This window comes from Salvelinus namaycush, chromosome 28 (assembly GCF_016432855.1).
Source record: "Salvelinus namaycush isolate Seneca chromosome 28, SaNama_1.0, whole genome shotgun sequence".
Taxonomy (NCBI): Eukaryota; Metazoa; Chordata; class Actinopteri; order Salmoniformes; family Salmonidae; genus Salvelinus; species Salvelinus namaycush.
This window is the reverse complement of record NC_052334.1, coordinates 40,412,339-40,484,427: the sequence shown is the minus strand read 5'-3', so window position 1 is coordinate 40,484,427 and position 72,089 is coordinate 40,412,339. Positions and strand designations below refer to the sequence as shown.

The window sequence follows — 72,089 nt, the reverse complement described above, 5'->3', positions numbered from 1 at the left end:
CCTAATGTGGAATAGAGTTCCATGTAGTCATGGCTCTATGTAGTACTGTGCGCCTCCAATAGTCTGTTCTGGACTTGAGGATTGTGAAGAGACCTCTGGTGGCATGTCTTGTGGGGTATGCATGGATGTCAGAGCTGTGCAGTTTAAACAGACAGCTCAGTACATTCAGCTTGTCAACACTTCGTACAAAAACAAGTAGTAATGATGTCAATCTCTCTTCCACTTTGAGCCATGAGATATTGACATGTATATCATTAATATCATTAATATATACATGTCAATAATAATATCATTAATATTAGCTTTCTGTGTACTTTTAAGGGCCAGCCATGCTGCCCTGTTCTGAGCCAACTGCAATTTTCCTTCTTTGTGGCACCTGACCGCACAAGAGTAGTCTAGAAGCGACAAAACTAAAGCCTGTAGGACCTGCCTTCTTGATAGTGTTGTTACGAAGGCAGAGTAGCGCTTTATTATGGACAGACTTCTCCCCATCTTAGCTACTGTTGTATCAATATGTTTTGACGACGAAAGTTTACAATCCAGGGTTACTCCAAGCTGTTTAGTCACCTCAACTTGCTCAATTTCCACATTGTTCATTATGAGATGTAGTTGAGGTTTAGGGTTTAGTGAATGATTTGTCCCAAATACAATGCTTTTAGTTTTGTAAATATTTAGGACTAACTTATTCCTTGCAACCCATTCTGAAACTAACTGCAGCTCTTTGTTAAGTGTTGCAGTTATTTCAGTTGCTGTAGTAGCTGACGTGTATAGTGTTGAGTCATCCACATACATAGACACACTGGCTTTACACTGGCTTTACTCAGTTCTGTGGGCAGAACTGAAAAAGCGTGTGCGAGCAAGGAGGCCTACAAACCTGACTCAGTTACACCAGCTCTGTCAGGAGGAATGGGCCAAAATTCACCCAACTTATTGTGGGAAGCTTGTGGAAGGCTACCCGAAACGTTTGACCCAAGTTAAACAATTTAAAGGCAATACTACCAAATACTAATTGAGTGTATGTAAACTTCTGACCCATTGGGAATGTGATGAAAGAAATAAAATCTGAAATAAATAATTCTCTCTACTATTATTCTGACATTTCACATTCTTAAAATAAAGTGGTGATCCTAACGGACCTAAGACAGGGAATTTTTTACTAGGATTAAATGTCAGGAATTGTGAAACAGAGTTTAAATGTATTTGTCTTAGGTGTATGTAAACTTCTGACTTCAACTGTAATTCTAAAGTACAATGCCTGTCTTTCATAATTTGGTCGGATATGTCGGGTCAGCATTTGTTGCTGGCATGTCATGCCTAAGTTTGCTTATATTGCCAATGAAAAAGTCATTAAAGTAGTTGGCAATATCAGTGGGTTTTTTGATAAATGGGCCATCTGATTCAATGAATGATGGAGCCGAGTTGGCTTTTTTCCGAAATATAATTTAAGATGCTCCAAAGCTTTTTACTATTATTATTATTATTATTCTTTATATCATTTATTTTTGGTTCATAGTATAATTTTTTTTTATTTAGTTTATTCACATGATTTCTTAATTTGCAGTATGTTTGCCAATCGATTGGGCTGCCAGACTTATTTGCCATACATTTTGCCTCATCCCTCAAGCATACAATTTTTTAATTCCTCATCAATCCAACCGGATTGAACAGTTTCTACTGTCATTTTCTTAACAGGTGCATGCTTATTAGTAACTGGAATAAGCAATTTCATAAATGTGTCAAGTGCAGCATCTGGTTACTCCTCATTACACACCACAGACCAGCAAATATTCTTTACATCATTAACATAAGAATCACTACAAAACTTATTGTATGACCTCTTATACACTATATTAGGCCTTTGGAACTTTTCCTAGATATGACTACTATATTGTGATCACTACATCCTGAGGATCGATTAACAACATTGTAGTTAATCCACAATACTAAACTAATTGACTGAGTGAAAAGAAGGAAGCCTGTACAGAATACAAATATTCCAAAACATGCATCCTGTTTAAAGTAATATTGGAAAAATGTGGCAAAGCAATTTACTTTTTGCCCTGAATACACAGTGTTATGTTTGTGGCAAATCCAATACAACACATTACTGAGTACCACTCTTCATATTTTCAAACATAGTGGTGGCTGCATCATGTTATAGGTATGCTTGTAATCATTAAGGACTGGGGAGATTTTCAGGATAAAAAAGAAACAGATTGGAGCTAAGCACAAGCAAAATCCTAGAGGAAATAATTCGTTTTTGTTTTTGCATACATTTTAAAAGGTGACAAATCTGAGTCTCAGTCGATTCCGTTTCCATGGGCTTGCCCTTAAACGCTTTTGGTGGCGCACACTGGGGATTACATAGGAGAAGCTTTCTGGAGTGTTCAGAATCAATTGCTGTGTTTTGCCTACAGAAAATAAGAAAAAAGTTGGACCAAACATTTTTAAATTCTTGCCATTCGTACAGCCAGTTTTCACTTTTCTATACAATTTTTTGCATTGATTTACACCAGATGCATGTACTTTTTTGGTTTGTTCTCATAGGTACATTTACAATGTAAGTACACATTATAACCTAGTACCTACAACTGTTATACTATATAATGTAAAGTGGAACGGCTACTCCTCCAGTATATTTTGTAGTTATTACGTGGTGGATCTGGTTCCTTGATTAAAACTTTAACAGACCATTCTGTTTTCCCTGAAAGGTCCACACAGTCTAGCCTATAAGGAGTGATCACATTACATTGTAGTAATTAAAATTGCAGACCTCCATTAGCTCATAAAGTAATGTATCTTGGAGGCACTAAATAGCCTCCTGACGCTGGCACTAGGCACCACACTAAAGATGGATGTCGCATTGCAGTGACCTTTTAGCACATGTTCGGCAGAATTAAGGATCATTTATCTTTAATTAAACAAAGAGCCATGGGAGCTGCTTTCTCTGAGGGGAAGGAATGGTCAAAGGTGTTGTGTGAAAATGTGTTTACTGTGCTGTGGAGGGTGTGAAATTAGAATGTTACAACATAACAAATATTTTGTCCAGGGTTTGTTTGTTGAGTAGTACATGTATTCAGGAGTATGACTAGGTTGCAAACATGGGTCCTTCTGAAGACTGTGAAGACATACAACTCATATCTTGTGTTCGTTTACATCCTCCAGCATCAGAAGTGTCTTATGTCGTAGGCCCAGTCCTCTCTTAACTCCCCTGAGGTACTCGATTACAGGTACAATATCATACACACAGGGAGGGAGTAACAACAGCACCGGAGAGTAAAGAGAAAAGAGGGGGGCGGCTAGCTACAAGCACAATTCCTCACTCCAGCAACTTTTCTCTGCAGGTTAGAGAGAAGACCACAGCTAGCGACCGTGCTCAGTGTGTATCCCGGCTCCTGTTTGTTTTCTAGCAGGCAGTGTGAAAGGGAGATTTAAAAAAAAAATAATAAGTAGTGGTGTCTTCGGCGCGAAAGAGACAGGCGACGGACGTTCATTTTGCTGCCTCGCTGTCGTACACCAACTCTGTTCTGCAAGGCCCCGATGAAGTGTTACTGCAGCTCTTTTGGTATTTACATTGAGGCTCTTGGCTCTTGAAGCACAGCGATAACGCTTCCCCACAGATATGTAGAACTTCATTGTCATGTTTTTATCAGGTTAATAGGTGCCTGCAGCTGGATTGTTTATAGGGTAAATTGCTAGACATTTACAGTACCTCTGCCTAGTTTGTTTGTGCCACTCTTTCAATCAGATGCTATCTGAATGATGTTGAATACTCTGTGGAGTCACAAATTGACACTTGAAGTGTTCATCCGAAAGAGTTTGTTGTGGGGTTAATGGGATTGAAAAGTTTTGTTTAGTATTTCAAATTCGTTTATGCTCTCAACCACTTTGAAAGCGTGGAGAGTTTTTCTGTAATGACTGTCAAAGCGTGCAAAGGCGAAACATTCCTTTTGACTAATCACTCAGCATAGGCTAGATCCCTGGAGCGAGGACAAGCCTGCACATGAAGGCCTCTAATCCCTTGCGACTGTTGTCATAGTGCATTATTGACAGCCTGAAGTGTCTCCTTTCATTTTAGAGGATGTTTAGGAGCCAATTGCTAAAGATGTGTCTGAACTCTGTGGGGAATTAGAGTTGGTACAGATTCATCACGGTCTCCTTGGAGTTTGAAGGAGAGAAATCAGTGTTAAGTGAATCAGTTATGGAGAAATCAGTGTTAAAAAAAAATGTGTGTTAGATTAGTGTTGGAGAAATCAGTGTTAAGAAAATCAGTGTTGGAGAAATCAGTGGATATGAGATGTCTGATCACCTCCCACCCCTTCAAGCCCCTCTTTTTCCTGTCTGAGTATCATATCGTAAATCATGCAGTCAATACTGCCAACATTAGCCATAAATAAAGTAAAAGTAGTAGGAAAGCAGCAGCCTGTCGCTATTGTGATTCAGCTCCATCTCACAGTTAGCCAACCAGACCTTTTACCTACTACTCCCAGGGGGGACTGTGACAAGGTTAGCAACGCTAACTAGACATCTTCTTCAAGCTCCTCCACTGATCCCAACCACAGTCAGTTCAGATGGAGAGGGATGAATAGACACACCATAGGTTCCGTTAGCGGGATATTGTAATGCTGATCTATATAACCTGCCAGGTCATCGATGCTCAATAGGATTTTGTTATTTGTGGATGCGGCTGTTGATGATTATTAAAGTAACTGTCCAGCGAAAATTCCACTTTTGAAACGTCATATTCCGTTAACTCAAACCCAAATGTTGTTGACTCATCCTATACTTGTATTTGTTGCCAAATAAAACAATTTAAAATATATTTTTTAAACACCTCAAAAAGGTACGTACAGTGCCTATAGAAAGTGTACACCCCTTTGAACGTTTTTCACATTTCATTGAGTTACAAAGTGGGATTGAAACAGATGAAATTGTAATTTCTTGTCATTGATCTATACAAAATACTACATGATGTCAACGTAAATAGAATTCTACAAATGTTTACAACTTAATACAAATTAAATAATAAAAATATAGTCATTGCACAAGTATTCACCCCCTTTGTTTAGGCAAGCCTAAATTAGTTTAGAAGTAAAACTTGGCCTAACAAATTACATAATAAGTTGTATGGACTCACTCTGTGGAAAATAATAGGGATTGACATGATTTTTGAAGGACTACCCCCTTCCTCTGTCCCCCATACATACAGTGCCTTCGGAAGGTATTCAGACCCCTTGACTTTTTCCACATTCTGCTACGTTACAGCCTTATTCTAAAATTGATTTTTTTTTAAATTCCCCTCAGCAATCTATACACAATACCCCATAATGACAAAGTGAAAACAGGTTTTTAGAAATGTTGCAAATGTATTAAAAATATAAAACAAATACCTTATTTACACAAGTATTCAAACCCTTTACTATGAGACTCGACATTGAGCTCAGGTGCATCCTGTTTCCATTGATCATCCTTGAGATGTGTCTTCAATTTGATTGGAGTCCACCTGTGTTAAATTCAATTGATTGGACATGATTTGGAAAGGCACACACCTGTCTATATAAGGTCCCACAGTTGACAGTGGATGTCAGAGAAAAAACCAAGACATGAGGTTGAAGGAATTGCCCGTAGAGCTCGGAGACAGGATTGTGTTGAGAAAAAAAATGTCTGCAGCATTGAAGGTCCCCAAGAACACAGTGGCCTCCATCATTCTTAAATGGAAGATGTTTGGAACCACCAAGACTCTTCCTAGAGCTGGCCGCCCGGCCAACTTGAGCAATCGGGAGAAGGGCCTTGGTAAGGGAGCTGACCAAGAACCTGATGGTCACTCTGACAGATCTCTCGAGTTCATCTGCAGCACTCCACCAATCAGACCTTTATTGTAGAGTGGCCAGACAGAAGCCACTCCTCAGTAAAAAGGCATATGACAGGCCGCTTGGAGTTTGCCAAAAGACACCTAAAGTCTCTCAAATCATGAGAAACAAGATTCTCTGGTCTGATGAAACCAAGATTGAACTCTTTGGACTGAATGCCAAGCGTCATGTCTGGAGGAAACATGACACCATCCCTACGTTGAAGCATGGTGGTGGCAGCATCATGCTGTGGGGATATTTTTCAGGGGCAGGGACTGGAAGACTAGTCAGGATTTGATGCAAAGATAAATGGAGCAAAGTACAGAGAGATCCTTGATGAAAACCTGCTCAGGACCTCAGACTGTGGAGAAGGTTCGCCTTCCAGGACAACGACTTTGAGCACACAGCTCCCCATCCAACCTGACAGAGCTTGAGAGGATCTGCAGAGAAGAAATGGGAGAAACTCCCCAAATACAGGTGTGCCATACCCAAGGAGACTCAATGCTGCCAAAGGTGCTTCAAGAAAGTACCGAGTAAAGGGTCTGAATACTTATGTAAATGTTATTTCCTTTCTTTCTTTCTTTTTTAATTAGCAAAAATTCCAATAACTTGTTTTTGCTTCGTCATTAAAAAGTCAAGGGGTCTGAATACATTCCGAAGGCACCGTACATCTGTAACGTCCCTCAGTCAAGTATTGAATTTCAAGCACAGATTCAACTACAAAGACCAGGAAGCTTTTCGAAAGCCTCATAAAGAAGGGCAGTAATTAGTAGATGGGTAACAATAACAAATCATCTTTAAGCATTGTCAAGTTAATGCATCATCCACAGCATAATTATTAAACCTCCCAGACACATAATAGATGAAGGTTTCCTTCTGAACTGAGCTGCAGGACAGGAAGGAAACCACTTAGATGTCACCATGAGGTCCTAAGTGATTTTAAAACAGCTACATAGAGGTCAATGGCTGATGGGAGAAAACTGAGGATGGATCAACAACATTGTAGTGACTACAATAATGACCTAAATGACTGAGTGAAAAGAAGAAGACAAATATACAGAATAAAATTATTCCAAAACATGCTTCTTGAATGCACTGAAGTAATATTTTAAAAAAGCAAAAGGAATACACTTTTGAGCCTAAATGCAAAGTAAAAATTGTCTGTCTTCGGTTGCAACACTCACTACTGAGTTCCAAACTGCCCCTGGAAGCAACGTCAGCACAAGAACTGTTCGCTGTGAGCTTCATGAAATGGTTTCCATGGCCGAGCAGCCGCACACAAGCCTAAGATCACCATGTGCAATGCCAAGTGTCGGCTGGAATGGTGTAAAGCCATTGGACTCTGGAGCAGTGGAAACGCGTTCTCTGGAGTGATGAATCATGCTTCACCATCTGGTAGTCCGAACGCCAGGAGAACACTACCTGTAAAGTTTGGTGGAGGAGGAATAATGGTCTGGGGCTGTTTTTCATGGTTCGGGCTAGGCCCCTTAGTTCCAGTGAAGGGAAATCTTAACGCTATAGCATACAATGACATTCTGGCAACAGTTTGGGGAAGGAACCTGATTCAGCATGATAATGCCCCATGTACAAAGCAAGGTCCATACATAAATGGTTTCCTCGAATGGCACCGGAGGCGGCGCTCCTAGTGGCCGGGGATTTTAATGCAGGGAAACTTAAATCAGTTTTACCTCATTTTTACCAGCATGTTAAATGTGCAACCAGAGGAAAATAAACTCTAGACCACCTTTAATCCATACACAGACATGCACACAAAGCTCTCCCTCGCCCTCCATTTGGCAAATCTGACCATAATTCTATCCTATCCTGCTTACAAGCAAAAACTAAAGCAGGAAGCACCAGTGACTCGGTCAATAAAGAAGTGGTCAGATGATGCAGATGCCAAGCTACAGGATTGTTTTGCTAGCAGAGACTGGAATATGTTTCGGGATTCTTCCGGTGTCATTGAGGAGTAAATCACATCAGTGACTGGCTTCATCAATAAGTGCATCAATGACGTCGTCCCCACAGTGAACGTACGTACATACCCCAACCAGAAACCATGAATTACAGGGAACATCCGCACTGAGCTAAAGGGTAGAGCTGCCGGTTTCAAGAAGCGGGACTCTAACCCGGACGCTTATAAGAAATCCCGCTTTGCTCTCAGACGAACCATCAAACAGGCAAGCGTCAATACAGGACTAAGATTGAACCGTACTACATCAGCTCCGATGCTCGTCGGATGTGGCAGGGCTTGCAAACTATTACAGACTACAAAGGGAAGCCCAGCTGCAAGCTGCCCAGGGACACCAGCCTACCAGATGAGCTAAATTACTTCTATGCTCGCTTCGAGGTTCCGGACGACTGTGTGATCACGCTCTCCGTAGCTGATGTGAGTAAGTTGACCTTTAAACAGGTCAACATTCACAAGGCTGCTGGGCCAGACGGATTACCAGGACGTGTACTCCGAGCATGCGCTGACCAACAGGCAAGTGTCTTCACTGACATTTTCAACCTCTCCCTGTCTGAGTCTGTACTACCAACATGTTTCAAGCAGACCACCTTGTGCCCAAGAACACTAAGGTAACCTGTCTAAATAACTATTGACCCGTAGCACTCACATCAGTAGCCATGAAATGCTTTGAAAGGCTGGTCATGGCTCACATCAACACCATTATCCCAGAAACTCTAGACCCACTCCAATTTGCATACCGCCCCGACAGATCCACAGATGATGCAATCTCTATTGCACTCCACACTGCCCTTTCCACCTGGACAAAAGGAACACCGATGTGAGAAAGCTATTCATTGACTACATCTCAGCGTTCAACACCAAAGCTCATCACAAAGTTAAGGACCCTGGGACTAAACACCTCCCTCTGCAGCTGGATCCTGGACTTCCTGACGGGCCTCCCCAGGTGGTAAGGGTAGGTAGCAACACATTTGCCACGCTGATCTTCAACACAGGGGCACCTCAGGGGTGCGTACTCAGTCCCCTCCTGTACTCCATGTTCACGCATGACTGCATGACCAGGCACAACTCCACCACCATCATTAAGTTTGCCAACAACACAACAGTGGTAGGCCTGATCTCCGACAATGACGAGACAGCCTATAGGGAGGAGGTCAGAGATCTGGCTGTGTGGTGCCAGGATAACAACCTCTCCCTCAACGTGATCAAGACAAAGGAGATAATTGTGGACTACAGGAAAAGGAGGACTGAGCATTCGACGGGGCTGTAGTGGAGCAGGTTGAGAGCTTCAAGTTCCTTGGTGTCCACATCACCAACAAACTATCATGGTCCAAACACACCAAGACAGTCTTGAAGAGGGCATGACAAAGCCTATTCCCACTCAGGAGACTGAAAAGATTTGGCATGGGTCCTCAGATCCTCAAAAAGTTATACAGCCCCATCATCGAGAGTATCCTGACTGGTTGCATCACCGCCTGGTATTGCAACTGCTTGGCCTCCAACCGCAAGGCACTACAGAGGGTAGTGCGTACGGCCCAGTACATCACTGTATACCAGGCGGTGTCAGATACCAGGCGGTGTCAGAGGAAGGCCCTATACATTGTCAAAGACTCCAGCCAGCCTAGTCATAGACTGTTCTCTCTGCTACCGCACGGCAAGCGGTACCGGAGCGCCAAGTCTAGGTCCAAAAGGCTTCTTAACAGCTTTTACCCCCAAGCCATAAGACTCCTGAACAGCTAATCAAATGGCTACCCAGACTATTTGCATTGTCCCACATTACCTCGACTAACCTGTACCCCCGCACATTGACTCTGTACCGGTACCCCCTATATATAGCCTCGCTACTGTTATTTTACTGCTGCTCTTTAACTAGCTGTTATTTTTTATTATCACTTATTTTTCTTAACTTTATTGTTGGTTAAGGGCTTGTAAGTAAACATTTATTTCACTGTTGTATTCGGTGCATGTGACAAATAAAATTTGATTTGAGATCGGTGTGGGAGAAGTTGACTGGGCTGCACAGACCTCTGACCTCAACCCCATCGAACACCTTTGGAATGCCAACTGAGAGCCAGGCCTAATCGCCCAACATCAGTGCCCAACCTCACTAATACTCTTGTGGCTGAATGGAAGCAAGTCCCCGCAGCAATGTTCCAACATCTAGTGGAAAGCCTTCCCCGAAGAGTGGAGGCTGTTATAGCAGCAAAGGGGGACTTTCTCCCTGTTTGGGCGCATGAACCGCTAGCGGGACACCTACGACAACATCCGGTGAAATTGCAGAACGCGAAATTCAAAATACAAAAATCGTAACATTAAACATTCATGAAAATACAAGTGTCATACATCATTTAAAATCTTAACTTCTTGTTAATTCAACCACGTTGTCAGATTTCAAAAAGGCTTTACGGCGAAATCATACCATGCGATTATCTGAGGACAGCTCCCCACATCAAAATACTTTTTCAACCAGCACAGGCGTCACAAAATCACAAATAGCAATTAAGTAAATCACTTACCTTTAAAGATCTTCCTCTGTTAGCAATCCCAAGGGTCCCAGCTACACAATGAATGGTTGTTTTGTTCGATAAAGTCCTTTATATCCAAAAAAGTCAGTTTAGTTGGTGCCAATGATCTCAGTAATCCACTCGTTCAACCGGTAAAGTTCGTCCAAACAAGTCAAACGATGTTTCTAATTAATCCTCAGGTACTCTAATACCTAAATAAACGTTAATATTTAAGACGGAGAATAGTATGTTCAATAGGGAAGATAAATAACAAAGAGTGTGCACCTCATTCACTCGCCAACAAGACTACTTTTCTAATGAGAGACACCTTGTAGTTTTTCCAACTACTTGCTCATTTCTCAAAAAACAAGCCTGTAACCCTTTCTAAAGACAGTAGTCTTTAGACTGTAGACTGTAGTCTAGAGGAAGCCATAGTAACTGCAATCTGGGTCCTATCTATTTGTATTTTCCATAGGCTAGCACTGAAATGGCCTGTGACCTCAATTTTTATATTCAGGATAGATTTTCCTCAGATTTTTGCCTGCAATATCAGTTCTGTTATACTCACATTATTGTAACAGTTGTAGAAACTTCAGAGTGTTTTCTATCCAATGCTACCAATTATATGCATATCCTAGAACTCTACTCCACATCAAGTACCTTGAGTAAGCAGTAAAATTTAATTCGATTTAAAAAACAGATTAAATAAAACACCTTATGGAACAGCAAGGACTTTGAAGCAACACAAACATTGGCACAGTCACATACACACTATACATACACATGGATTTAGTACTGTCGATTTTTTTTTTTTTTTGGATTCAGGGGCAGAACGACAGATTTTTACCTTGTCAGCTCAGGGATTCGATCTTGCAACCTTTCGGTTACTAATCCAACGCTCTAACCACTAGGCTACCTGCCACCCCAAAAGATAGATATGTGGTAGTGGTGGTGGAGTAGGGGCCTGAGGGGACACAGTGTGTTGTCAAATCTGTGAATGTATTGTAATGTTTTAAAATTGTATAAACTGCCTTAATTTTGCTGGACCCCAGGAAAAGTAGCTAATGGGGATCCATAATAAATACAAATGGCCATGATTTTGGAATGAGATGTTTGACAAGCAGGTGTCCACATACTTTTGGTCATGTAGTGAAATTAAACATTTTTGGAAGAGAAAGTATTTCACTCATATTGTAATTAATTATAAGTCATATTTCACAGAATTGTGTAAACACTGGACAGTGACTTTAAATGGGACAAATGGAGAGATATGAAAGGGGAGCTCATTAAGTGACCTATTGGGGCCACTGGAGAAAATGTTAGTGTATGACTGTACTGTAGCATAGGCCATCTGATGGTGTTCATTGATATCATCCATGAGGAATGTGGTTTTGTTCAAATGATTGCATGAATTCACAGCACATACCATAGTAGTAATGTATTACATGTACACTTGAATCTGCAAAGCCTGTTTTTCTCTGTGCTCTGTTAGCAGGGTCAACAGTCAACCTAGATAACTGCTTGCTGCCTGACTCCACAGGCAAGACTTACAGCTTGAGTGGTTGGTGTTAGAGGTCACACTCTGCATCAGCGTCATCAGCAACTAGAAAACAAATGAAGGTGAATGCACAGCGAAAAATATGAAAAAGATATATATTGGGAAAACAGCTCTCAAAGCCCAGAGAAATGGTTGCAAGCATCAAAAAAGAAGGTAAGAGTGGTGGTTTAACTTATAAATGCCATTGATATCGTGTGAATCAATCATATTCATTGGAGAACCCATTCCAAAAGATTTTGTCTCAATACTACCAAAATAATCAAAATGACATTTCAACTACCAATTTCTCAGTCATTCTCAGTCATCAGTATTCTATTTAAACTTTTAGACATATAACCTTCAAAACCTGGATGTATTATACAGTACCAGTCCAGGGTTTTTCAGAATTTTTACTATTCTCTACATTGTAGAATAATAACACATATGGAATCATGTAGTAACCAAAATATACTTAAAATAGCCACCCTTTGCCTTGATGACAGCTTTGCACACTTGGCATTTTCTCAACCAGCTTCATGAGGTAGTCACCTGGAATGCATTTAAATTAACAGGTGTGCCTGGTTAAAAGTTCATTTGTGGAATTTATTTCCTTAATGTGTTTGAGCCAATCAGTTGTGTTGTGAAAAGGTAGGAGTGGTATACAGAAGATAGCCCTATTTGGTAAAAGACCAAGTCCATATTATGGCAAGAACAGCTCAAATTAGCAAAGAGAAACGACAGTCCAACATTACTTTAAGACATGAAGGTCAGTCAATACAGAACATTTCTAGAACTTTGAACGTGCAGTCGCAAAAACCATCAAGCACTATGATGAAACTGGCTCTCTTGAGGACCGCCACAGGAAAGGAAAACCCAGAGTTACCTCTGCTTCAGAGGATAAGTTCATTAGATTTAACTGCACCTCGGATTGCAGCCCAAATAACTGCTTCACAGAGTTCAAGTAACAGAGACACACCTCAACATCATCTGTTCAGAGGACACTGCATGAATCAGGCCTTCATGGTCGAATTGTTGCAAAGAAACCACTACTAAAGGACACCAATAAGACGAAAGAGACTTGCTTGGGCCAAGAAACACGAGCTATGGACATTAGACCGGTGGAAAACTGTCCTTTGAGATTTTAGGTTCCAACCGCCGTGTCTTTGTGAGACGCAGAGTAGGTGAACGGATGATATCCGCATGTGTGGTTCCCACCGTGAAGCATGGAGGAGGAGGTGCGATGGTGCTTTGCTGGTGACTCTGTCAGTGATTTACTTAGAATTCAAGGCACACTTGACCAGCATGGCTACCACAGCATTATGCAGTGATACGCCATCCCATTTGTTTTCAACGGGACAATGACCCAACACACCTCCAGGCTGTGTAAGGGCTATTTGACCAATAAGGAGAGCGATGGAGTGCTGCATCAGATGACCTGGACTCCACAATCACCCGACCTAAACCCAATTTTCGATGTTTGGGATGAGTTGGACCGCGGAGTGAAGGAAAAGCAGCCAACAAGTGCTCAACATATGTGGGAACTCCTTGAAGACTGTTGGAAAAGCATTCCAGGTGAATCTGATTGAGAGAATGCCAAGTGTGCAAACCTGTCATCAAGGCAAAGGGTGGTACTTGGAAGAATTTCAAATATAAAATATATTTTAATTTGTTTAACACTTTTTTTGGTTACTATATGATTCCATATGTGTTATTTCATAGTTTTGATGTCTTAACTATTATTCTACAATATAGAAAACAAAATCTGAAAAACCCTGGACTGGTACTGTATAATACATCAGGTTTTGAAGGTTATGTGTCTAAAAGGTTATATAAGGTTATATTATATGTCTAAAAGTTTAAATAGAATACTGATGACTGAGAATGACTGAGAAATTGGTACCGTGAGTAAGTGGCCTAGTAGTTAGAGCGTTAGACTAGTAACCGAAAGGTTGCAAGATTGAATCCCCGAGTTGACAAAGTAAAAGAATCTGTCGTTCTGCCCCTGAACAAGGCAGTTAACCCACTGTTCCTAGGCCGTCATTGAAAATAAGAATTTGTTCTTAACTGAATTGCCTAGTTAAATAAAGGTAAAATAAATAAAATTAAAATAACCTTGTCAAACTGTTTCTGCACTAGCCAACCAGGCTGTGAGAAAGTCAAATGGTCCGTCCTCAGACTGTCATGACATGAGATCAGTGTGCCACTGGCAGCTTGATATTGAACCTCTACAGGGGTACTGTCTCAGAGTCAGAATCGATAGTGCCTTGCAAAAGTATTCAGACCCCTTGGATTTAAATCAAAACTGTAACTTGGCCACTCAGGAACATTCACTGTCTTCTTGGTAAGTATCCAGTGTAGATGTGTCCTTCTGAAAGGTGAATTCCTCCCCCAGTCTGGTGTAAAGGAGATCAAAGCAGGTTTTTCTCTAGGATTTTGCCTGTGCTTAGCTCCATCCCGTTACTTTTTATCCTGAAAAACTCTGCAGTGTTTGCCGATGTCAAGCATGCCCATACCATGATGCAGCCACCACCATGCTTGAAAATAAGGAGGCAGTTACTCAGTGATGTGTCGTGTTTTTTTCCCAAACATAAGGCTTAGTAGACCAAAAACTGTATTTCTTTCTTCTTCGTGTTTTGGAATAGTTTTATTCTGTATATTCGTATTCTTCTTTTCACTGTCATTTAGGTCGTTATTGTGGAGTCACCACAATGTTGTTGATCCATCCTCAGTTTTCTCCCATCACAGCCATTCAACTCTGAAACTGTTTTAAAATCACCAATGGCCTCATGGTAACATTCCTGAGCAGTTTCATTCCTGTCCTGCAGCTCAATTCAGAAGGAGTACTGTATCTTTGCTGTGTCTGGGTGGTTTAATACATCATCCACAGCATAATTATTAACTTGACCATGCTTAAAGAAATATCCAATGTCTGATTTGATATTGTTACCCATCTACCAATCACTGCCCTTCTTTACTTGACTGAGGGACCTTACAGATATTGTATGTATGGGAGACAGAGGTTTAAGTCGTAAAAAAAAAAAACACACAAAGTGAGTCCATGTAACTTATTATGTGATTTGTTAAGCCACATTTTACTTGTGGCTTGCCTAAACAAACGGACTGAATAATTAAGCAAACAACTATATTTACTTTGTAACACAATAAAATCCAAAGGGTCTGAATACTTTTGCAAGGCGCCGTATCAGTCTCCTCTAAATCCCCAGAGCAAACTGCTCCCTGTTCTTTGCTCCCATTCCGACCTATTTTATTTCCAGCCTCTCTCTTTTTCTTTGTCTGTGTATGTCTTTCTCTCTCACACACACACGCTAGCACTCACGCACACATTCTCTCTATCATTTACCAAAGAAACACGTTTGCACGTTAGAGAAACTCTCCAGATACATGTTGTCAGTATTCTCCTGTATAATACAGTACGTTATAAGACCAAACTTATTCACCAACTGAGCAACCCCAGTCACATCCCTCTTCCCACAAACCCCTTATGGCATTGTATCTTGATAGAATCAGAATCTCTATCTGGTTTGCCAGTGATGTCACGCTGGAGACGTGTGTAATGGGACTCACCGTTACATTGTGAGCTGCCCTGGTTCCCTATAGCTATCAATGGAAAATCATTACCGCTCGAGCCTCCATCGATCAATACATACCCACGGGCCTTCCTTGGCTGGGACTTTTCACACCATGCTGAATTAGATTTAATCTCCATTTCATACCGCTCTCTTTTGCTCTTATCTAAGTCTGACTGTGTTCCGGTTATGCAACAGTACTGTGAACAATTAGTACCTTTTGAGAATTGAGTCATTTTGTATCTTTAACACAATTCAGAAGAGAGTTGATATGTAGATGACATATTGTATATGCGTAGAAAATAAATCATATATTATTTTTCTAAATGACTGAAATGTTGTTTAGTTCATTCATATCTAATGTACGTTATGTCGAGTCATGCACTTCAATTACCTCAAAGAATATTCAGCAGTTTGCACACAGCCTAAATTAAGACCTCATGATACCATGAGCTGTTTTGACCCTGTCTGTCTGCCCATCACTCTACTTCCCGTCTAGTTCTCTACATGATCACAAGGATGATTTTCACAAGCGTCTGTCCTACACCACCCACAAACTAGAGATGGTGGAGTCTGAGTTCGACTCCACCCGTCAGTACCTGGAGACGGAACTCCGTCGAGCCCAGGAAGAGTTGGAGAAATTCACTGACAAACTACGCAGGTATGTCAGCCCTGTTACATGTCAGTTCCGTTACGCCATGTCAGTCCCGTTACGCCATCTTTATTCTCTTACCAGAGCTCCTGTGTCTAACAAAGCGTGACTATGCCATCTTTCACTTCAACCTAATGAGTCAATGGATTTACAAATCGACTAATTCAACTGAGTCTGCATTGGGAATAATCCAATGCAAGGTTCTACAACTATTGTCTATGATCCTATCCCTGCAGTAACATTGCCTGGCTACCCTTCCACATTGCTCTGGCCAATTGATTTTTCTTCTTCCAAGATTAGTCTGGATTTGTCTCCCTCCCCAACAATTTCTAGAATGCGAACACATTCTGACATTCTGATTGGTCCCAGAAACCGATTGGTTACTACATAAGGAAGTTATGAACTTTGATTGGTTAGATTTGTTAGAGACGATCCAATCGCTGATTAATTTGTTTTGTACAATGCTCCTCATTTTGAAGTCACACAAATTACTTCTAGGATGGCAGTTTCAGACTTAATGTATGTAGCGATCGATAGAGCAGCGGAATTAAATTCAGGGTGAGTTGTCTGGCAGGCAGGAACACACCTTGATTCAACTAATCAATGTCTTCAGTCCGGACCATAATTAGCTGTATCATCTGTGTTACTGCAGGGCAAGATGATCGAAAGCCAGTAATAATTCAAATGCAAGTAATTTACAACAGAAGTACATATGTAGCCTGTGGCTTTTCCTTTTACCAGAGACAAAGAAAAACTTTAATTTAGAGGTCACATTTTCTGATTTCAAATAATTGATATTGCCAATTAATAAGGTGAGATGGGAGAATTGTAACACTTTTTGAAGTTGTTTTAAAAATCACATGTACTTTAACACTGTGATGTAGAGATTTCAAAATGTACATTTGTTTGCTAACTAATAGTAACATTCAGAGAACCGTGCTAAATGTGGCTTTTTCACAATTCTGCCTCAAGTCTGAAAAAATCCCGATGTTACAATTAACCCCAATAGCAGGGTTAGTTGAAACAGTAAATGGGACAATGTCTTTAATAGTACAAATGAGTAGTAATTCAACAATGTTAAGATTTGACACTGATATTTGTATGAAAATACACTAAATTGACACAAAATATTTTTATTTGATATTTTAGGCATGCTATATTTAAATATTATATTTTGTATTAGCGTTCAACATAATTTTTTCTAAGGTGTAATCTTAGTTGCACTGCCAACACATATGTAAAAATCTTAATTTGTCTATATACTACATCATTTTAGGTAAGGGGGAAGTTGTAACACTGTGTTACAACTAACCCCAAGTATACTAATTAAAGGCTTGTAAGAAGAAAAAAATATACACTGCTCAAAAAAATAAAGGGAACACTTAAACAACACAATGTAACTCCAAGTCAATCACACTTCTGTGAAATCAAACTGTCCACTTAGGAAGCAACACTGACAATAAATTTCACATGCTGTTGTGCAAATGGAATAGACAAAAGGTGGAAATTATAGGCAATTAGCAAGACACCCCCAATAAAGGAGTGGTTCTGCAGGTGGTGACCATAGACCACTTCTCAGTTCCTATGCTTCCTGGCTGATGTTTTGGTCACTTTTGAATGCTGGCGGTGCTTTCACTCTAGTGGTAGCATGAGACGGAATCTACAACCCACACAAGTGGCTCAGGTAGTGCAGCTCATCCAGGATGGCACATCAATGCGAGCTGTGGCAAGAAGGTTTGCTGTGTCTGTCAGCGTAGTGTCCAGAGCATGGAGGCGCTACCAGGAGACAGGCCAGTACATCAGGAGACGTGGAGGAGGCCGTAGGAGGGCAACAACCCAGCAGCAGGACCGCTACCTCCGCCTTTGTGCAAGGAGGAGCACTGCCAGAGCCCTGCAAAATGACCTCCAGCAGGCCACAAATGTGCATGTGTCTGCTCAAACGGTCAGAAACAGACTCCATGAGGGCCCGACGTCCACAGGTGGGGGTTGTGCTTACAGCCCAACACCGTGCAGGACGTTTGGCATTTGCCAGAGAACACCAAGATTGGCAAATTCGCCACTGGCGCCCTGTGCTCTTCACAGATGAAAGCAGGTTCACACGCACATGTGACAGACGTGACAGAGTCTGCAGACGCCGTGGAGAACGTTCTGCTGCCTGCAACATCCTCCAGCATGACCGGTTTGGCGGTGGGTCAGTCATGGTGTGGGGTGGCATTTCTTTGGGGGGCCGCACAGCCCTCCATGTGCTCGCCAGAGGTAGCCTGACTGCCATTAGGTACCGAGATGCGATCCTCAGACCCCTTGTGAGACCATATGCTGGTGCGGTTGACCCTGGGTTCTTTCTAATGCAAGACAATGCTAGACCTCATGTGGCTGGAGTGTGTCAGCAGTTCCTGCAAGAGGAAGGCATTGATGCTATGGACTGGCCCGCCCGTTCCCCAGACCTGAATCCAATTGAGCACATCTGGGACATCATGTCTCGCTCCATCCACCAACGCCACGTTGCACCACAGACTGTCCAGGAGTTGGCAGATGCTTTAGTCCAGGTCTGGGAGGAGATCCCTCAGGAGACCATCCGCCACCTCATCAGGAGCATGCCCAGGCGTTGTAGAGAGGTCATACAGGCACGTGGAGGCCACACACACTACTGAGCCTCATTTTGACTTGTTTTAAGGACATTACATCAAAGTTGGATCAGCCTGTAGTGTGGTTTTCCACTTTAATTTTGAGTGTGACTCCAAATCCAGACCTCCATGGGTTGATAAATTTGATTTCCATTGATCATTTTTGTGTGATTTTGTAGTCAGCACATTTAACTATGTAAAGAAAAAAGTATTTAATAAGAATATTTCATTCATTCAGATCTAGGATGTGTTATTTTAGTGTTCCCTTTATTTTTTGAGCAGTGTATATTATTGTCATGAACTATATTCATCAAAATACCTTATCTTACTGATAACAAGTATATACTGTATGTTAGATATATGGAGAATGTTCCACAGATCAATAATCACTTGATTCATGAATTTCTAAATCTTCATAGGCATGTTTGTAAAGACACTAACCAAGCATCGGCTCATTGAATAACACCTTTCTAAGTGGCTTCTAATGGGAGTTGTTTATTCTGTAACCCGTGTTACAATTGTCCCTGGTCTCTCCCTGCAATACCAAATGTTTTTTGGCCTACAATTTAACTTGACAGGAAACAAAGAAAAATATATTTAAAAAATATAGAACGTGTTATTAGATCAATCATTGTTGAGCAGCCTGGAATATAACCTCCAAATCCACTTCTAAAGCACCGTCTTCTTATATAACAAACATTTTTTACAATGAATCTCCAAATGCTTGTATCCAAACCCCCATGAGACCGGGGCCAGTGATAATAACATGCAGCAAGCACTGTGTGCTGAAAGAGATAGTAGCCTAATGCTGATAATGATTTAACTAATGGAAGGTGAAAGAACAGCTTATTTCATTAAGCCCACTAATGTTTTGGAAGCCGACCAGACAGTGTTTTGTGCTGGGAAACACACCTCGACCAGCGCTGAAATGTTGCCAAAATCTTCAGCTCATTCATGAGTCATGCATAAGTCCTATGGGTTTGATTCTGCATTTTCCATCACCTTTTCTCTTGCTTTCATCACGAAATGTGTTTTTCCATGCTTCAAGTGTGAGGATTCACATCTAAAAAGTATTACTGTACAGTAAATCAGATATATCCATTGAATGATCTTGAATATATCCATTGAATGATCAAATAACTGTTTTGGATTTTCATATTCATCATCTTGAATTAAAGTCAATGAATTATTGGTTTTGAAAGCATGTTCATACTCAAGACTATGTTTCATCAATGTGTACTCTTTCCTGTCCTGCAGGATCCAGAGCAGTTATGCAGCTCAACAGAGGATCAATCAAGACCTGGAGGACAAGGTGCACAGGACAGTAAGACACCTGATCAGCCATACACTCTGCTGACACCCACTCCAATACCACACAATGTTCTCACTTTTGACACTTCGATTGGTTCCGCCAGTTAAGCTCAATTAAGCAGAACTGAAGTAACATCATCCTTCACATTTGACTCCACTGAGCTGAAGTGCAGTGAAATGACCTAAAAACAACTCTATTGTTCCTGGCAGTTTGTTGCAAGACTCCAACAGCATTGTGTCTGCCTCAGGTCTCCTGGAATCTTCCGAGACCTGCGAGAAGACCATTTGAATTGGCAACACTTCAACCTTAAATGGCATTCCGACCTTCATTACTTTGTGTTACAGTACATCACCTAGTGTGCCCATAAAGTCCTGTCCCTTAAGCACTTCTTCACTCCTAAGAGTCTCCACCTCTTCACAGTTGTGGCGCAGGGGCATTACCAAGATGTTGGTATTGACATTACAGGGATAGATTTGCTGTCTCCTAATGCTCCCTGTAAGTACCTCAGCTCTCACTTTGTTCTCATAAATAATGTAGGAGGTGGATGGAGGTTTGCTCTACGCTCCCCACCGGCCACTCCGGTGGTACCCTGGTGAATACAGCATCTAAGGAATAAGCTCTATTTAAGGCAGCCTGGCATGCAGCTCTCTTTAAGGCAGCCTGGGAGACAGCTCCATGCGCCACACTCCAGTGAATTGAGAAATCATGTTTACTTCCCCTGCAACCATTCCAATTAGCTTTCGATTCCGTTTGATAAACACACAAGTCGATGTCTTGATATAGTTACACCTTCCGCCGTGCACCTTATGTTGCATTTACAATGGAGTTATTTCAATATTTCATATCCTTTGCGATAAAAAGGCTTTGGAATATTAATGTTGCTGATAAGGCTGACCTGTTGGTCAGGGTCTGGCGTCAGTGCATGAAAGGGAAAACCCCCAGCTCTGTTTCACTAAGCAACACATAGAGCATAGCGTCACACAAGTACGTATGCATGCACGCTCGCATCACACACACACCCTTGTCTCTCATGGAGAGACGACATAACATAAAATGGTAGCGTTATGTCTGTCGAAAGACTGCTGAATGCAACGACTAACGACCAACCGTAGTTCTGGTGCTTTGGTTTCCCGTCACTGGTTATTTTGACTTATCAGGATTGGGTGAAGATGGTCCTTAACGTGGGGGGGCGGGGATTTCAAGCAGAACGTTATTGGAAGTGGTGGGGCTTTGTCTGAGATCTTCCGTTTAGGGGGGCGGGGGTTTGAAACTTTGTTAGTCTCGTTAGTATATTTTCCTTATACATCTCCCACCAGAACCTAATCGAGCATCTGACACAATCTCACGCACACACACATGGCTCTGAGGCGCCTTGGCCCCTGTAATTGGAGCTTGGACAGATTGGCTCCAGGAGTGAGTGTGTGTGTTTGTTTGAAGAAGTGTGCGACAGACTGCTAAGAGGCTTACCAGCTTTGTTTTGTAAAATACAGCCAATATAACATAGGCCAAGCAGTAAAAATGATAACAAGAACAGCTATCATGAAAATATTAAATGGGAATGAGAATGGGTATATTGATTATTCCATACGCCTCCTGAATTGAGGTGGAGCTGTCTCTCTTGGTGATCGGCTATGTGGTCTGTGGTTTGAGATCTTAGATGAGAACTCCAGTATAATTGATCCGAACATGCGGTCTCCCTTGGTTAGAGGCCCCGTCGCACCTCTCTAAAAGCAATTACATGATCAGAGACGGAGCGCAATCCATGTCCAAAGTGATAGAACCTGCCGCAGAACCTTGTTAGAAAACTAATACAACCTCTTTTTCTGGGCATATCTCTCCCAATCTCCCCCGACAAGAGCTCCCCTTTCCATTCGTTCCTCCTCCAGACCCCAAATACACTGTCATTACTGTTCAAGATGAGTCCATGGTCAGGCCTCAGGTCCATATTTAAGACGTACTGTATGACTATCATGATTAAAAATGGATTTTTAATCTCATCAAAACAGAAGTTTGAGTCAATGGCTGATTCTCCGTGGCCATTTTAATAGAATATGACTGTGTGAAATTAATTTATTTTCCCAACCACCTCTTCTTAGATGATTACCTCAGGCAAGAGATTGTGGTGATAACACTGTTCATACAACATTGTCCCTAGATATGCCTATTTGTGGGCTACATGTTTTGTAGGCCTATTATATACATTGGTGCTGAGGTATAAGAAAATCAATAGCCTATCTATTACATGTCGTTATGACAAATTTTGAACATTGATCCAGGCAAAGTACTGTATATTATTTACACCAGTTCTACAGTATTTGTGTATTATTCGCTGTTTCTTCACCCATCGCTCTTTAACACGTCTGAGTAATCAGAATTGCATTGTCACAAAAGACAATAGCCAAAAAAATGTATCCCGAATCATATTCTGTCACACACTTCAACTGTATTCCAGTCATGTGATTTTTTTTGTTGTTGAAGTGGTTGGCTTTTCAAAGGAATTAGCTTCCTTGGACCTTGGTGTAACTAATCACCATTCATGACAGGAAGTAGTACAGGATTGCTTCAGAAGCATGCCTCATTGTGATTGCCATTCCTTTTGATGTCTCGAAATGGCATTTTAAGGGCAAAATATTTCTCGAGCAGGAAATGGTCTTAGATAGACACTCGGTGACAAAGAGGTTCAATCAAATCATGCAATTAAAAAGTTCTGGAGGAGAAACTACGGTCATTAGAAAAAAAACTACAAACCAAACGATGAAAACAACCAAGTAAGAGAACAGAGTGGGAGGATTTCCAAAAGGGTTTCTATTATTTTGCATGGGGACAAGAGTTGTTTCAGACCATGCTACCCAACTAGGGCCCAGAGTGTAACCTGGTCAGGTCACATGGTCAGTGAAAAAACCCTATTTTGTTTTAATTGAGTCCTCCCTGGACCCTGGCTGTGGTGACTCCAGTGTTGACAGAGATGTGGAGCTGTCTGCCTGGTCAGTGCTGAAAAGCCATTTGGGCGAAGGCCAAAGGAAAGGGCGCTCTCCAGGGTGCTGAACTAGTGCTGCCCAGCCAGCAGCACACTGAACCATATTAAATATCATATTAACTGTACCTTAACTATGTCTAACACTTTTCTAGCTCTACGTAGAACAAAATAGTATTTCGTTAAAGACCATTTTGAACTGTATATGGGTTAGTAGAATACAAGGCCCGCAGAACAAATGTGTACTCTAATGACTACTTTAATTAGCCCATCAGAATAGAGTGGAAAGCTTAATGAAGCCTTGGTTCTATGAGGAAGGGTTAGCTTGCCTCCTCATGACACCAGTGAACAAGGTAATTAGTGGGGCTGAGGCCCCTGGAGTGGTTGTTGTTTTTGTTAGTGTTGTTGTTGTCCAAAGCCACCACGCACGATCTGGGGGCGAAATAGCTAATGAATGATTCACATACAGTATGGCACCTGGAGGGTAATATTGCCCTTGTGATCAAGGAGATGTTTGTGTGTGTGCTTGCACACAGGCAGGGGTGTGTGTGCCTTTCAAGATCCCGGCTCTACTGGCACTGCAGTGAGCGTCTAATTAGAGTTCTCATCAGGGTGTGCTGCCTTTCTGCCGTGCTCACCAGCGTGCCAGAAGAGCCTGTTTTCTGATTCGTACATTTCTCAATGTGCTATTCGCAGTGCACTCATTAGTCAATGCTCTTCAATGAAAAGTGCAAATTACACCCAGGGGATAGGCATCACAGAACATACAGCTCACCAAATTGGGTTATTGTTGCCACCGTTCACCTTTTTTTTTGGTTTACCAAGCTTCTTCAAATCAAATTTATTTATAAAGCCCTTCTTACATCAGCTGATATCTCAAAGTGCTGTACAGAAACCCGGCCTAAAACCCCAAACAGCAAGCAATGCAGGTGTAGAAGCACGGTGGCTAGGAAAAACTCACTAGAAAAGGCCAGAACCTAGAAAGAAACCTAGTGGGGAACCAGGCTATGAGGGGTGGCCAGTCCTCTTCTGGCTGTGCCGGGTGGAGATTATAACAGAACATGGCCAAGATGTTCAAATGTTCATAGATGACCAGCAGGGTGAAATAATAATAATCACAGTGGTTGTCAAGGGTGCAACAGGTCAGCACCTCAGGAGTAAATGTCAGTTGGCTTTTCATAGATGATCATTCAGAGTATCTCTACTGCTCCTGCTGTCTCTAGAGAGTTGAAAACAGCAGGTCTGGGACAGGTAGCACGTCCGGTGAACAGGTCAGGGTTCCATAGCCGCAGGCAGAACAGTTGAAACTGGAGCAGCAGCACGGCCAGGTGGTGAGAGAGGTCCTGAGAGAGAGAGAGACTCAGGTCCTGAGAGAGAGAGAGTGAGAGAGCGAGCGAGAGAGAGAGATAAAGAATTAGAGAGAGCATACTTAAATTCACACAGGACACCGGATAAGACAGGAGAAATACTCCAGATATAACAGATCCCCCCGACACATATAAATACTGGAGGGGTCGGGAGACACTGTGGCCCCATCCGACGATACCCCCGGACAGGGCCAAACAGGCAGGATATAACCCCACCCACTTTGCCAAAGCACAGCCCCCACACCACTAGAGGGATACCTTCAACCACCAACTTACCATTCTGAGACAAGGCCAAGTATAGCCCACAAAGATCTCCGCCACGGCAGAACCCAAGGGGGTGCGCCAACCCAGACAGGAAGATCACGTCAGTGACTCAACCCACTCAAGTGATGCACCCCTCTTAGGGACGTCATGGAAGAGCACCAGTAAGCCAGTGACTCAGCCCCTGTATTAGGGTTAGAGGCAGAGAATCCCAGTGGAGAGAGGGGAACCGGCCAGGCAGAGACAGCAAGGGCAGTTCGTTGCTCCAGAGCCTTTCCGTTCACCTTCACACTCCTGGGCCAGACTACACTCAATCATAGGACCTACTGAAGAGATGAGTCTTCAATAAAGACTTAAAGGTTGAGACCGAGTCTGCGTCTCTCACATGGGTAGGCAGACCATTCCATAAAAATGGAGCTCTATAGGAGAAAGCCCTGCCTCCAGCTGTTTGCTTAGAAATTCTAGGGACAGTTAGGAGGCCTGCGTCTTGTGACCGTAGCGTACGTGTAGGTATGTACGGCAGGACCAAATTGGAAAGATAGGTAGGAGCAAGCCCATGTAATGCTTTGTAGGTTAGCAGTAAAACCTTGGAATCAGCTCTTGCCTTAACAGGAAGCCAGTGTAGAGAGGCTAGCACTGGAGTAATATGATCAAATTTTGGGGTTCTTGTCAATATTCTAGCAGCTAGTAACTGAAGTTTATTTTGTGCTTTATCCGGGTAGCCGGAAAGTAGAGCATTGCAATAGTCTAACCTAGAAGTGACAAAAGCATGGATGAATTTTTTTGCATAATCTTTGGACAGAAAGTTTCAGATTTTTACAATGTTACGTAGATGGAAAAAAGCTGTCCTTGAAACAGTCTTGATATGTTCATCAAAAGAGAGATCAGGGTCCAGAGTAATGCCGAGGTCCTTCACAGTTTTATTTGAGACGACTGTACAACCATCAAGATTAATTTTCAGATTCAACAGAAGATCTCTTTGTTTCTTGGGACCTAGAACAAGCATCTCTGTTTTGTCCGAGTTTAAAAGTAGAACATTTGCAGCCATCCACTTCCTTATGTCTGAAACACAGGCTTCCAGCGAGGGCAATTTTGAGGCTTCACCATGTTTCATCGAAATATACAGTTGTGTGTCATCCGCATAGCAGTGAAAGTTAACATTATGTTTCCGAATGACATCACCAAGAGGTCAAATATATAGTGAAAATAATAGCGGTCCTAAAACGGAACCTTGAGGAACAAGGTTTACAGTTGATTTGTCAGAGGACAAACCATCCACAGAGACAAACTGATATCTTTCCGACAGATAAGATCTAAACCAGGCCAGAACTTGTCCGTGTAGACCAATTTGGGTTTCCAATCTCTCCAAAAGAATGTGGTGATTGATGGTATCAAAAGCAGCACTAAGGTCTAGGAGCACGAGGACAGATGCAAAGCCTCGGTCTGACGCCATTAAAAGGTAATTTACCACCTTCACAAGTGCAGTCTCAGTGCTATGATGGGGTCTAAAACCAGACTGAAGTGTTTCGTATACATTGTCTTCAGGAAGGCAGTGAGTTGCTGCGCAACAGCTTTTCTTTTTTTTAATTGAGAGGAATGGAAGATTCGATATAGGCCGATTTAATTTATAAATTTTCTGGGTCAAGGTTTGGCTTTTTCAAGAGAGGCTTTATTACTGCCACTGTTAGTGAGTTTGGTACACATCCGGTGTATAGAGAAACGTTTATTATGGTCTTGCTAGTTTTCTCAGCATTTGACGTACCCAACATGCATTACCCCTTATCCATTAGCCAGGCTTGTCATGGATTGATGGAAAAAAATCTCAAACAGCTATCAAACTTGACCTAGATAAAGACATGAACTAAAGCTCCTTCAAAAGATACCGTCTTTCACCCTAAGAATTGAAATGGGGCCAGAAGGGAAAAGGAGCTAAAGAAAACCTAAATGATTTAGTTGAAGCACATCAAACTTTAGATGAATTGGCTATCAAGTCACATATGGCCAGCCCTATCCTTTAGAGACTTGTAGGCATTTCAGAGAATTTTACACCGATTGATAATTTAAAACTTTTGAGCAGGTAGTTATTTATTTCTTGAGAGGCTGATATCCTTTTTTTTTCAGGTTACAAATTGTTTTTTTTCTCAGAAGCCTGTAAATCTTGTATTTTTCTCTCCCCTTCCCCAACTCTAGTATACAGTAATTGCGTCTCGGGGGGGGGGATAAGCTCAGTTTGTTGTCCTGTGAAGACAGCAGTTCAGTGGAGACAGACAGGCAGGGGGATATAAAAAAATAAATAATAATAACACTGCAAAACACAATTTAGCTCCAAATTGAGGTGCTAAAGTGAGGGACAAGGATTGCATCTGCAGGTACAAATATGATTTTTCAATATTCACATAAGCCCAGTAATATTCTGCAATCTATGATAAAAAAAGTACTCTAACCTCTGTAAATTGCCTTGCTGCCCCATTGTGTGAGGCATTGGTACATCAAATGATCTAACTTTGGCTGGATGTGGATGAAAGCACAGTAGGCTACACTGTCGACTCTATGGGGAACAAAAAAAGTACTCAAGTCAGTCACTGGATGGCCATGACTAGGTCTGTTGCGGTGACCATATTACCACCACAACGGCAGTCATGAGTCATGACTGCAGTAAAATTCTACTTGACCATTGATGGTAATCTCCTCTTATGCACTCTGGACATGCGTTACCCAACTCGCTAATGACCATCAGGTCGCTAATGGATGGTACTCAGGGCTCTATTGTCGAAAATCACATCAAACACTTCTCAAAACAGTGCGTGCTTTTAAAACTCACCTCACTGTGATCGATCAATTTGAAGAATTGAAATGGAGAACATGGTCGTTGTAGATGTTTTCAAAGCCTTACAACAAAATGGACAGCGCTTTCTAAGGTGATGATTCATTCAAAACACGCATATGCATAGGCCTATATATAGTACGAGCCCAAGCCAGAAAAAAACCCTGAATTCAAATGATTGTGCGGTTATACAATACATATACATAATAGTTATACAATACATAGCCTACCACATATTACACACTGCAGCCTACAATTATAGTGAATTGTATTTGATTTTGAATAGCCTAGTAATAGGGATTTTTTTATAGTTTCATAATTAATAGGTTTACATCCACAGAATCTCACCACCTGCGTTTCCATCTCCTCCCCCCTGTCCTTCATTCCTTTCTCCAGCACACAGAGAGAGGGGATCACTTTTACACTCAACATAGCCACTTCCAGTGGTGTAAAGAACTTAAGTAAAAAATACTTTAAAGTACTATTTATGTAGTTTGAGGTATCTGTACTTTATATTTTTGAGAACTTTTAAAATAACGTACTTTTTACTCCATACATTTTCCCTGACACCCAAAAGTACTTGTTGCATTTTGAATGCTTAGCAGGACAGGAAATTGGCCCAATTCACGCGGTCATCCCTACTGCCTCTGATCTGGGGGACTCACTAAACACACATGCTTTGTTTGTAAATGATGCCGGAGTGTTGGAGTATGACCCTAGCTACCCATAAATAAATATAAACAAGAAAATGGTGCAGCCTGGTTTGCTTAATATAAGGAACTTGAAATGATTCATACTTTTGATACTTAAGTATTTTTAAAACCAAATACTTTTAGACTTTTACTCAAGTAGTATTTTACTGAGTGACTCACTTTTACTTGAGTCATTTTCTTGACTCATGTATGACAATTGGGTACTTTTTCCACTACTGGCCACTTCATATGCGCACTCTCACTCTCTCCAGACCGGGAAAAACAGCCTTTCTATTTTATTCAGCTAAGTTCAATTATATTCTTCTTACTATAAAAGCATATAGTATAAAATGAACGGCACGGGACTTATAAACATATCTTGTCTGCTAAATGAACAAGCCTACAGCCTATGGCATGGCACATAGCCAGATAACGTACAGTAAGACAAGTCATATTGTTCTTCTGAAATACATGTTCTTCATATCATGTTTCTTTAAAACTTGCCTAAAATAAATAAATGGATTTATATTTAATTGATTTATTATACTTTTTTAATTTTAAGTAGATGTTCCAAAGGTGCTTGTATGCGTGGAGGCCATTACTAACTCTCAACCCCAACAATTGTAATTAAATAAAACCTCAAACTGTACTGCCAAGATGGAATATGACCATGTCAGTCATCATATGCAAATCTATAATATCCTGCACTCTTTTAATCTATGGGCAACCTCTAGACGATTTCTAATATTCGGATGTTAAATCATCCCTCGGCTGAATGTCAATCCAAACAGGTTGCAGATTAGATACGGGTGTTCAGCTAACCCAAGAAACAGTTGAAGTGAGTCATTCAAATTCAAGCTAAATGTAATGGCTACAACTCACATTTTTACAATTTCCACCTTTCCCTAGAGTGGACACGCTCAATACCTTTCTGGCAACGTTACAAACCCATTCCACGTTAGGAAGGGCTAGTTTTGTGAGAGGGGGTTTTGAGATGTGGAAATCTCTGAAAGAAAGCCGGGGACAAGGCGTTAGCAGCTTTGGAGACTCATGTCAGTCTCTTATGTAGGAGGCCTATAGCAAGACTCGCCTTCCCCCAGAGTGAAATATGATTATAATGTGCCTGAATGAGACCGCCAAAGCAACATGCCAGAGCAGATTAGAGAGATTTACAGAATGGATTTGAATATCAATGCCAACCTGTTGCTTAAACTGACCTCTAATTGACTTCTATTAAACTGCTCCCCCACCCCGTATTTCAAAACAATCGTGACCCTTGTGCGGTGGAGACTCAATGATGCATCCTTTGTCACATCCTATCACACAACAGGGGATTAACAATTATTGGGTGAGGGGGAAAGGATCTTGTTGGCATGTATTGTTTGAGGCTAACTCTCAGAAAATACTAATGTGTCAAAAAAATGTACCATTGCTTTAATAACCGCTTTCATTTCTCAGGACTGTGATTGATGCTTTCTCACCCTGGCAGAGTAATTGATTTTATATGGGCACTGGCCAGTGAAATCTTATTTGAATTAAGACCTGCCACTGGCGTAGAGAGCAGGAACACGGACTGACTGGCTGCTCTCCTCCTCTTCTCCCTCTCCTTTCTCTTCCTGGTCTTTCAATTCCTCCTCTCTCTCTTCCCTCCTTTAGTCCCAGCACCATGAAGACGAGAAAAGAGCGCTGAGTCGGGAGATCATCGTCCTCAACAATCACCTCCTGGAGGCCAAGATCACCATTGAAAAGCTCAGAGAGGACAACGTGAGTATACTGTATAGCCAGTCATTGTGCATCAGTGAATCACCGAAACAGCTAAATGGCCAGTTAGACGACCAATGCCTGGTGGTGGCCTAGTTGTTGATCAATCTCTCACACTGCTGTGGAGGCATTTTGGCCCACTCTTACATGCAGAACTGCCTCAACTCATTTATGGATAACATGGGTCCCATTGTGCCTGGCGAAAACCTAAACACTGCATTCCACAGTAAGAACCTTCTACCCAACGGTCAAGCATGGTGGTGGTAATCCCAGACCTAATCCCAATTGAGATGATGTGGCAGGACATGAAACGAGCAGTTCATGCTTGAAAACCCACACATGTTGCTGAGTTAAAGCTGTTCGGCATGGAAGAGTGGGCCAAAATTCCTCCACAGCGACGTGAGAGGCTGATCAACAACTACAGGGAGCATTTGGTTGGAGTCATTGCAGCTAAAAGGTGACAACCAGGGTGCAATTACTTTTTCACACATGGGCATTGGGTGTTGCATAACTTTGTTTATGAAATTTGAACGGCGGCAAATACTTTTTTACAGCATAAAGTATATGCTCTTTCCTTGACATAGACTGACTAGGTGAATCCAGGTGAAAGCTATGATATTTTATTGATGTGACTTGTTAAATCCACTTCAAATCAGTGTAGCTGAATGGAAGGAGACCAGGTTAAAATAACGATTTTTAAGCCTTGAGACAATTGAGACATGAATTGTGTATGTGTGCCATTCAGAGGGTGAATGGGCAAGATAAGTGCCTTTGCCTTTGAACAGGGTATGGTAGTAGGTGCCAGGTGCACTGGTTTGAGTGTGTCAAGAACTGCAATGCTGCTGGGTTTTTCACACTCAACATTTTCTTGTGTGTATCAAGAATGGTCTACCACCCAAAGGACTTCCAGCCAACTTGACACAACTGTGGAAAGCATTGGAGTCAACATGGGCCAGCATCCCTGTGGAGTCAACGTGGGCCAGCATCCCTGTGGAGTCAACATGGGCCAGCATCCCTGTGGAACGCACCTTGTAGAGTTCATGCCCCGACAAATTGAAGCTGTTCTGAGGGCAAAAGGGGGTGCAAGTCAATATTAGGAAGGTGTTCCTACTGTTTTGTACTCTGTGTACAGTAGTTACTCCTAAATCAATAGGGGATTTGAGACTGTACGCAGGTTTAAAGCTCGAGTCTGGATTTAGCCCTGGGGACCTACTGTGTCAATCTACGGTCTTGGTCTCGTTGATGTGAACGCCCAAGCATCTGCCGAGCTTCGCGCTCTACCTAGCTCTCTGCAGGGCTGCTGTGCTAGCGAGACACATCTGAGCCATTGGGCATGATGAGATTCCCTTGAATCCAGGGAGGCTGATTGGGGTCAGAATTGGGTCTTACAGGAGAACTTTATCTGTTAGGAGGAGAAGGCAGACATCTTGTCTTAATTGGAGATGGCGGAATGTCTCTAATGTGCGGAAGACCAAATAAGCCATTAGGTTGACTCTGGCTGCATTTGCAGATGTGGAAGGAAGAGTTGGGTGTAATGGTACATGTGTCTTTTGTCACCTATTTTTTTTGTGGTAGCTACTTCTGTTAGCAACAGCTTTCACAGCTAGCCATTTTCCTCTGGTTGCAGCCAAAAGCTATTCTCTCAGTTAGCATGGAACTTCTTCACATCAGAGTGCTGAGAGAAAACAACATGGCTGACATTGAGACATCAATGACTGGACGGGACAGGTCTTTGTGCTGCCTTCAAACTACCACCGTCCCAATTGTTCTGTATGTGAGAAAAAAAAATTGCACACAGTTAACTAGAAGGAGAATTGAAGCTGTCAAAGAAATGCCTTTGATGTTTATGAGAGGGCTGTCAGATTTTGCTGTGTCACAGAGGAGTTGCAGTGGAAAAGCGAGAGCATGGATACAGACTGACAGAGAGGAAGCTTACTAGCCTAGCCTCTAGATCAGAGGAGAAGAGCCCATTTCAGAAGCCCCGTAATAAAATTAAACAGTGAAGAGCTTTATTGCAATTGAAAAAAGTTCCTCAGAGTTAATACGATTTTGCGGATCATTAATGCCATTGTCAGCGCCACAGGGGCCTGATGAGAAAAACAAGCACTATTTTCTGGGTGGATGGATTTGTTCCGTGGCCGATGATGCGTTTGTTACTTCGATTGGGTTCTCCCAAAGTGTTAGACCCTCAGAGCTTTAAATCGAAGTAAACTTTTGGGGTTGTCACAAGAGGGTTGAGGGGGAAAACAGCTTCAAGATGTAGCAATCAATCTGGAATATTTTTTTCGGAGGCATTCTTTTTGGTTTGTCAAGCATTGGTAGGTTAACAACGCCACATGCTGAAATGACTGTTTGGTCCCAATACTATGCCATTACATGTAGTAACCTATTTGAAACAAATGTTGGTCAGTTACTCCCATTACAATTTATACAGTTCTTAGTCTGCATGGCATCCCAACCTATGACTCAACAGTGTTAATCTTTCCCATTTCCCAGGACCTTTACAGGAAGGACTGTAACCTGGCAGCACAGCTCCTCCAGTGCTCCAAGTCACACCACAGAGCCCACAAGCTATCCGAGGTGAGTTCTGCTCTGCTCTCCACTCACACTAACAAGTAGCCCCACGTATTATTTCCCCCTGTTGACTTCACCGTGCAAACCGTCTAAGACAACATCTAGTCCACTCGAAGGGGGAGTAGGAAGTGAGGTATGAGAGAGAAATCCTCACAGTTCCTCGTAAAAAAATTCCTCAAAGACGTGGGACTATCTTTTAAAATGTAAGGTCATGCATATATGGATGACGTAGTAGCGCAGCTACGGTATGAAATTGACAGAGTTATTGAGGTACTGTAGCATCCACAGCTGTTGACTCATTCGGCTCGCCATAATCGTACTCCGGTGAAATAACAGTGATTGGCTTTTGAAAAGCACATTCCTCCTTTCGAGTCGACAAAGTGACCAATTCCAGAGCATTGACGAATCCATCAAAAATGCAGCGATGAATATAGCTGAGTGCGATCAAAAGGATGCTGTATGACTTTCATTGGGACTTAACTCTGCTACCAGCCAGAGAAATGTATCGTGTACAGAGGAGCCCCTCGGGAAAGCTGCTGAAAACGGCGTGTTGGAGTTACGCTTTAACCCTGCAGTCTCATCTACTTTTCCACTCAATTCTCAATGGGGAAAGCAGGCTGCTAAAAATAGCTCCATACTTCAAACACTGGTATTTTTCTGCTGGGTGTCTATTTTAGATTTTTGATTCTCAGCTGGAGACCTTGAGCACTGGTCTAATTTAAATCGAAGCTGCTCCCAGTGATTTTTTATTACTGGCCTACACACAATACCCCATAATATCAGAGTGGAATTGTTTTTCGAAATGTTGACAAATTAATAAAAATGAAAAGCTGAAATGTGTTGAGTCAATAAGTATTCAACCCCTTTGTTATGGCAAGCCTAAACGTTCAGGAGTAAAAATGTGCTCAACAAGACACATAATACATTGATGGACACAATAATAGTGTTGAACATCATTTTTTTATTGACTACCTCATCTCTGTACCCCACACATCTGTAAGGTCCCTCAGTCGAGCATTTAATGTCAAACACAGCTCAACCACAAAGACCAGGGAGGTTATGGCCCAAAAAATAAGCAGACAACGAATATCCCTTTGAGCATTTTGAAGTTATTAATTACACTTTGGATGGTGTATCAATACACCCAGTCACTACAAAGATACAGGTGTCCTTCCTATCTCAGTTGCTTGAGAGGAAGGAAACCGTGCAGGGATTTCACTGAGGCCAATGGTGACTTTAAAACCGTTAGAGTTTAATGGCTGTGATAGGAGAAATCTGAAAATGGATCAACAACATTGTAGATACGCCACAATACTAACCTAAATGACAGAGTGAAAAGAAGGAGCCTGTACTGAATGAAAATATTTCAAAACATGCATCCTGTTTGCAATTAGACTCTAAAGTAATATTGCAAAAAATGTGGCAAAGCAATTAACTCCTGAATACAAAGTGTTATGTTTGGGGCAAATCTAACACATTACTGAGTACCACTCTCCAGATTTTTGAGGATAGTGGTGGTTGCATCATGTTATGGGTATGATGGTAATTGTTAAAAAAAATTACGGAATGGATCTAAGCACAGGCAAATCCTAGAGGAAAATCTGGTTCAGTCTGCTTTCCACCAAACACTGGGAGATTAATTCACCTTCCAGCAGGGCAATAACCTAAACACAAGGCCAAATCTACACTGGAGTTGCTTACCAAGAAGACAGTTAATGTTCCTGAGTGGCCAAGTTACATTTTCAACTTAAATCTACAGCAAGAATTGATTGGTTGTCTAGCAATGATGAACAACCAATTGGACAGAGCTTGAACATTTTAAAGAATAGTGGGCAAATGTCGCACAATCCAGATGTGGAAAGCCCAGAAAGAGACACAGCAGTAATCTCTGCCAAAGGTGCTTCTACCAAGTATTGACTCAGGGGTGTGAATACTTATGTAAAGTCGATATTTTTGGATTTCATTTTCAATAAATGTGCAAACCTTTGGTGTGGTGTATTATGTGTTGATGGGTGAGAACAAATTTTTTTTTAAACCATTTTTTAATTCAGGCTGTGACAACAAAATGTGGAATAAGTCAAGGGGCATGAACACTTTGAAGGCATTGTACAAGTGAGGATGGATGAACGTGTGTGTCTTGATGTACCTCTCGGTCCATGCTGATGTATCCTACAACTTAGCGATTGTAAACTGAGAAATGAGAAAAAGAAAGGCCAAAGCACAGCAATGGAGAGGTTGTGGTCAGCAAAGGTTCTGACAAGTTCATTAGAGAGGGTAGTGCAAGTCCCAACGGGTGTCCGAGCTGGTCTGAGTAAACACACAATAAGAAATTACTTCTCTAAACTCAAACTCCAGATTGGAGTCTAGGGAACAGCATTGACAAAAACAGCTGTGTGGATGTAGCAAGCATTCGATAATGGTGTGGTTGTGAATATGTATGGGGAGATTTGATAGTGGTTGTCAGCATTGTATGAATCTATATGGAGTCTATTTTTAGGAATGCTTTGTTGTAGAGAAAGTTATGCTGGTAAAAGTTATGCTGGCTCTTTGTTAGAGCAGTAGTAGTCCTCCTTCGTTATTTATTGCTGTAATTTCTAAATCCATCTCTTAAATTCACTCCCATTTCTTCCTTTATGTTGTTTGGCTATCCAGCTTTCTTTCCTTCCTCTCTTAGAAGTTCTCCTCACCCTCCCGCTCTCTCTTTCCAGCTGCCCATTGACTTCCAGGAGCGGGTGAGCTCCCACATAGAGAAGCACGGATGCGGCGTCACAATGGCGCTGTGCCACTCATCCTACTCCGATGCTGTGCCCACCGCCGTCATCGCCAAGGTGCTCGAGAAGCCCGAGCCGGACAGCAGCTGCCCAGTCACCCGCTCAACCAGCCCTCAGCCATTGGTGGATGAGGGCCATGACCATGACTTCATGACCAATAGCGTGGGCGGTGAAATCCTTCAGCGCCGTACCGCCTACCTGTACTGCAGCGACACGGCCCTCTACTGCCCTGAGCGCTGGCAGGAGCGCAGGCAGAGCGTAGAGGTCCACGGCCTCCCCAAGGGTCTCTTCCTCCAGGCCCAGAACTCCAACCCTCAGGAGGTGGCCTTCCATTCAGGTAACTTCTCCCAACACAGGGCCCCCTCCTTCCACGGAGAGTTGACGGTGGGCTCCTTGCCGGCCTCTAGCTCCTACTCCAGCTTCAGCCAAGCTTCCGAGGAGGAGAAGGGAGGGGAAGGCTGCGGTGGCGGCCTCAGCAACACCATGTCCTCCTCCCACCAGGCACTCTACATGGACTGGCGGGATGGGGGGTACGGTGAGCGCAAGAGCACCTCTTCTTATGAGAAGGACAGCCCTCCCAGCCACAGCCTCTTCCCCATGTCCCACAGCTTCCAGCACATGGCGATGCCGCCTTCCCCCAACCCCGCGAAAGGCGGTGGCGGCTCTTCGCCAGCGTATGTGCACACGCCGTCCTGCGGCTACAGTGAGCCGTACCACTCGCCTCACCTAGCATCGTCGCACACCGTGGGCTCGGCCCAGGGTGGAGGAGGACCCCAGGCGGTGGAGCGCTCTGACAGCCAGGCCAGCATAGGTGTCCCCACCGAAGAAGAACTATCTGGAAGCTGGAGGCAGCTGAGTGTAGAGGACATCAACTCGTACTCCTACAACTGCAATCCGGGCCGCATGTCTCCCTACAGCTTTTCCGAGCAGCACTTCACCATAGGCCCAGCCAAGCTCAAACTGGGGCCGCTCTACAGCAGCTTCCAGGAGGGGGACGACAACGTCTCTCTCCACAGCCATGTGCTGGACCAGTGCTTGGCCGCTGCCGTCGGTGGTGGCGGACTCTCACCCAGTCCCAAACACCCCAGCATGGGCCTGCGGGGCAAGCCCCAGCCCCTTTACAGAGCCAAGGAGGACAGCCAGGACTCAGAGTGCAGCCAGTTCTTCTCAGGAAGCTTGAAGGACAAGGAGAGCGGGGCGGCTGGAGCGGCACGGGGGACCATGAACAAGGAACATGTGGATGTGAGCCCCAACAGCTTGGCCGAGTCCTTACACCACCAAAGCTCCCTGGAAGCTTCCGGTCTGCAGCAGCAACACTACCAGAGGGAGAGAGGGAGGCCCAGCCTGAGCCTAGCTGTTCCCAGGAAGAGTTCTCAACACCACCAAAAATTTGAAAGTACAGGAACAGGACTTAACAGGAAGGACAGTCTTACCAAGGCCCAGCTGTACGGCACCCTCCTGAACTGAACAGCTCGGTAACACTTTAGACTTGACAGGTATAATGCATTACGATGCGGTTATAATTCATTGTAAGACTTGTCATAAGCACATGTGACCCCTTATAAAAAGTCTTATTATCTCAATGACCAAATAATAGCAATTTTGAGCAAGTTGAAAATATGCTTCATAAAAAGGACATAACATATTGTAACCCTTGTAATAAGAAATAAAAGCTCACGCGTGCTTATAACAAGTAATACAATTATACCGGTCAGCTTGAAGTAGTGTTACCAACAGCTCTTCCATTTATGCATGATTATGGACATCTCCATGTTTCCTGTGGCAAACACACAGTTGGTGTGGATTTGAGATTCATTTGTAATCCGGTGAAGGCAAGTTTCAAGCCGTCAGATGCTACACAGCTGTTGTTTTTTGGCTGTTTATGTCATGATACGGTGTAGTTATCAGAGAGACTAGACACCAGATTTCCTACAGTATATCGTCCCTTATTCTCTGAGACAGCTTTGAGCTTGCTGAATGGCTATTTTGGAAAAGGCTCACAAGACGAATTATCCCTTAACAATGACGACAGTATTGAGGCAGTAACTATTGTACTAAATACATAAGCTATTAGCATTTGTAGTATGTCAGTAACACAACATAATCTAGTACAAGCATAATGTGTACCATTTCGACAGACTTATGCTGTGAGAGCTGAGCGCTCCATTACAAGTTCCCATCAAACCCCCGCTATTGAGGATTTCATTACCATGGCATAACACCAACTAAAGGCTACCTAAACTCATCAGCAACAAAAAAGAAACGTCCTTTCACTGTCAACTGCGTTTATTTTCAGCAAACTTAACATGTGTAAATATTTGTATGAACATAACACGATTCAACAACTGAGACATAAACTGAACAAGTTCCACAGACATGTGACTAACAGAAATGGAATAATGTGTCCCTGAACTAAGGGGGAGTCAAAATCAAAAGTAACAGTCAGTATCTGGTGTGGCAACCAGCTGCATTAAGTACTGCAGTGCATCTCCTCCTCATGCGCTGCACCAGATTTGCCAGTTATTGCTGTGAGATGTTACCCCACTCTTCCACCAAGGCACCTGCAAGTTCCCGGACATTTTTTGGGGGAATGGCCCTAGCCCTCACCCTCCGATCCAACAGGTCCCAGACGTGCTCAATGGGATTGAGATCCGGGCTCTTCGCTGGCCATGGCAGAACACTGACATTCCTGTCTTGCAGGAAATCACGCACAAAACGAGCAGTATGGCTGGTGGCATTGTCATGCTGGAGGGTCATGTCAGGATGAGCCTGCAGGAAGGGTACCACGAGGGAGGAGGATGTCTTCCCTGTAACGCACAGCGTTGAGATTGCCTGCAATGACAAGCTCAGTCCGATGATGCTGTGAAACACCGCCCCAGACCATGACGGACCCGCCACCTCCAAATCGATCCCGCTCCAGAGTACAGGCCTCGGTGTAACGCTCATTCCTTTGACGATAAACGTGACTCCGACCATCCCCCCAGGTGAGACAAAAGCGCAACTCGTCAGTGAAGAGCACTTTTTGCCAGTCCTGTCTGGTCCAGCGACGGTGGGTTTGTGACCATAGGCGACGTTGTTACCGGTGATGTCTGGTGAGGACCTGCCTTACAACAGGCCTACAAGCCCTCAGTCCAGCCGCTCTCAGCCTATTGCGGACAGTCTGAGCACTGGAGGGATTGTGCGTTCCTGGTGTAACTCGGGCAGTTGTTGCTGCCATCCTGTACCTGTCCCGCAGGTGTGATGTTCGGATGTACCAATCCTGTGCAGGTGTTGTTACACGTGGTCTGCCACTGCGAGGACGATCAGCTGTCTGTCCTGTCTCCCTGTAGCACTGTCTTAGGCGTTTCACAGTACGGACATTGCAATTTATTGCCCTGGCCACATCTGCAGTCCTCATGCCTCCTTGCAGCATGCCTAAGGCACGTTCACGCAGATGAGCAGGGACTCCGGGCATCTTTCTTTTGGTGTTTTTCAGAGTCAGTAGAAAGGCCTCTTTAGTGTCCTAAGTGTTCATAACTCTGACCTTAATTGCCTACCGTCTGTAAGCATCTTAACAACCGTTCCACAGGTGGATGTTCATTAATTGTTTATGGTTCATTGAACAAGCATGGGAAACCGTGTTTAAACCCTTTACAATGAAGATCTGTGAAGTTATTTGGAATTTTACAAATTATCTTTGAAAGACAGGATCCTGAAAAGGGGACGTTTCTTTATATGCTGAGTTTATGTATCCTGCTGTCTCGAAAGCTGTTAACTTCTAAGGCCTCATTTTCTCATGTACAAACTGCATGTTATGCATATACAGTGCATTTGAAATGTGTTCAGACCCCTTGACTTTTTCCACATTTTGTTACGTTACAGCCTTATTGTAAAATGGATTCAATTGTTTTTCCCCCTCATCTACACACAATACCCCATGATGACAAAGCAAAAACTGTTTTTTAGAAATGTTCGCAAAAGTATAAAAACATTTAAATTGAAATATTACATTTATATAAGTATTCAGACCCTTTACTCAGTACTTTGCTGAAGCACTTTGGACAGCGATAACAGCCCTTCTCCCACGATTGCTCAGTTTGGCCGGGAGTCCAGCTCTAGGAAGAGTTTTGGTGGTTCCAAACATCTTCCATTTAAGAATGATGGAGGTCACTGTGTTCTTGGGGACTTTCGATGCTGCAGACATTTTTTGGTACCCTTCCCCAGATTTGTGCCTCGGCACAATCCTGCTTCGGAGCTCTAAGGACAATTCCTTCGACCTCGTGGCCTGGTTTTTGCTCTGACATACACTGTCAACTGTGGGACCTTATATAGACAGGTGTGTGCCTTTCCAAACTATGTCCAATCAATTTAATTTACCACAGGTGAACGCCAATCAAGTTGTAGAAACATCAAGGATGGTCAATGGAAACAGGATGCACCTGAGCTCAGTTTCGAGTCTCATAGCAAAGGATCTGAAAAGGTGTATAAATAAGGTATCGGTTTTTGATTTTTAATAAATTTGCACCCCAAGAAAAGTTGTTTTTGCTTTGTGTAGATTGATGAGGAAAAACAATCATTTAATCCATTTTAGAATAAGGCTGTAATGTAACAAAATGTGGAAAAAGGGAAGGGGTCTGAATACTTTACGAATGCACTGTATGAAAAGTGTTAAACCTTTTAACCCTAGAGTGATTTCTTCTAGGCAGCAACTCATGGTTAGCACCTGAACATTGGGGAGAGACTACAGAAATAATTGTTAAATGTCTCTTATCCAATTTACATGCATATTGATACTTAGGAGGAAGACGTCTGAAAAATAAATTTGTCATGCACTGGAATTCGATGAATCAAAAGGCAGATTTAAAAAGAATAGACTGTTAAATAACAATTTCATAGACATACTATACATTGTAATACAACTGTAACAAGTTGGTGGAGCAGTATGGGGTATTTTCCTTCCAATAATACTGAAAATAAGGAATATATATGTACAATATTATTTCTAGGAAAATATCCCCACAGAACAGACGTTGACAACGCTTTTGATAAAAAGTGAGATACTGATAAAGGATTTAAAAAGTTGCACAGCAGGGTGTGAAATATTCCATGTACCTGGGCTATTTTACTCTGTCTAAATATTACATGTAGGAATTTGGCCCGAGCACTTAATGTCTCAACTAAGCAGTTTTGATTGTCCAAATTGGAAAAGAGCATGAATTCAATGCTGTTGCATGAATACCCAACCACTAGCTAGTACATTTTGCCTTAATTCTGTTCAGTAGCAAGTCTTCTCCTTTTCTACACTTCTGACAGTGGTGTGTGTATATGTTGTTAATGTTAATTAATATACCAGCCAGGTTTCCTACTCTAGAATCTTGAACATTGTTGGCATCAGCCGCATTGATCTCTAACCAAAACAAAGCATTTATTTCTCTGACAAGTCCTCTCAGTGGCGTTTTTTATTTTTTATAAACTTTCCCCAAAACTTTAAGACCAGGACACGTTGTTCATGCCCTGGTCTCAGGATATCATCTGGGGGAGGTGGACACCTGCAAAATGCTGCTAAAGCCAGGGACAGAGAGCGCACAGAGGCAGTTGCGCCCCTCTGTGCACTGGCATCACTGTACCTCTTCCACCAGGCGGCCATTTTGGTACTTTCTGTCCATTTTTTGCAGACCTGATTGTTTCCCTAAATCTAAACTACTGTACAGAAGGGGCCCAGATTCTGATCCCCCATAGACGGTCTTTTTTATTGTGGATGTAATAAGAAAATATAAATATATATAATCGTTAGCATTTATATTTTTATCCTGGTTATGTTGTTCTTTACTTTGACCCCTGAATAAAATGTCCTCCTGTCCTGTTCTACCTCAGACTATGTACGACAAATAACTTTTCAAGGACCAACAGGCCAGCTGGCTGTTTGATGCATGTTTCTATATTTTTATTTACTTATTAATAAAAGGAGGTTTCTGCATTGATGCATTAACATGACACTACACAATTATTTGGCAGCCATGTCAAATCAATCCAAATGTTATTGGTCACACACACACACATATTTACCAGATGTTATTGCCGGTTTAGCGAAATGCTTGTGTTCCTAGCTCCAACATTGCAGTAGTATCTAACAATTCACAACAATACACACAAATCAAAAATAATGGAATTAAGAAATATCTAAATATTAGGACGAGCAATGTCAGAGTGGCAATGACTAAAATACAGTATATACACATATATGAGATGAGTAAAGCAGTATGTAAACATTATTAAAGTGACTAGTGTTCCATTATTAAAGTGGCCAGTGATACGATGTCTATAGGGCAGCAGCCTCTAAGGTGCAGAGTTGAGTAGCCGGTTAGTGATGGCTATTTAACAGTCGGATGGCCTTGTCTCTCGGTCCCAGCTTTGATGCACCTGTACTGACCTCAATGATAGCGGGATGAACATGCCGTGGCTCAGGAAGTTGGATGTCGTTGATCTTTTTGGCCTTCCTGTGACATTGGATGCTGTAGGTGTCCTGGAGGCCGGGCGGTGCAGTTGCTGTACCAAGCGGTGATACAGCCCGTCAGGATGCTCTCAATTGTGCATCTGTAAAAAGTGTGAGGGTCTTAGGGGCCAAGCCCAATTTGTTCAGCCTCCCTCCTGAGGTTGAAGAGGCGCTGTTGTGACTTCGCCACACTGTCTGTGGGGGTGGATCATTTCAGTTTGTCAGTGATGTGTACGCAGAGGAACTTGAAGCTTGTGAATAAGGGCGTGCTCACTCGGCTATTTCCTGAAGTCCACGATCAGCTCCTTTGTTGACGTTTAGGGAGGTTATTTTCTTGCCAACACTCCGCCAGGGCCCTCACCTCCTCGCTGTAAGCCGTCTCATCATTGTTAGCGCCACCTTAACATTACATGGGCAATATAATGTCTAGAAGTCAATAAAACTCGTTTTTCAACCACTCCACAAATGTCTTGTTAACAAACTATAGTTTTGGCAAGTCGGTAAAGACATCTACTTTGTGCATGACAGAATGTTTCCAACAATTGTTTACAGACAGATTATTTCACTGTATCACAATTCCAGTGGGTCAGAAGTTTACATACACTAAGTTGACTGTGCCTTTAAACAGCTTAGAAAATTCCAGAAAATGATGTCATGGCTTTAGAAGCTTCTGATTGACTCAAATGATGTCAATTAGCCTAACTCAGTGCAAATCAATCCCAGAACAACAGCAAAGGACCTTGTGAAGATGCTGGAGGAAACAGGTACAAAAGTATCTATATCCACAGTAAAACAAGTCCTATATCGACAAACTGAAAGGCCGCTCAGCAAGGAAGAAGCCACTGCTCCAAAACCGCCATAAGAAAGCCAGACTATAATTTGCAACTGCACATGGGGACAAAGATCGTACTTTTTGGAGAAATGTCCGCTGGTCTGATGAAAGAAAAATAGAGCTGTTTGGCCATAATGACCATCGTTATGTTTGGAGGAAAAGGAGGGGAGACTTGCAAGCCAAAGAACACCATTCCGTGAAGAACGGGGGTGGCAGCATCATGTTGTGGGGGTGCTTTAAACCATTTAAAGGCAATGCTGCCAAATACTAATTGAGTGTATGTAAACTTCTGACCCACTGGGAATGTGATGAAAGAAATAAAAGCTGAAATTAATAATTCTCTCTACTATTATTGACATTTCACATTCTTAAAATAAAGTGGTGATCCTAACTGACCTAAGACAGGGTATTTTTACTGAGATTAAATGTCAGGAATTGTGAAAAACTGAGTTTAAATGTATTTGGCTTAGGTGTATGTAAACTTCTGACTTCAACTGTATATAACACTTCAAAATTATATGGCAGCCATGTTAGCTCCCCCATGTAATATGGGGGAATATTAAAACAATGCTTAGAATTAGAACAGTATTCAACATTTTAAAAGTTGTCTGTACTCTTCTAAATATATGGCTCTGATCCATTATATTTGCAGTAACTGTTCCGTTCTGGTCGTCCTGCCCTCAAAGCCAATTTCTGGTCCTAGATTGGGGGCTTGTCCAGGATCGGCCCTAGATTAAAAAAGGAAAATGGGTGGCAGGTCGCCCAGACTGAACAGTTTGTAGTGCGAGCCTTGCCTCGCTCAGACATACACACAGGTGAGAAGAGGAGGACAAAGGGAATATCAGCAGTTAAGATGGAGGTAATCTAAATACACTATAATCTTGTAATGTTGCATTTGACATTATTTGTTACATTTAATCGTAGGTATTTAGATGTCACTCACTACCAACAGCTAGATGTATTTAAGCACACAAATATTCAAAATATTTCCACATTCAGTTGATTTAATCATTGTTACCTGGCCTTAGGGAATACTTAAGATTGACAGGCATGGACATTCCTTTGAAAAGTTTCTTTAAAATTACCAAATTACTATTGGTAGAGGAAATATACAAGTTGCTGAATTTAGAGAATAATTCTGACTTGCTTCGCAATTCGGTCAGTGACTTAATATGGCAGACAGGCTAGAGCTGCATTCATACCCACTACTGTCTGATGATAATAAACTCACAAAGCTTTTAATAATGTACCCTTTGCAGAGGATCAAAGACATGTTTTCTTAATTAACATTTCACTCTAATGTGCCCCTGACTGCAAATTATTATCTTCTACAAAGACCACACACAGTACAATACATGACAATGAATGTAGAATAGGTTACTACTTTTATTATAGTTGTGACAAACAGGGTCATCACGTCGTTCATTTACAATGTGAGTGAGAATCCTGTACAATAATTCCTGAGTAAGCTATGGTACCAAAAAAACAAGTCAATTTTACATTTTTGCCTTGACATTTGATTGAAGTTATGATATAAGCTAAGCAATAGACAACTGCCAGCAGTTTGGTCAACAGGTATGTATTTGAATGGAAGCGAATTTCAGTATGAAGAGTAAATTGCCACACAATTGGCCTTATGGAAATATTCCTTAGCAGTTTCCTTTCTCTCCGGCAGCTCGGATAGGAAGGATGCCTGGATGTTTGTAGTGTCTGGGTGTTATAATTCCTCCCCTTCTTTGTGCCAATCACTGCCAGATCCTGAGCTCGCCACCCCAGTCGCACGTTGCCACCACAGCGGGCAGCACAGGGTGCAGACACACACACATGCATGCCTGCTGGTGTGCGAGCAGCGTGTGCAGCGTCCGAGCACTCTGCTGGTCGTAGAAGTGGACGGAGCCTGTGGAGCTGCCCGTGGCCAGTATGGACCCATCCGGAGAGAAGCCACACCTCACCGCATAGCCCTCTACCTAAACCATCACACCTTACATTAGCAATGAAATCAATTTACACACTATACACACCACAAATGACCCAGTCCCACAAAAAATTATCAAAATGCAGATAGGAATTGGCTATTCATGAAAAACAAGTTTACAATAATACAGCTCGAGGTTGCAATCCTCTGTTGTCTGCTTGAGACTCCCCCTATAGTAATTAGAGCACCTGATGGAAAAACCCAAACAATTATTATTTTTAATATTGCTTTGCATGCATTTCATATTCACACTGTTTACTTTATTACCTCCGTCATGCCATCTCATGCACATGAGAGGATTTAAGATAAAGACCACCTATGTCTATTGTTAGTAATACACATCACAGTACTGTTTAGCATATCATTACCAAACAGGGGAAATAACATGCATAAACAAATAAATTACATGTTTATTCTAATTGGAATGTAAAAAATATATATATATTAGCACCGTTTTAGCAGACAGACCATGTTTTTACACAAAGGACCAACGTTGGAACTACACTAAAAGTTACAGCTGCTTTCTATAGCTAGCCGAAGACTACTCACTCGTCAGACGAATATTGACGGTAAAACCTCAGCAGGTCCCTTTAATATTTGTATAACATATCTGAATGTCACGTTCTATATATATGTGACTCATCGGTGTTCATTAGAGGACTGTAAATGACAGACCAGAGGGACTACTGCTTTTCGCTATAGAGCGGCTTGTAGAGTGTATGGATCTCCCATGCAAAGCGCACGGCCTCATCACCACTGACCTTGTGTCCGTCGTACCGCCTCCTCTTGTTCATTCTGTATGGCCGCTGGGAAGAAAATAGGGCCATGTAGTTGCCATTGCTCTGCGCTACAAAGGAGTCCTGCTGGGGGTGAAGGGCTAGGCTGGGGCACGTGTACCGCTCCTGGATTCAATCAAGTGAATGGGAGAAAGTCAGAAAGCATTCAACTGGCTTGGCATTCACACTCAAAAGATACTATCTGTATTTTCTGCCATAAAAACCACCCACATGCACTTAAATAGTCAATAAGACATATGGCTGCATGGACCGACATTTACATACATTACAGGGAGAGGAAAAATGTAGTATCCAACTATTATGGAAAACAAAAACAAGAGCTTTAAAGGGGCAATCTGCAGTTGAAACAAAGCAGTGCACCCCGTCACTGTTTTAGTAAAAAGCTGAAGGATAGAGGCTAGAAAAATGTAACCACTCAAATTCAAAAATATAGCTATGGATGTAAGGACTTACCATCCATGATATCAACATTACATACTGAACAAAAATATAAAAACAACAAAGTGTTGGTCCCATGTTTCACAAGCTGAAATAAAAGATAAGACATTTTTCCATATTGTGTTTATTTACATTTACATTTTTGACCAACATTGGAGTAAAACAATCTAATATTTTCAGTTCTGATGGGGTATGACAAATAAACTAAGCTGCATTTTCTATGTTATATTCTTCAAGAACCAATGGGTATTTATATACACTGCTCAAAAAAATAAAGGGAACACTTAAACAACACAATGTAACTCCAAGTCAATCATTGTGGCCTGCTGGTGGTCATTTTGCAGGGCTCTGGCAGTGCACCTCTTTGCACAAAGGCGGAGGTAGCGGTCCTGCTGCTGGGTTGTTGCCCTCCTACGGCCTCCTCCACGTCTCCTGATGTACTGGCCTGTCTCCTGGTAGCGCCTCCATGCTCTGGACACTACGCTGACAGACACAGCAAACCTTTTTGCCACAGCTCGCATTGATGTGCCATCCTGGATGAACTGCACTACCTGAGCCACTTGTGTGGGTTGTAGACTCCGTCTCATGCTACCACTAGAGTGAGAGCACCGCCAGCATTCAAAAGTGACCAAAACATCAGCCAGGAAGCATAGGAACTGAGAAGTGGTCTGTGGTCACCACCTGCAGAATCACTCCTTTTTTGGGGGTGTCTTGCTAATTGCCTATAATTTCCACCTTTTGTCTATTCCATTTGCACAACAGCATGTGAAATTTATTGTCAATCAGTGTTGCTTCCTAAGTGGACAGTTTGATTTCACAGAAGTGTGATTGACTTGGAGTTACATTGTGTTGTTTAAGTGTTCCCTTTATTTTTTTGAGCAGTGTATAATTAATTTACCAATCGTAGATTGATAAAGTACTTTATGACTAGTTAAGAGATTTTCTTTGCTCTTTACAGGCACAGTATGTGTGCAAAAGCAGGGACAACATGGCTGGGATGAGACAAGCCATCTAGGCCTTGTCCCGTAGGGAGACAACAATTTGAAACGGAGATAACTAGGGAGGTACTAACTGAAATTGTCCAATAAGAAACTATCATATACATTTTTTGTTGCAAATTGTTTTGATACAGTATGCCCTACTGAACACGACCCTGGTCTTACTTACATGGTAGATCTGATTGGAGACCTTAGCGGTGGTTTGGAAGTCCCAGGCAATGAGCGTGCGCTCGGCAGAGTCCCGGCTGACCGAGTCACTGCTGGTCACAAACTCCCTGCCCCCAGTCAGGAACAGGATGGCCAGAGTCTGCTGGATCCGTGCCCTGTACACCCTCTCCACCTGGGAACACAGAAGATAGGGCATAAATTCAAGGTTGAATAAATACTGCATGTTGTGAAGCTTGGCTCCTCTAGCAGATATGACTATTCCAATTCCTCTGCAACATACACTACCGTTCAAAAGTTTGGGGTCACTTAGAAATGTCCATGTTTTTTGAAAGAAAAGGCAATTTTTTGTCCATTTAAAATATCAAATTGATCAGAAATACAGTGTAGACATTGTTAATGTTGTAAATGACTATTGTAGCTGGAAAAGGCAGATTTTTTAATGGAATATCTAGATAGGCGTACAGAGGCCCATTATCAGCAACCGTGTTCTAATGGTAAATTGTGTTAGCTAATCCAAGTTGATCATTAGAAAAACCTTTTGCAATTATGTTAGCACAGCTGAAAACTGTTGTCCTGATTAAAGAAGCAATAAAACTAGCCTTCTTTATACAAGTTGAGTATCTGGAGCATCAGCATTTGTGGGTTCGATTACAGGCTCAAAATGGCCAGAAACAAAGAACTTTGTTCTGAAACTCATCAGTCTATTCTTGTTCTGAGAAATGAAGGCTATTCCATGCAAGAAATTGCCAAGAAACTGAAGATCTCGTACAACGCTGTGTACTACTCCCTTCACAGAACAACGCAAACTGGCTCTAACCAAAAAAGAGGAGTGTGAGGAAAATCTGCTGTTTCCAGCTACAATAGTCACTTACAACATTAACAATGTCTAAACTGTATTTCTGATCAATTTGAAGTTATTTAAAAAATGGACAAAAAAATTTGCTTTTCTTTCAAAAACAAGTACATTTCTAAGTGACCCAAAATTTGAACGGTAATGTACATTGACACCTACTGGCATTAAAATGTACTAGTGGCTAGGCAATTGGGAACATGCCAGTCTGAACTCATGCCAGAAGGGGTGTAGTGCACCACAGTATAGATTAGCATGCCACGACAGTGCTGTTAGCTCAGATGACTCTCGGTGACGGACAGCCACAGAGAGAGATCAGACCTGGGAACAAATTCAAATTGAGTGTTTGACAGAGCCTGCCTAGAGTGCCAGATGGATGAGGTTTACACTTTTGGGACTATGCTATTGTTTCCATTACGAAAGTATTTCAAAGAAAACAAATACTATTTGAATCCAGGTCTAACAGGGATAGGCCTACAGTGCTGGAGAGAAGAGAGGGTTAATGATGCAGCTGACCTTGCAGGTACGGGCGTCCCAGGCCTTGACCTCTGAGCTGTAACCCCCACACAGGAACACTTCAGGGTCGTCGGGCTGCACTGCCAAGCACATCACCTTGAACTGGTTCCCCACCTTCACGATCTGCTGTCCTGAGGAACCAAACACAGAAACCACCATCACAAACCTCTAGCAAACAGGAGAGGAGTACGGAAAAATAACGGCTTGGATAAAAGCATACATGACAGAGAAATTGGACACAGAGCCACTTCAAAGTCAAAGGAGCCCTCAGATCAAGGAAGGTCCTGCGCCACCCCAGGAAATGTTTGGTCCTGCGCCACCCCATAATGCAACATTATGTACCATATATGACAAACCCAGTTAGCACAATGTTTTGGCACAATGCATCAGTGATATCCAAATAAAGTATGAGACATTTGGGAAAGTCCTGTGATATTTTTGGAACTATGCCCTTAACCATGCAGAACAAATTAGTGTTTGAAAACCAAAAAGCAGCTTTTCTCACACACACACGTAAAAAAGAAGTCCAGATAAAAAGCTAATTTAAAACTGACAAAGAAATGATACAAAGATTCCACTGTTTAGGCCAGCAAGTGTCAACAAGCTTTTCCTTATTAAATTATAGTGATGTTGAGCTTCAAAACAAACATTGCAGGGCTTAAATATAATTAAGCCTGAAAAGGGTGCAACAGCCCAATGTTTCCGTCGGAACGTACAGCACAAACCTGCAAGGGGACCGTTCCAGACTATACCCAGACAGCAGACCTGTCAAAGGCTATGTAAAATGTACCTCAGGGCCATGCGCCTCCTCTTTAATCAATCCCACACACAACCAAGACTTCTATAAGCAGTGTTAAAGACTCCCTCAAAAGTGTTAAATTCTAGTAAGCTCCTGACAAAACACTACCTCATAATTAAAATGTGTATTTCCACACAAATCTGTTAAAATGAGGAAGTGTCACCACAAATAGCCACAGACAAGGGACTCGCTTATTTATTGGGTGGAGCGAGTCCCCGTCCTATTGATCAGCAGAGTTTGCGGAATATTTCTTCAGGCGTGTGGCCAAGCGGGGTGCATTTCACACCTTTGCCTTTAATGGTTGTGATTTGGGAGGGGTCTGAGATCTGTCATCGAGATTCAAAGCTAATGTTTGGGGAGACTATGAGAAACCAGCCTCATTTGCATAATAAATAAGGCCTTTCACGTTTTAATTAAGAAACATTGATTAGCTTAGCGGAGTTTGAAGATAAGGGGAGGCGACTGATCTCTGTGCTAGAGCTGGTCTCTGAACTCCTAGCCATATGATCCACAGTGCTGGCCTACATGATACGAGAGAGAGCGAGGACATTGAAGATAGATGGAGCCAAAAATATAATAAGCTTTCATCATTAGAGAAACTACAAAAAGCAGGACACCAGTGGTTGAGCTACATAGGATATTATGACCACTTCACATACATTCCTCCCAGAAGGAAGAATCGTCCAAAAACACAATGGCTGGAGGGGGGGATGGGTCACAAAGTGGAGTTACAGCTTCTGTTGTAAACCACTACCTGTGAATATTCTGCCAGTGGCTTCCAATCACACTGGCCCAAGAACATGCTTGAAAAAGGCCAAAAAGCAGCTGCCACTTCTCACTAATACCCTTCAAATACAATTTATTTCATCCATCCCTCCAACTCTCGATTGCTACTGAACTGTGACGGTCATTCTGTAGGCCAAATACGAGTGCTTTTATATTATTATTATTATTATTATTATTATACCCATAAAAATAAATTCACAAACGTGTTTACATCCCTGTTAGTGAGCATTTCTCCTTTTCCAAGATTATCCATCCACCGGACACGTGTGGCATATCAAGAAGCTGATTAAACAGAATGATCATTACACAGGTGCACCTTGTAATGGGGACAATAAAAAACCATTCTAAAATGTGCAGTTTTGTCACACAACACAATGCCACAGATTTCTCAAGTTGAGGGAGCGTGCAATTGGCATGTTGACTGAATGTCCACCAGAGCTGTTGCCAGAGAATTTAATGTTAATTTCTCTACCATAAGCTAGTTACAGTTTTGACTTAAATCTCCTTGAAAATCTATGACAAGACCTGAAAATGGTTGTCTAGCAACGATCAACAACCAATTTGACAGAGCAAGAAGAATTTTTAAAAGAATTGGCAAATGTTGCACAATCCAGGTGTGGAAAGCTCTTAGACTTACCCAGAAAGACTCACAGCTGTAATCGATACCAAAAGTGCTTCTTCAAAGTATTGACTCAGGTGTGTGAATACATGTACATTTGATATTTCAGTATTTCATTTTCAATTAAAAAAACATGTTTTCACTTTCATTATGGGGTAGTGTGTGTAGATGGGTGAGAATTTGTTTTATTTAATCCATTTTGAATTCAGGCTGTAACAACAAAATGTGGAATAAGTCAAGGGGTATGAATACTTTCTGAAGGCACTAAGTGCGGGCTCTCCAAAAGCCAGCCAGACAGCCAAGAGCTGTGCTGTTTACATTGACAGTCCATCATCTAAATAACCCAGCCTTTCTCGTTGCAGCTGAGAGCCTCCGCTTTATTGAAGAGCATCAAGAGCCAATGAATCACATCTATTGATTACGAGCTGATGCGCCAAACACCAGCACACCACTCCAGCTCCTCAGTCCACTTGCTATTAACATATATATGAATTTGTGACTGTCAGCACGTACATAACAAATGCTGCTGCATTGATATTCTAATTATCTCAATACCTCGGGTCTGGGCCATTCACCAAAATGCGCCATCCGGAGGGATATAAATCTAGTCATGGCGGTAGAGGGAGCCTAGTCTCCCTGCCTGCCAGATAAAGAAGCACAGCATACCGGTATTCATGAGTGCTGACCTGCCAGTGTAAAAGTTGACTGACGGAGCCCAACTGTCTTTCCAAATGGTCATCAAGAGTCCTTACTGTAATGTTATTTTGCAACCAAACTGAGGTAAACATGTTGTAACTTTTCAAGATCGCTCGGTGGGATATTGTTCCGATAAAACCCTAAAGGGAGCCCAACAGGAGCGTCCTCTTATGTCCTGAGGACATCCCCTGTTTGCTGGGTCAGTCCTCCACTGAGTCAACACACTCTGTGACCAATGACAGGAAGGGGTAAACAGGAGATTATGTCACAGCAGTCTGGTGACTGAGGGTTGGCGGTGTGTGGGCATGCTGGATTCTGCCTGTGGATCTGCTATCGATCACGTACCCCGAGCTGCCAGGGTATTTAATGGGCGGGTGAAGCAATTATCCAAGGGCTTTATTGGCAGAATTGACAGCCACACGGGGAGAGGAAGTGCACACTGCAACGACTAATCATGCGGTGACCTAAAAAATGGAGAGCCACCGAGAGCTTTAAAATCAACGCACTTCCTTACATGTGTTTACTGTTGAAAAAAAAAACACGTAAGAAAATAGGATATGCATTACAGGAGGAATTAAGGGGACTTTACAAGATTTTCTACTTACGTTGGCTATGCTAGTTTAAGTGCACAATCAGTCTTATATCAAATGCTATTTGTCTCAACGATTATCCATAGTTGTTTTCTACAGCTGGCATTTTTCAATGGTCTAATGTTAGATCTTGGAGAAGTCACTAAATAAAATGGCACTTTAATAATGTTTACATATCTTACATTACTCATCTCATATGTATATACTGTATTTTATACCATCTATTGCATCTTTCCTATGCCGCTCGGTCATCGCTCATCCATATATTTATATGTACATATTCTTATTTCATCCCTTTAGATGTGTGTATTAGGTAGTTGTTGTGGAATTGTTAGATTACTTGTTAGATATTACTGCACTGTCGGAACTAGAAGCACAAGCATTTCGCTACACACTCGCATTAACATCTGCTAACCACGTGTATGTGGCCAATAAAAGTTGATTTGATTTGAAATACATGTAAAAAAGGGATACTAGTAGACCTAAACTAATCAAGAAAATACACAAAACCTTTTTGGTCACCAATATGAAATACAAGTGACTTGGATTGTTCCAGAGAGTGTTGCTCACCTGTCTCCACGTCCGTCACCATGGCCGTGTTGTCAAAGGAGCCGGTGAGGAGGCGTCGCCCACAGGGGGACCAACAGGCATCTCGCACCGCCCCCGAGTGGGAGGAGTATACCTGCAGGCACTGCCCACTCTCTGCACCATCCCAAATCTGCAAAACAGGGTGTATTCATCAAATCAAATCAAATTTTATTTATCATTAGTGCAAACTAGTGATGCGGGTTGACTCAGAACCCACAGTCCTAGTGGGGTGGACAGGTTTAGGGTCATTAGATATTATGTGGATGAAAGGTGGCATGTGGGTTGAATAAAGAGAGAACAATATCTTAAAATCCAAATATTTTATTCTTGTGAAATTTATTTCATTATTTTGAGCTATCTGGCATTAGTGCATAAGCCTGAGCTTCATGGCCTAACTGTACGTGCGTCAATTTCCAAATGCTTTTGGGAACAGGAAGAAAACGTTCATGTCAATCCACGGAGGCAAAAAGGACAATGTCGGAGTTGAATTCAGTGAGAGGAAAGGAGAGTTGGAAAATAAGGAGAAGGATGGCAAGAAAAGTAATGTTTAGATTTTTTTTTTGGTGAAGTGGTAAATGAGGATGCCGTCTATGTTATGTGAAGATCTATACAAATTTGACAGTCACAAGATGAGGTCTTCAAATAGGCCTATTGCACGTCAAGGGCACTGTAGCCTCCTGTTCAGATGGGTTAAACGGAAACTGAAATCTGGACACTGACTATAGGTCCATAACCTCTCGCATAGCCTTAATATTAACTCCTGCAGAATTAAGCATTTCTTGCAGTAAAATCACACACCAAATGTAGGCAAAGTGATTACTTTCTTTCAGCATCTTGAGAGAATGCAAATGCTCAGTTAGATACCATCTGTAGAGGTGCCATCATCATTAGCATCAAAGCTGATCGTATTTAAACCACTAAATATGCATCCACATCCATTACATCTTAACAGACACATGTTGGGTTGTTTTCAAAGCTTTCTATTTCCTTACAACTGGTCAAAACAATATTATATCTCAGTTTTTTTATTTTCTTATAGCACTTTCTCCCGTCCCCTAAACGTCTTTGCGAACGCGAAAGAAGAGCTGAAACTTTACCGATGCTTCAAATAGATTGAAACATTCATTCTATCGATTTATGATATTTTGGTGAGCACGGGTAAAATTAGTCTTTTAGGGCAACATATAATGACAGAAGAGACGCTGCATGTACAGTGCTGTGAAAAAGTATTTGCCCCCTTTCTGATTCTCTATTTTTTTTTATTTTTTATTTTAAATACTGAATGTTATAAGATCTTCAACAGAAACCTAATATTAGATCAAAGGGAACCCGAGTTTACAAGTGTAATCTTATTGTGTTTACTTATTCTATTTATTAACAAAGTTATGCAACACCCAATACCACTGTGTGAAAAAGAAATTTCCCCCTTACACTCAATAACTGCTTGTGCCACCTTTAGATGCAATGACTCCAACCAAATGCTTCCTGTCATTTTGATTAGCATCACATCCCTGTGGAGGAATTTTTGCCCACTCTTGCATGCAAAACTGCTTTAACTCAGCAAAATGTGTAAGTTTTCAAGCAAGAACTGCTCATTTCAAGTTTTGCCACAACATCTCGATTGCAATTAGGTGTGGACTTTGACTAGGCCATTCCAAAAATTCAAATGTTACTTTTAAGCCATTTTCATGTAGACTTGTGTTTTGGATCATTGTCTTGCTGCATGACCCAGCTGCACTGGCGCTTCAGCTCACAAAAAAAAAATCTAGTCTATAGTGCATTTTCTATATTTGCGAGTTAGGGTCGGGTGCCGTCCTCAAATTTTCACATCATCAGGTGGTTGCGGACGGGTTATTAGCAATCGCAGGTGAACAAACAGCTGACCTGCGCACCCCTAGTGCAAACCGCAGAGTTTCTTATTGAACAAATTCAGGTAGTTTGCTCCCCATTTCATCCCAGTTGCTTCTGTTTGGTTCCTAGTGAATACACCCCTGGACACAGTGCAGTGGTTAATTGGAGACAGTCGTGTTTTGAGGAACTTTATCAGTTGTAATGGGAATTCTCAAACACCACAGAAAGAGCACAAAGAGGCTTTTTAAAAATCACACGCATTATTCTGTATCAGAAAAAAGGATGGTTCTTTAAGAGGGTGCTACATTCACACTTCGCTAAAGTAAAATCAGTAATATGGGGGGTTTCAACCTGGACAATTTCCCTATAAACTATAGGAAAAAAAGATACTCATCAGTTTCTTTCACGGTTCTTCAATTCAAATAATTTAGCCTAAATAAAAAAGTTGCCTGCCCCACTATCATATTGCTAAGTGTGTGCAGGAGGGATCATTTTTTTTATTTTAACTCTACTGTAGATCTAACATCTTTAATTTAAAAAGTATTTGGCTTCCAATTGCACATTGGATCAAGGGTTTGTGCTAAATTAAGTCCACAAGCAAACACTCTAACTACAAAACATGTCCGCCTAGATCAATTGGCTTTGGTGGAGAACTAGAGCTATTTGTGAAGGATATTTCGCTGTCCTGAGTGAGACAGAGCCTGTGACATGATGACAGGGCCACTGGTCGAATACACCCTGGTGCTCTACCGTCACCTCCAGAGCCATCAGGAACGCTATTTTCAGACTGTGTGAATGAATGTCAATGTGACGAGGCAATTGAGGTTAAGCCGGCAATCCATATCTACGACTAGGATCACGCTGAGATAATGATCTAGCGGCGAAATTGAAACCAGAGTAAAATCCCTGGGCTGCTGTACGTGTAAACAATCTCACATACTATTTGCTGCCTCCCACATTGGGGCCCCAGGCGGCCACAGAGTCCTTTAGGATGGCATTGAATGACTTTTGAGGGGGATAAAGGGTAATCTGAGCCTCTGTGTTCACCTCTCACTTTGGCTAGGAAACAAGTGCATATGCACCAAAAACGGATATGCTTGCATTCATTTGGGCATAGAACTTAGAACATACTAACAACTTTAGCGGCTGATGACAGTGTCTAGGTTAACACAGAAAATGCATGGATTGCAGCAGACCTGGGGTCAAAAACTTTTTGAAATCATTTCAAAAAGTTTAGTTGGGATTGATTGAGCTTCCCTAGCGAAATGGAACCAATAGATTAGTTGCAAAACTGCAAACTCCTCCCATAGAGGAGCCCCTCCAGACTAAAGCAAACACCAAAAGTACTATGGAAGTAAAGATTTAAAATGATACTAGTCATGAACGCAGGTCTGGATTGCAGTATCTCCGTGTTACTAGATTTTTAACATTTTTGGTCAACTATCCCTTTAAAAAGTCCCAGCAGTAAAAAACATGATTTTTCTGTCTTTTATATATACACACAGTACCAGTCAATAGTTTGGACACACCTACTCATTCCAGGGTTTTCATTTTTTTTTTTAACTATTTTCTACATTATAGAATAGTGAAGACATCAAAACTACAAAATAACACATGAAATCATGTAGTAACAAAAAAAATAGTGTTAAACAAAATCTAAATAAATTGTATGTGTGAGATTCTTCAAAGTAGCCTTTTGCCTTGATGACAGCTTTGCATAGTCTTGGCATTCTCAAAACGGCACATTCTGAAGTGGCCTTCTAATTCCCCCAGCACAAGGTGCACCTGTGTAATGATCATGCTGTTTAAATCAGCTTCTTGATATGCCACACGTGTTAAGTGGATGGATTATCTTGGAAAAGGAGAAATGCTCACTAACAGGGATAAGCAAATTTGTGCAAACTTTGAGAGCATTAAGCTTTTGTGCATATGGAAAACTGTCTTGGCTCTTTATTTGAGTTCATGAAACATGGGACCAACACTTTACGTGTTGCATTTATATTTTTGTTCCGTGTATATTTCCACACAGAGGTTGGAATAATACTGTGAAATTGTGAAAATTATGCCTTTTTAGTGTAATAGCTGTCTGAAAAGGCCGCCAGAATTGTTAGCCTGTTTTGGTGGGAGGGAGTTTTGGCCTCCCTGGTGAATTCACCAGGCAGTAAATTAGTTCATAGACCAATAAGAGAGAGTTCCAAACATCTTTGGCAATAACAGCTAGTTTTCAGTTGTCCCCCTCAGACCACTCCCTGACAGCACTAGCGAAATTCTTGAGAAATTGCTCTTTGCTCATTTTTTTTTAACCATTTTCATTGAAAACAAATCACAATAAAAGGTACTTAATTGTCACCCAGAAATTATTTGATCCTGTATTGGACCTTTAAATGTGTTTTATTTTATTTGCTGACAAATTGGCTTAATTCAGTTGTAAATTAGGGCTTATTTTGAGGGTTTAAAAAAGCAAGACAGCACTCGCTAATTCATTTATCTAGCTAATTAACTTTGAGTGCCATAAATCAATCTCAAGAAAGAAATAGCTGAATGATTTTGTGATTTGAATGCAGGCTTCTCTGAACCTAGTCATGAAGAAACAAAGGAAAAGTGCACCAGCCTGTCACGAGTGGGATTAGGTAGTTCAATGCTTCACTGCTTTGTTTTTCTACTCCTTGACAAGAGGAAGGCTGCAAAAACAGCCCAATGACAACAGAAGTGGGCGCTGGTTCAAATAAGTCAATTTCACCCTTTGGAAATTAGAGGCTTGCTGAACCTGACAAACCCCGATTCAAGTAGGTGGCAATGGGGCCAACTGTCGGTGCCATGGGAGACATCTGTGTCAAAAGAAAGCGTCTGCCAGCCCCTTTGGAAAAGTCTCCTCAGGAAACGTCTGAAATTGAGTGGGTGGTCTTTTGTGTGAAGGCCAAAACTAATGATGAGAAGTTTCTATGCCGTAGCATATCCAGACCCACAGAGGGTCTTTGAAGATCTGTGAGCCAGATCCGTCTCCCTCTATTTCATTATTGAACACTGTACTGCACGGAGCATGAAAGAGCATGGAGAAGTATGACAGGCCCCATACTCCACAGAGAGTCAACAGGAATGTGTGACATGTCAATTCAGGAACAAGCTCCTTCTTCGCGGCTCTGTACCAAACAGAATCCCCTAGAAGCTTAGAGGCAAATATTTTGGAAATGTAAAGCAGTGAAGACATTGAGGGAATGCCAGAGCAACACTAAAAAAAAAGAGCTGAAAATGAAATATACTGGAGTAGGTGAACTGTACAATACTATTTCCGTCTATCATGAACAACAGCAACATCTAAACAAGTTCAGCTAAATAATCATTGTAAGAGAAACACTGCCCTCTAAAGGAAAAATTCTGACAGTAGGCTGTAAAATGTGTAGGCCTAATGTAGACCAGGGCTGGCCAGGGACATAGGGTCCTCTTCTGACCTGTCCCCCCTTCCTCAGCATGGCACAAATGTTTATTTGGGTTTCCCTGGATTTAATTTTGCATTGCATATTCCAATTGGGTGACCCATTCAAATGATTTGTGAGTGATCGACTTTAGACAGTTTATTATACAAACAATAAATATTGCTATAAGGGCTCAATTAATTTGCATCCTCAAATAAATAAAACCTAAGTAATTGGACGAGGAAAACAATTATGAATCTAGTGTTACTAACTGATCTAATCCCCAGCAACAGACTAACTCACAAGCCCTGCCGTCTGAGTTAGTCTGCCAGGTGACAGAGGGAGCCTAGCAGCAGTACACTTGCACTTCTGCATGAATAGCCTAATTTCATCATGAATATTTAAATTGTTAATTATACAGAGCCCATTGGGTAGCAGGTAGCTTAATGCTCTCTGGCGCTGTGCAGGAAACACACTTTTGCTCTGGATCAAAATATTTAGCTTTCTGCACCAATTGACCTATGGATGAGATGAATAGCTAGCTGGTGGTTCTATTTACAATCACTCTTTCGGTGTCTCACTTTGGGTAAGGCCTTGTTCGGGGCGGAGTCTAGGAAGATCCAGTCACACAAAGTCGGTCATAGACGGGTGCAACCGCCAATAGAGAAACAACCGACTTCCAATATAAGGGGTCGTAGTATCTTCACTTCTTTCGTCTTCCTCACGGGTTCAAATTAAGGTCCTCGACTTGGCCCTCTGCTTAACTGTTCACAGGTGGACCGTCAAGAACTCAGCCGCCAAGCGCAGGACAGAAGCTTCTTGTGCTGAGGATTGACCTCACACGACAGCTACACCACACAGCTAGCTTTCGCCTTACCAGCCCAGATACCTGCTTCGTGTTGCTTATTCCCACCAAAGTGGAACACAGGAAAGACACTTGAGATTCGGTTAGCCAGACTCTAAGCTAACCTTGCTAGCTAAGAAAGAACGCACATTCTTTCTTCAGTGGTGTGCTTGCTATAGCTAGGCTACTAGTCTCGCGTTCCCATACCTCAAATCACGTAGTAGTCATGCCTCCCTTGGAGGCCTGGAGATTTTGATTGGATGTTACAATTCAAGACCCCCCAAAAAATAGCTAGCCACAATGAGGTTCGTTTTGAGAAGTAGCTAGCTAGTTATAACTATGTTGCCTTCAAGGTTAGCCGACTGGAACTTTCAGTCGGAACTTTCCCAGGCTTCCTATTTTAGGGACGAGGCTACTAACCCTCGACGTGAACACTAAGTTAGCTAGCTAAAACGCCAGGGAACACTGGCTGCACAGCTAAGCATTGGTGAAGCACACGACTAGATCTACCTCCCCGGGAAGTATGCTTGATATAGCTAGAGTACTGACCCACTGGGAGAACGGACTCGCTAGCTTTACAGCTAAGCTTCGAATAGCAGATGCATAGTCCGGGTCTCCATACCAGAGATATGGCTACTTTTACCGCTGCACAGGGCGAGTCCCCTGCTGTGATGCAGTTAGCCCACGCCACACTACTAGACGAAGCTAAACAGCTAGCTCACTTAAGACGTATGCCATTCACTGTCTTCAGCGAGCAGTGAACAAGCAATAGCTAGGCAATTGGCCCATGGGGCAATTGCCAGCCAGCTAATACCAGGGCTAGCACCACAGCTACCGTCCGCCAGTACACACTGAGCTAGCTCTTATACCTACACTGGGTAGTGTTACTTTCCCCCTTATTTAGCTTACCAGCGCCCTCGCTGGATAGGTTGACCAGTTGTGCCTTGGTACTATGGTCGTGGGAGATGTTTCAGCCTGTAAAGAGCAATAGTGTTCTCCGGCTAACTACAGCTATGCGTTTAGACCACTAGGCTACTATTAGCTAGGTGAGTTGTACAGACCCCACGGTCAGGCTTTGAAGTACGAACCCAACGGTCAGGCTTTGAGTAGCTCACATATAAACCAGCTGACAGAACCTTCTCTCTCGGAGTTATGGCTACTGTTTTCCCCGTACTGGACGAACTAAACCAAGCACTCCGATTTCTGGAATTACTAGCTAGCTACGGCTAAAACTGACCACTTACACCGCACAGCACTACGGTCAACTGAGGCGCAACACTGCTCCCCCCGGCTAACATGGTGCAAGCCTGAGCCAGAATAGTAACCCCCTGGGTGAACAGTGGCTCGTGGAAAGCGTGAAATTTTGACGGCTTTACCTTTAGCCATTGCATCAGCAAAGCAGGTTGGAGAACTGCATGCACCGTCAGGCCACAACTACCTATGATTTGCCCCGGGGTTATCCAAGGTTTGTCCCTTATGTTAGTAGTGCTTATAAATCGCTTCACTTTAGAGCTGTTGGCCTTTCACCCACCGCCCTTCTCCATGGAGGAGTGCCTCCACCGCTTACGCCAGGCACACACTGGACACGACGAGAGCCCTTTGTCTCTTGGGCACCTCCCCACGCAGGGAGGACCACTTCTCAACAGCGTTTATCCCATTGTATAGTGGAAGCTATGTCTACATCATGGACATTGTTCAAGGCATCTCTGTTCAAGATATCTATAATGTGGCACACTGGGGTACCCCCCCCCCCCATACATTTGTGAGGTTCTATGAACTGGACGTCACTACACCCTCGTTAGCGCATACAGTGCTTATTGTCGGGACTTCTGAGGGTTGATCCGATCCAGACGTGGCTTCGGAGAGTATATGAGCGCTACTCGAGTTGGCTATATCCCCAAAGTGACCGAACGAGTAATTGAAATATAACTTTAGGTTACCTAATGTAACCCCGGTTCTATGATATTATGAGTGAGGTCTCTCACCGCATTACTATTCATGCTTTGCGTAAGGAAGATGAACGTACTTAGAAGTGAAGATGGGAGCAGACTACGGCTCCTTATATGGAAAGTGGGTTGGTCCACTATTGGTCGTTGCTCCTGTCCGACAGACGTTGTGTGATTGGACCTTCCTAGACTCCATCCCTAAGAGGCGTTACCCAAAGTGAGAGACATCACTCATATCATAGAACCTAGGTTACATTAGGTAAACTTAGGTCTTCCTGGGTCGTATTAATTGGGGCACACCATAGCAAAACATTTTGCAACAGAAAATTAAAACAATTTCTTATCTGGAAAGTTAAGGTAGTCCCTCCCAGTTTCATTCACGTTTTCTTCCATTTGGTGCCATACGACCCTGGTGAAATGTGGTAGGTAGTAGTGTTGCATGGTATACCGAAACGTCAGTACTTTCTCGATACTAGAACATACTTTCGGGTACTTCTGTCAAATGTGTCCCACGTCACCTACTGATTGAGAGAGGATCAAGTTTGTCTATCAGCACAGCTGATATTCCCATAGCGCACTCATTGCTAGCTCTAGCCTGCCATGAGGAAACACTGAGCACGGTTACATACAATGTTCTATCTAAGCTGTGTGCGAGTGCGCAGCTCCGCCAGGACTGCCTTGCAGAAGAAATAACAGCCAGCACAAAGAAGCACGAGATTAGAAAGTTGAGTGGAGTTTTCCCCCGGTAGTTAAACCTATCAACGTTTCCCTTTACTGTGGGATTATGTGATCGAATCAACGCAATATTAACCACTTTCAATGCAACATACCGAAACAAAACTAACTATGCAAGACTTTGTATGCAAAACTATGCAAGAGATTTTGTTGTAGGCAGAGCGCATCAGATTTTATTGCATTGACAGGCATGACTCAGGCCCGTACTCTACACAGAGTACAGACCGGTGAGCCATAACCAATCAGAGCTGCAGTAGACCTATATGCAAATAGACCCTTGCCATATATGGATGTGCCATTCACTTTGAACTGGACTATTTTACAGCATGAGCAGTCACGATTATTACACAATTGCTTTGAGATCAAAGCGAGCGCTGCATGTAGCCACGTGTGCACATTTGTTCATATTCTTTGCTAGTTGGCCGAGTTATAGCTACTTTGTAGTCAGCAATGTGGGAGTGATTGCTTCCTACAAGAGCAAAGTGTGTACATTTGTAGCGATCTTTGAAAAGCAAGTCTGGTACAGAGATTTTTTTTATGTCTTAAAAAAAGGGCAGTGTTGTATTTTGAGACAGGCTTGAATAAGCTAAGTAGCCAATAGGCAGAGGGTATTATAATTTGTCTGATTCTCTGTAATAACGGTACGGGAATAATAATGAAAGTGGTTTCTTACATTAAACACCACAACAAAATGTTCAGTCACCTCCTTGTCTGAAGGACAAGTGGATAAACAGGTTAATGTCAAGCCCTGCATGTTTTGGTAGGCCGACATTTTAATCAAATAGCCACAGTAACCTAGTTGGTCACTGTTAAAACAGTAAATTAAAGCGGGTACAGCTTCAGTGTTCACAGTAAACGCGCGCCTGAAGTTGGACAGAATTAATATAAATATTTGAAAACATTTTCCCTAATAATCCTGTTTACATCTGAAATCAGGCCATAAAAAGAAACATTCTACCACAGTGACCATGTAATTTTTTCGGAATTCAGACAAAAAAGTTTGTATGTGAAAACTATTTCTAAGATGCGTACTTACAGGTTTTTCCCGAACTCTTCACTCGGCATAACAGGGAGGCTTGCTGCTGGCACATGCGCAGATTAAGCCACTTACACGTCCTAATAATTTGAAAGATTGCTCTGAAAACCAGGAGGTTTTAATTGGTGTATGTATGCCTACTTCGATTTTGACCTTAAGATAAGCAGAGTAAGATATTTCCATACTCTGCTTACTGCCGTAAATCAATGTAATATCAAATGATTTGCGTGCATGCAAATGTGCTCACCACTGGGAGTTTCTTCGTGTGTGAATGACATCATGGCACTTTTACAAAAGAAGAGACTGCTTCTATGTAAATGCTGTTGATCAGTACAATAAAATATGTCCCAAATGGAAGGTAAACGGATTGTTTTCCCATCTGTAGCCTCGTGAAATCAGCCAAAACAAGCTAGCCAAAACAGGCCTAGGCTACATCTTGATTTACCCAGTCTATCAATAGAGATTTACCATTCAAATAAATGATTACCATTATGTAGTTAGACTGGTAAAAAACGAATCGAAATTGATTGTATGATTCTATAATTTATGAATTAATGCATACATTCAAAAATCGATGGAATTATATTGAACTCAAAAGATATCTGGATCAAGTGCCATCCTGTGACTTTGGCTAATACGCAGACTTTTTGTTGTTGTTGCTGTGGTATCATTTGGGTATCGTTTTGGTATGTAGTATCGTGATGGTATCAAGTATTGTGATACTGAACATGGTATCTAAGTCAAGGTTCTGGTATCGCGACAACACTAGTAGGTAGTAGTGGAGGAAAGGAAATCCCATGGGTCCTGACACACATTGCTTTGACAGTGACACAGGTCTCGCTCTGTCTCCATATCACTGCAAGATGGTTATCATCCATCTTACCGTCTAACCTGGTGAGCCACTTACATTGAATGTCAGATCATCTGTACACTAATTACCCACTTACCTGTCCCTAGGACTGACAAGTGTAAAATGATGCTGTGCGTAGGCTATGATTTACACTACCACATGTATGACCGAAAACATAGAGCACTCAATGGCTCACACACACCTTTTACCACATCCATTCAAAATGGCATCATGGTTACCTTGACAGTCTTGTCCATGGAGGCAGACAGTAGGAGGTGGCTGAGCTGGGGCACTGGGCACCACTGGATCACGTTGATTGGAGCCTGGTGGGCCTGGAGGCTGAGCTGCATGCACCTGGGCACCGCTGCCCTGCCAGGCCTGGTCCCCAGGTACGGACGCACCCGCTCAGAGACCTCGGTCAGCAGCCTGGAGACAGTGGACTTATCAGTCGTTTCCAAAGAGGTTGGTTCTTCTCTCTTTCCTGGTGTGGCCAACCTCTGTCTCTTAGGAATGTATGGCGAGACACCAGGTGGTGCAGCCTGATGCCTCTTCGCTGTGGTCAAATTAACACAGTATTGTGGAGCAGAGTATGGTTTTGAGCTTGAGCTGTTCTCCACAATCCCTGAGAGACCCAATGGAAGGGGATAAATCTCCCTGTGAGGTTCTGACACTGTCCTACCATCACCACATTGTCCTATTTCCAGTTGTTTGTAATGGGGACTGGGTAATAATGGTCCATAGAAGTTAGAATCCAACCATTTCTGGTTTCCTTGGGACTGCCTAATATCATCCATGGGACATTTGGCAAGAGGAGGGAGTGCTCCGTCATCATCCTCCTGGTCAGAATCATCATAGGCCACTAACGAGGTCATTGTCCTTTCCCCAGAACCCTGTGGGATGTCAATTAAAGATGATTTATTGAGACAGTGTTTAAAGCAGTGTTAAATAATCCTGGGTTGTGTTCAGTTCAACAGAACATTTGACAAAAGTGTGCAACGTTGAATTTAACAGAAACAGTACTGAATTACCAGCTGGAAAAAAAGTGGATTATGGTGGCCCAGATGGTGCTTACCGTATAGTGTGCTGCACAAGTTTTGCGATTTAAAAATGGCCACGCCCATATTGATTCAGGCCACAACTCACCACAACCACCAAACTGGAGCAAGCGTACATACCTCAATATAGACACATTCACCCTTAAATTGAAGCTAGACAAGCTAAGGAAGTTTAGAAGAGGTGAAGTAGACTACAGAGATGGCAAGGTCTTTTCCTGGAGAAAACCAACCTGCAAGAATTCAGATCACACCCACATCTGTTTCTTTCAACATTACGAGCGGTGACGATGAGGATCATCCAAGACACTCCGCGAGGCCGGCTCCTCCCAAGATTTTTTAGACCTGAAAGAGGAGCCACGCAGGTTCTCAAAGTGGAGAGAATACGGAAGAGGCCAACACAGAGGGGGAGGAAGAAAGCTAGATTATCCAACCACATGGAGCAGGACCAGAACAAGCCTGTGATCAACATTTCTGGAGAACCCCTTTCTGATGACGGTGTAAGGGTCTTGTCTAAAGGACTGTCCTTTGCTCCCACATACTCAACTAATGAACTTAACTCAAAGATTGACCCATTTTGTTTCTACATCTGAAGGCCTGGTACAAGCAAAACACCTTTCCAACTAGACACCAGTGTCAGATTAGTCCGTTTCTGTGCCCTCAAACACATTTTAAGCCTAAAACCACTTTGTCCCATTGTCCAGAATGAGACACAAAACAAATTTGCACATTTTGATGTGGAGAACCTGTTTAAAAGGGTAAAAGTAACACAAACCAAACATAATGTCTTAACACTATCAACAAGGCAGGTCCTACAGGCCCTAGTTTTGTCGCACCTTGACTACTGTTCAGTCGTGTGGTCAGGTGCCACAAAAAAGGACTTAGGAAAATTGCAAATGGCTCAGAACAGGGGAGCACGGCTGGCCCTTGGATGTACACAGAGAGCTAATATTAATAATATGCATGTCAATCTCTCCTGGCTAAAAGTGGAGGAGAGATTGACTTCATCACTACTTTTATTTATGAGAGGTATTGACATGTTGAATGCACCGAGCTGTCGGTCTAAACTACTGGCACACAGCTCAGACACCCATGCATACCCCACAAGACATGCCACAAGAGGTCTCTTCACAGTCCCCAAGTCCAGAACAGACTATGGGAGGCACACAGTACTACATAGAGCCATGACTACATGGAACTCTATGCCACATCAAGTAACTTGAGCAAGCAGTAAAATTAGATTAAAAATAAAAACATTGGCACAAAGCAACACAAACATTAGCAAAGACACATGCATACACACACAATAACATACGCACTATACATACACATGGATTTAGTCATGTAGATACGTGGTAGTGGTGGAGTAGGGGCCTGAGGGCACACAGTAGGTTGTGAAATCTGTGAATGTATTATAATGTTTTAAAATTGTATAAACTGCCTTCATTTTGCTTAGCTGCTGCATAGGCAGCAGCTAATGGGGATCCATAATAAATACAAAATGTAACCTTTCAAAGACAGAGGGATGCAATTGAATCCTTGTCCAAAAATGAACAGAATGTGGTTAAAAAAGCAGACAAAAGGTGGCGCTACAGTACAAAACGTGACAAGAAGCCTACCGTCAATTATACAATGATGAATTCTACCAATCTCTTACTTTCAACCATAGAGGCCCTAAAAACGGATTTATTTTTATTACCTTTATTTAACTGGGCAAGTCAGTTAAGAACAAATTCTTATTTTCAATGACGGCCTAGGAACAGTGGGTTAACTGCCTTGTTCAGGGGGAGAACGACAGATGTTTACCTTGTCAGCTCGGGGATTCGATCTTGCAACCTTTCAGTTACTTGCCCAATACTCTAACCACTAGGCTACCTGCCGCCCCAATTGAAAGGGATCCTCACAGACGCTAAGGTGAAAAGTTATATTTCAGATAATGAGTTCAGATAAGAGAGCCCCCCCCAGGCAGACCAGTCATTAGCAGTAATGAAAGCCTGATAGAACCCATCTCCAAGTACATTGATTACTTTATTAAGCCTTTTCTGACGTCACTCCCAGCCTTTCTTCAAGACACCACAGGTGTGTTGAATAAAATCAAGGAATTAAACAGAGGCACATCTTCCTTTTCAGTCACCTTGGATGTGGAGTCTTTGTACACCACCATTGAATATGAAGAATTGGCAGCTATGCACCATTCTTGAGTACTTGGCCTGACACGCCTCTTTCAGAATTCATTCTCACTGACTGAATGGACTCTAAATAATAACATTTTTTGTCTTCCAGAACCTCGTCTTTAAACAGGTCAAAGGATGTGCAATTGGAGCTTGCTACAGCCCTTCCTACGTTGGATTGTACTTCGGTAAATGGGAAAATGACTTCTTTCTGGATCCTTCTAAAAAAACAGTTATTTGACCGGATTATATGGTGGGGGTGCTATATTGATGATGTCTGCCTGTTCTGGTCCGGCTCAGAAGATTCACTTATTTCCTTCCACCAATACCTTAAAAGCATTAACCCTAACATCAAACTGACTATTGGATTACACCAAAGAGAACCAACATTTTTTGGATCTTGACATCAGTAAAAATGACAAAGGCTTTTTGCACACATACAACTTTAAGAAGCCTACAGATGGGAATACCATTCTGAAGGCACACAGTTTCCATCCCCAAAGGCTAAAATAGAAAATTCCTTATAGCCAATTCCAAAGAGTCTGCAGAATTTGCGATCAGGAAACAGACTACAGTGTCAAATCTGCTGAATGGGAGAATCGCTTCTTGAGCCGGGGTTAAGCAATCAAATTCTGAAAGGGCCGGACGACTTGACAGAGAGGACTTGTTGCGAAGGGGAGCTCCTCGTGATGCACAAGAGAGTGTGTACTTTGTTACAAAATATAAACTGGGTGGTTCGAGCCCTGAATGCTGATTGGCTGAAAGCCGTGGTATATCAGACCGTATACCATGGGTATGACAAAACATTTATTTTTACTCTTCTAATTACATTAGCAACCAGTTTATAATAGCAATAAGGCACCTCGGGTTTGTGGTATATTGCCAACATACCACGACTAAGGGCTGTATCGAAGCACTCCTCGTTGCGTCGTGCTTAAGAACAGCCCTTAGCCGTGGTATATTGGCCATATACCACACCCCTTCGGACCTTGTTGCTTAAATATAGCACAGAACATTAAAATAATCTTTAAAAGAGAATTGGGGAATCATCCAAAGTGATACAAAGTCTTCCCAGAGCCACCAGTCATAAGCGTTAAGAGACAAACTAGTCCACAGCTACCTTCCTGGTGACTCTCAAAAGACTAAACCACAAACCCAGCTGGCTCTTTCAAATGCAACCATTGCAGAAATATTGCACAGAAAAAGTATTTTGTTGACACAGAGTACCAAGTCAAACATTTCATTAACTGTAAAACCACCAGCTTAGCAGAACATAAGTGCCCCAAAGGAGTAGGCAACTAAGACGACCGCATGGCAAGGCACTACAAGTCCTTACACCATGGTAACCCTGCCTCCCTTCAAGCTATGGGTATTGATCATGTACCGGCCTCAATCAGAAGAGGGGACCGCCTTAAACCACTAAACCAAAGGGAACGTTTTTGGTTTTACAAACTACAGGCCGGCCACTAAGTACCCTGGTTTAAAATGAAGATATAGATTTCTCCCCATTCCGGTAGTGTGTTAGTGGTCCCTTTGCTGTCATCTAGTGGACATATTGCCCAATTACCCTCTGTTTGGAATGCTGTGGTCCATGTTTGCTGTCATCTAGTGCACTATGAAATGTATAGCTCTCCTACACCCACTCCTATTCATGGCTAGAACTACTTTGTCTTTTCTAATACTTCTAACTTTAATATTCATTTTTATAACTCGTCTATTTCACTTTTGAATGTACAGTATTGTTACTAGGTGTTGTCTCATGAATATTGACTAGCTATTCTGTAACCACCCCCCCCTTAAATCCGCATTGATTGGGAAAATACTTTGTTCAAAAGACATTGTATCTTTGTAGTCCCTGACAAAGGCCGTGCAGCCGAAACGCAAGCGTTTTTAAATATTTGTTCAATTGAACACGCCATACAAATAAAGACATTAGTTAATTATATGAAGAGTGCCTTGGTCCTCCTTTTTGATTACCAATTTACCAAAGAGCTCCTATCTACAAAGACCTATCGTGTACCTTAGGAGTGCTTCCCTTCCTTCTGTCTAACGCGTACCTCAAAGGCTGTTGAAGAACGGTGCCGGTTTCAGTAAAAAAACATCATGCTACATAACAAACATTGACGCGAACTGAACACACCCTTTGTCTATTACACTGACGCTTAAGCTCCGTCCATATGCAATTCCCTCTCCACTTCCATCCACTCTGCAGAACAATTTACTTCATAAGAGATACTAGTGACACCTGCTGGATTGAAGTACTGCAGGCCACACACTGCAATCTACATCATTTGCAGTCTACATCATTTGCAGACCGTTTCCTCCACAATCTACTCCTGGGGTAAAGACCACTTTCAATAGAGATTGAACATGGTTTTTTTTAGTCCATGAGTAGGCATAACATGGGCCACCCGCACAACCGCACGCTATAAAAAATAAATAAAAAAATAATGTGTTTAAGGGATTAGAGAGGATGACAGCGGGGAAAGATAGAGGTTGTGTCAAAGGAAAGTAGGCAGGATTTGAACCTATGACAACACTGTAGACGCGTGCCGGAGGCTGCAGCAACACCGCTAGACCAGCCAGGCCACATGAATAACTCTTACTTTATATTTCAGTGATTTAGCAGACGCTCTTATCCAGCGTGAACTACAAGAGCAATTAGAGTTAACTGCCTTGCTCAAGGACATTTAGCTCAAGGACATTAACATTTAGTGGCCGCTGCCAACATACTGACTCAACTCCAGCCACTTTAATAATGGGAATTGATGGAAATTATGTAAAAATGTATCACTAGCCACTTAATATAATGTTTACATACCCTACATTACTCATCTCATATGTATATACTGTACTCTATACCATCTACTGCATCTTGCCTATGCCGTTCTGTACCATCACTCATTCATATATCTTTATGTACATATTTTTTATCCCTTTACACTTGTGTGTGTATAAGGTAGTAGTTGTGGAATTGTTAGGTTAGATTACTCGTTGGTTATTACTGCATTGTCGGAACTAGAAGCACAAGCATTTCGCTACACTCGCATTAACATCTGCTAACCATGTGTATGTGACAAATAAAATTTGATTTGGACACAGACTGATGATTTCTCACCTAGACAGCTCAGAGACTCAAAGCAGTGACCTTTCGGTTACTGGCCCAACGCTCTTAACCCCTAGGCTACCATCCAATGTCACTTTTTATTTAGACCTTTTTTGGAAGTACACCGGCTGTGACAGCAGTAATGACGACAGTTGCTCAGGGAACCGTCATTATTTGATAAGTACCTAACCTTTATTTAACTAGGCAAGTCAGTTAAGAACAAATTCTTATTAACAATGACGGCCTACACCGGCCAAACCCGGACGACGCTGGGCCAATTGTGCGCCGCCCTATGGGACTCCCAATCACGACCGGTTGTGATACAGCCTGGATTTTGAACAAGGGTGTCTGTAGTGACACCTCTAGCAATGAGATGCAGTGCCTTAGACTGCTGCGCCACTCGAGAGTAACTCCCAGTATAATGGATTTTTTTTATTTTTTTATGGTTAAATAACACGTTATTTACAATCTGTAGCTATCTTGACAGCTGAAAAGCTGCTAGCCTAACAGGGCTCTACGCTGAACTTTTGTTACATGGAGCACATGTGCGTTTAAGTTGAAAAATGTAGGAGCACAATGACAAATTTGACGTAACAAGCAGTTATTTTTAGTAACAGTGCAAGCATGGCGGTCATGATTCTGTGCTCTAAGTGCAGTGGTGCTCCTAAATTTAAATTCCACATCGCACAGTGAAATATTTTGGCGCATATGCTAGTAAAATGGGAACACTGTTGAGCCCTACCTAAAAGTGCACAACCGTTCTAGTAATTGGTCCTCTTATAGACATTATTAGCAACAGATATTATAACAACTTTATGTCTGAGTAGGTCTAATCATAATGTCACTGGTAGCAATTATCTGTTTTCAGAAACTAGAATACCCAAATGTTGCTTTGTTACAAATCCTGCCAACACATTGGGCCCTGTGATCAATGAGGAAAGGGTGGGTATAATTTGGGGAACGTTCCAACAGGAATCTGTTCCCAAAACTGCGTAAATAACAAGGATGTCAACAAACAATGCATACAGCGTAGCATGATCAATTCACCTAGCTAACTAGCTGCCGAATAGGCATCAACTCACCACGTAGCTTATTCTTAATGTTTGTCCATAGGCTACCAGTGTGAGGACAGACATTTTTCGGAATAAACGTGGTGAGTGGAAAAACTCAACAAATTTGCTCACTCCCTACCTGGTACCTTACTCTGCCGCTATACAACGTTGTATGCGTTGTTTACTAAGTTTCTGGAACAGATTCCTGTTGGAACGTTCCACAAATTATACCCACCCATGAGGAGATGCGTTTTGCACCATTTATACTACTCAGTTTACTAGACGGCTATTAGCCCAATAACGGACTAAAGGAGCCCAACGTTACTGTACTAATTTTAGTCCAAGGCCCTTACATGTTCTGTTTAAAGGATCATTTTCTCTGGAAACCAAAACATACTCCGTCTAAACGTGAAACGATTCTCAATTGCGGTAACGGCTCTAGAAACATAAATCCCTCTACTTTCATATCACAAATGCAAAATACACCCGTACTGTACACTGAGTGACCCGGTTAACACAGTTGCAGCCTACAGTAATTTTTAGTGGCTTCCGTCTTCGTTGTTTTTAAACAAGCGGGACGCGTCTTAATGTATAGAGCAAGCTTCGGGGCTCTTAGTATCTTCTGACCGGGGCAGTTTTATCGTATCGTCAATAGGCGCTAAAGCAGTTAGCGTTAATGAATGGGGTAGCTGGCTATTAGTCCATTGCATGGGCAAATTGGATAGCTATGTGCTGAAGTCAGGGACAATCGCATAACATTAGTCACACAGTCATTAACTAGCTAGCAACTCAAGCAAGAAGCTGCCTAGCAATATCCATCTTCCTGTGTCTATAACAGATATGCCACTACAGTTAACCGTTACGGGAATGTTAGCTGTAACTAACGTTACTTACGATTCAGTAAAGTGGTTTTAAGGAGAAAGTAGAGTAAATTCATGTAACCAATGCGTCCAGCTAAAAATGTTGCCTTCTTCTTCGATGAGGTTTAACGGCGGTTGACATCCAATATGTTGCATTACCGCCACCTACTAGACTGGAGTACAACTCCCTTATACTTCGCTTGAAAAAATTTAAATGAAAACAATAACATATACTCTACCATCTGACACTACACTCACACATGTATTTATTTATTAATATATATATATATAACACCACTCTATTCCACTATTTAAATATATTCAACCCTACCTCATGCCAACAACCTGAAAGGATGGGACATCACCACTTAACACACCCTGTAACTCTTCTGATGTCAAGTCTCGCACACCTAAATATCTCTCTGCTGCTGCCACCACCACAACCTCAATTTTCTGCGACTTACGTCCCATCCCTGCAGTACAGTTGATAACATTGCTCTAAATGCTAAAAGTCCATTACTGACACATATATCACTTGTTGGCCTACCCCTCTGTGCTGCTACAGATCTACTACTCACACCACTCCTCTCAGGATCCCTCCCCCTTGACCCATCTTCCTCTACTTTCTTCACTGCCTCAGCATATGACAACTTCTGACCTACTCTAACCCTGGAAACCAGAACCTGCCTCTCTCGCACGGGACATTTCTGATCCCCAGCCCCATGGGCACCCCTACAATTACCACTACTCTCCCCAATGCTACACATTCCTTTGTCTCATGCCCTTCTGCA

The 72,089-nt window shown here is 42.3% G+C and overlaps 2 protein-coding genes across 5 annotated transcripts; one reads left to right on the top strand and one right to left on the bottom strand.

Annotated features, from left to right (window-relative positions):
• Positions 1–13,740: 13,740 nt before the first annotated feature.
• LOC120023360 (brain-enriched guanylate kinase-associated protein) lies at positions 13,741–36,725 on the top strand. The gene is made up of 6 exons (XM_038967369.1): positions 13,741–13,760; positions 15,946–16,107; positions 19,980–20,046; positions 29,809–29,916; positions 32,410–32,493; positions 35,196–36,725. The coding sequence occupies exons 1-6, from the start codon at positions 13,741–13,743 to the stop codon at positions 36,723–36,725; spliced, it is 1,971 nt and encodes a 656-aa protein (XP_038823297.1).
• Positions 36,726–43,928: 7,203 nt separating this feature from the next.
• wdr25 (WD repeat domain 25) lies at positions 43,929–71,415 on the bottom strand. 4 transcript variants are annotated; one of them, XM_038967489.1, is made up of 8 exons: positions 71,333–71,415; positions 64,343–64,454; positions 63,297–63,947; positions 52,365–52,512; positions 48,305–48,435; positions 46,940–47,110; positions 45,299–45,439; positions 43,929–44,529 (listed from the first exon to the last, which is right to left on the bottom strand). In XM_038967489.1, the coding sequence occupies exons 3-8, from the start codon at positions 63,927–63,929 to the stop codon at positions 44,308–44,310; spliced, it is 1,446 nt and encodes a 481-aa protein (XP_038823417.1). In that variant the 5' UTR covers positions 63,930–63,947; positions 64,343–64,454; positions 71,333–71,415; the 3' UTR covers positions 43,929–44,307. The 4 variants fall into 4 exon arrangements, with proteins under 4 accessions (XP_038823417.1, XP_038823419.1, XP_038823420.1 ...); XM_038967491.1 differs by having other exon boundaries at positions 64,343–64,477; positions 71,333–71,402; XM_038967492.1 differs by lacking the exon at positions 64,343–64,454.
• Positions 71,416–72,089: the final 674 nt, after the last annotated feature.

Excerpts from the sequence above, each read along its gene's own strand:
- LOC120023360 (XM_038967369.1), top strand. The coding sequence starts at position 13,741 with ATGACTGAGAAATTGGTACC. Across the intron at positions 13,761-15,945 it reads ATGACTGAGAAATTGGTACC|TTCTCTACATGATCACAAGG; the intron begins GTGAGTAAGTGG and ends CTTCCCGTCTAG. Across the intron at positions 32,494-35,195 it reads GAGCCCACAAGCTATCCGAG|CTGCCCATTGACTTCCAGGA; the intron begins GTGAGTTCTGCT and ends CTCTCTTTCCAG.
- wdr25 (XM_038967489.1), bottom strand. The coding sequence starts at position 63,929 with ATGACCTCGTTAGTGGCCTATGATGATTCTGACCAGGAGGATGATGAC. Across the intron at positions 45,440-46,939 it reads TCTCCAATCAGATCTACCAT|GAGCGGTACACGTGCCCCAG; the intron begins GTAAGTAAGACC and ends GATTGAATCCAG. Across the intron at positions 44,530-45,298 it reads GGCGGTACGACGGACACAAG|GTAGAGGGCTATGCGGTGAG; the intron begins GTCAGTGGTGAT and ends GTGATGGTTTAG.